Here is a 71,754-nt window from a genome sequence, read left to right as displayed (position 1 = left end):
GTGCTTTTATTGAACAAACTGCTCTGCATGTTTTACACAGCACCTGTGTTTGTGACACATCGGCCCTCCTGAGACCAAAATAATTCCAAATAACAGATGTGCTGTACTTTTTCACCACAAGGTCTTTGTCAACCACATTTTCCTCACTCTTCTCTCCTTCCTCAGCCATCGTGCTAGCTAACCTCACAGTCGCAACCAAATTGACACCAATTTATCTGAGGGCAGCTGACAGCTAGCTCGGGCTTCGTCTGATTGGCCGAATGGTGTGAATGCGTGGCCCATGTAACCAGGGCTCCATCTGATAGGTGAAATGTTCACATGCTGAGTGCGAGTGCATGCCGCGAGTAAACAAAATGATTTTTCTTACGCACGGCGTTTCAGGCGGTCTTTTTCAATGTGTTCGTCGCGCATGTTCATATCGCGATGACGATGAAAACACGATTTATCGGTCAGCACTAATTTACCTGTGAAACTGGACCGTTCTTCAACACTTCAAATTTCTTAAACTGCCTCAGTAAATAAAATCTTTGAGGTTCTGTCTTTAAAGCCTTTTATACATTGCTACAGCGAGTAAAGTGCCAAGAAATTTCAACTCTCTCATTCACTCAAACCATCTCATCACCGTTTTCAAGTGATGGCCTGCACGGAAAAAAAAAAAAGTATGACAATATCCTTAGTATTCAAAATGTTACTTCTGTGCTTCTTATTTTGGCTACAAAAGTTCATCAGGTCAAAAACTTCTCCCCCGTATGAAGATTCATCAGATCCAGCAGTTATTAACCAAACCACAGCAGTGATGTCTGCACACTTAAAGAGTCATCATGAGCAGTACATTCATATGTAAACAAAGAAAGAATGAAGAAGCAGAAAAGGGTTAAGGGTTAGGACCCAGAAACACATTGCCTCACTGATCCTGAGCTCGATTCCTTTCTGAAAAAACAAACCTGTCTGGCACCATGGCATTAAAGCAGACCTAAAGCCCACCAGACGAGACTTGTACATACGAGAGGGGTATTCCAGTTACTCTAAAACACAGCGTGTTAAAAAAAAAAAAAAAAAAAAGGGGAACTTGTGTGTTTTCAAATATTCTATGGTACAAAAGTAGTTCATCACTTTTCAGGCAAAGAAACTGTTCTGGAGGCTCTGAAGCATCAGTTCCTCAAACAAAAGCACGAACCTTGTTGGCCATTAAGCTGGAAGAAGGACTTAGATAAGGGTCGATGGACTGTTTGTTGGACACGGGGCACAAAAATCTGGAAGGAAGACAAATAAAGTGAGAGACATTCGATTGGTACAGTCAATGTTTAAATTAATAAATAAACAAACAAACAGAACCAGACTTACTTCTCTATGTCTCCAGCGCTGGGTTTTTTCTTTTTTACTGAAGCGGCTTCGTTTGCTCTGTTGTTCCTCGGAGATTCTGAGATGGGGTTAGAATTCTGCATGTGGCAGAGAAAAGTATTTTAATTCAATGTGGCCTTTTTCATGTACAATACTGATGCATGGAAACCTATGATTCTTTGTTTTCATCTTCAACTGTTCAAAAAGGTGTAAAAGAGCCCAAGTTCTGAAACCGATCATAGTGACTGGACCCACCAGCTCTTCACTCAACAGTCTGGCCAGCCTCTCGTCGTCCTCCAGCTGTTTCTCCTCCTGCATCCTCCTCTCCTGTGCCAACCTCTCCTCCTCCTCTGCCAGGAGGCGCTGAATGTACTCCTCACTGGCCTTCCTCTCCGCCTCCTCCAGAGCCCGCTTCTCCTCCACCAGCTGTGCCAAAGGGACAGAGAAGGTGCAGCTGCCATTTAAGCTCACCCAAGTAGAAGAGAACTAATATTCATTTTAACATATAAGACTGGTTTAACAGACAATAATTAAGTCTAACACTAGACTTGGGTGCAATTTCAAAAGCGAAAATGCAGGTGTAGTCTTTAACCATAACTGGTGAAATTAAGGAGTGTCTCATATGCTCCTATGGAATGACAACAATAATACTGTTGACAGACTGTCAAAGAATCTTTGGGAAGTCTTGGGATTTGTTTTGGGAAGGGTACCTGACTGGCTCCATAATGCAGCTCTGCACCAGTGTTGATAAGTTTACAAATTGTCTGGTCATCTATATCAAATGTGAAAACCTTCTACAATAAACTCCTCAAGTCATGTTTCATTCTCCAAACGGTACAAACACATCAAAGCCTTTTATGAAGCCTTGTTTCATGCAAAACTGAGAGTCTAGCAGAGCCTGCATACTGTGACAGATACTTCTTCTATTCTATTTATGGAAACAGCTTGGCAACAAATGCATATGTGCACCCACATACAGTATATAGAGTAGAGGACGAGAGACACGGGCCATATGTACAGCAATAGGGCATAAACAGAAATACACGCGTGCCCAGCTATTGTCTGTTACGCTTTACCACAATAATAGGAGAGCCCACACAAGCTCAGTGTGAAAGGGTAAGCACAATACTGAACTGAATACCACTGCACGCACTCACAAAGGGTCATTCTCACCTTGTTAATCTGGTCCTCATATTCTTTTCTCAGCTCCCCTGGCTGGCTAACCCTCGGTCTGGAAGTCACGGTTAGAGCTGGAGAACAACCAAATCGGGTTAACAGACAGCTATGCAGTTAAAACGTACCGATAACAAACAACGTGCCCTACACAGACTGGTCACAATTACATGATAATCGAAAGCAAGCCAGGAATAAATATCATGCCTTTCAACCAGTGTTTATCCTGTTGGGGACAAACTTTACATGATATTTGCCATAAAACTTGACACTGTGACGCAGCACCAGCAGACGTCATTTGACTTATCAACAAGACCATGAATACTTGAACGAAATTTGAAGAAACTGTTCCCCCAGGCCAGGATTATGCAAACATTGCTTGGGTTGTCAGCTGATGTAAATGTGCCCAGAAATTTCCAACCTGGACAGCTTGTTCTTCACAGTGACCAATACGGTCTTGAACGAAAGAAAAACAACATGCTATTGAGAGAGAGGGAGAATGACAGAGAGCAAGAGAGAGAAATAGAGAGAGAGAGAGACACACTCACTGTTTACGTCATCATCATCATCCAGTCCATTTAACCTGCGCTGACACTGTACAGGGAAGGCATCCTGTATTCGTCTCCATAAGTCTACGTTAACCAGGCTCTTATTCCTGCCGTTCAGCCTGGCCCAGGTGGACACTCTCTTACGGCACAGAGGGCAGCATATGTTGGCCTTGTCCACCGTCTCCAGGAAGCACGGTTTACAGAAGGTGTGAGAGCAAGGCAATGTCACTGGCTCCAGGAAGATCTCCAGGCAGATGGGGCACAAGCAGTCTGCCCGTGACAGGCCCCCAGAACCCTCCTCCATGAGTCCCACCTCCACCTCCACCTCCGAAATCGGTGGCATCCCTCCTTTTTAATGTAAACAGAACACTCCTTTCTTTTAGTGTTCTCTGCGAGGCATTTAGAGTGAGCAACCTGCAAGTTCATTTATGGATTGAGACTTGATTACTTCACACTTCATACACATTGGAAGGTTTACCAGTTTATTCAAGGTGTTAAAAATACGTTGGGTAAACTGCGACGTCGTAGCTAAACATCAGTGACAGCTATGCTATTGAAGCGTCATGATTTTTTTTGCGCTTGCCGAATTGTGTTCCTAATTGAATATAATCTATGTTAGAAAAGCACAAAATGTTTTCATACAATATGTTATCCAAAATGCCAACCTTGTTTTCCAAGTCCAACACAATAATGCTTCTGTGGCCCCTGATGTCACATCGGAATTTCACACCCATCTCAAAGCTGTCATAACCAACCAAATACTGACAAGAGTTTCTAAATCCTGCTCTAAATCATCCAGAGTTCTTCTTGTTTTTGCAGTCAACTCAAGATTAGACCGGCTATATGAAGACGTTTGCTTTACATGTCAGTGAGCACGGCGCCAAAATGAGATTTGACTGAACTCTGGTTTAACATTATGTGCGCTCCAGTCCTTGCAACTGAAACATAAATGATGCACTTAGCTACCACAGACAGTAAGCAAACAAGCTAGCTTGTTTAAAATTTGTCTCCTCTGATTACTTAAATCAAGGTGCATCAAACTAATAAAACTGCTCGTGTAACACAAGCGCGAGATTATCACATACAGACGCTTAAAAGTTACGAGACTGAAGTGATCTTAAAACTTCCTCCAATTTAGCTAGCCATCTGCGTAAGTGAGCTAGCGACATGCTAAGTACCAAAACAGCAAACTGTAACGTTCAAATTATATGTACCACATACCAGTTCCCATTTATAGCACTGCCACAGAGTCCTGTTTTTTAAAGCTGGAGACATATTGAATTCTGACTAAATTTGTCCCCAATTAGGCGAATATGACAAACAAACATTACCTTATAGGCCTCAACTCTGAAAATCCCGGCAATTCTTTGGCTCTCGTCACTGAGACCAAGAGCGCATGCTCTGTGAAGTCGCGCATGTGTGATAACTGATTTACAGTTTGTCACGTCTTATAATAAACATGAAAATATATTATGATGTCTTCCCTTTTTCCAAGTATTCCTGATTTCTAGTCAGTATTCATGTTGTACCGATAACGTCGGGCATTCGGAAGAACGTGCAGGAAAAGTATGCAATGCTTTTGACAACTATGAACTATGAGGCAACAGAGGAGTATTGTTTTCACGGCTGGCGACTAAGTTTACAAAGGTATTAATTTGTTACGTGTCATATGAATTAAACTGTAAAAGCAAAAACGACTTCTCCTGTGTGGAGACTGATCCATACTGAAAGAACATCACTATATGTTTGATAAGGATAAGGACTCAGAATTCACGCACTTCAGTTACTTACATAGTCATTTAAATGAATCTGTATGTAAAACAAATTCATTCACAGTTATAAAGCGTATCCCGCAAGAGAATGATTAAACAGAAGTGTTTTGGTATAAAAGTTTTATTGTGTCACTTTATCAGGTGGTATAAAAGCATTTTTAAGAAATGTGACAGTTCGCCGTTACAAGAGATAAAGTCCGCCAAAATATATCCTCTATATAAACTTGAAAATGTAAAACATTTCGTAAAACAGCGTGTGTGTCTTCAGCAGTGTCAATAAATTGGTCAATTGCGAAGCGACTGTGGATCATTTACGTTATGTAGTCACAGTACAGAAATGTATGCCTTCATGTGCGGTTTCATCAGAAATATTAGCCGTTTCCGATGGCCACGACTGTTTCATTAAGCCATGTTCTTAACTTAATACTATCTCTACCACCTTTGTCCGTCATTCACTCATACTGTAGAAACTGTAGCTACAACAGTCACGAGAGGGAGCCACTGTCCACAGTACTAACTTTGAAAAGGCTTTACTGTTAACAGCGAGCAGATCCATGGAGCGCACTTCAGATCCAAAAAAGACGGTATTAACTGACTAACTTTATAGAGTACAATATTCTGAGATATCAGTTCTGAACCTCCTGCTAAGAGAAATGGGCCAGTAAGACTTTCCATGAGGGCTTTGCTTTCATTTGGCTTTGTCGATGTGTACTAGGTCTCTTCTCAGATTTTTATTAAGACAGGATCCAGGAGTGACGTGTATTCCCGTAGTTCGCCACCTCCCTCACAGTAAACACAATTTTCATATTATAAGATTCTACAGTCTTTTCAGCAAAGCCTGTCGTCAAGACGACGTCTTTTCGTCATCATCTGGAACATGTGTCAGTTTAGAACGGGAAGAGACAGGAGTAGAGGAGGGTGTTACGGAGCTCTGCGGTTTTCCTCTGTACCGCAGGTCAGTTGATTGTTTCTCCCTCTCGTCCATAACCACCTTGGCCAAGGACTGCGCAGAGATAGCGACAAGACAATAAATGAGGAAAAAAAATGAGTGACAAGAATTTCTACAAAGCAGAGCGGGAGGCATATTCAGGTGCACAGCTTAAATTTCTACATTCAGTATTAAACTGTGCTAAATCTATATCTTGCAGCCAGCTGTCTTTTTTTTTTTTTTTTTAAAGTCCACCTAGCAGGTTAAGGAGAAGATTTTATGGAGAATCTTCTGTTCTGTGAAAGCCCTGTCAAAGGTACACGCGCAGATGCACAAAATACAAGGTAACAGAATATAGTGATTATATGCATGAAATCATATAGGCTCCTCAGAGGTTTACGTGGGTTACCACACCTGATTCTCTGCCAAAGCCTCTTTAGCCATGTAATGCTCCCTCTTTATTTTTATCTCCACCTCTTCTGGCATGTCTGGAACCATCCAATCAATCAAACGCCCGATGAAGAACACTAAATGCTGATTAAAGGAAACAGAACTTGTGTGAGAAAGATGTTGACACAGAAGGGCGAAGGCGGAAATGTTAAAACAATCAAACTGTTATAAAATGTTATAAAATTAGCCTGTGCAGATGTTTTATCAAGCACCAGGAACCAAATGAGTGTTCATGGAGTTTGTAGTCAATATCAAATGTAAATATATGTTCTACTGTAGTCCATAATCTGTGTGAAAGGCCATCCCGTGCTCATAGGCACAATGCTCTGATAATTATTAAAGCAACACATTTATGCAAATTAAGAAGCTGCAAGAAAATAGTTCGTTTTTTTTTTTTTTCATTGTTCCATCGACCATTGGATCTCATTACAGAAGACCTTGCTACCAGCGTTTCAATATGAGCAGGAAACCAGATCCATATTCAAATGTATCAACACACCATTTAGTCAAATAAAAGTCAAATTAACTTAAGTTTTTTTATGTATGTATCTATGTAGTTAAAATCACTGTATTGAGCAAATGCCAACATGAAATTTCAGTGTCAGTAAAAATGGCAAACACCTCAAATATAATGACGAAAGTCAACCGTATGGCTAAAAGGTGAAAATACTCAGGCAGGTGATGTCCCTCTTCATCCCTCAGGCCTCGATACCTATGAATAAAAAAACGCATAAACATTCTTAAACTCCCCATAAATGAACAAGACAGAGTTTCTTCTCTGTTTGTCAACTCCATCATCATTCCACATAGGGGAAGATACTAGTGTCATCACATTTGTAAAGCCTTCCATTACCCTGAGCTGGTTTTAATGTGGGTTTCATATGGATTTATTTCAAGGTATCCAACAAAGTAGTCATTACTCGCAAAGTCTTTACGGAAGAACTATAGATCACATTTTTAGGGAACAGGCTACTTAAAACAATATGACAATAACAGCCTCTGTACTATTATGGGGTGCCATATCTGCCCTCCGCCGTCTCCGAGTGCCATATACCTGCATTCCGTATGGTTCCTGGTGAAGTTATGTGGTGCGACAGAGAGAGTGAAATTGATGTAGCCTTCCAGACTACCCCTGGTGTAGCGGTAATAGAGGCGGGGGAGGAAGTCTGATGTGAAGGCGATCAGGAAGGCCTAGTAAAGGAACAGGACGTCAACTACGCCTAAACAGGAAGCCGCCCACTCTCGTTATTAAGGTACACGAACAGAGTTTAAGGATATCACATAAACAACAAAAGCTTTTTCGGCAGAAAACTCCAGGAAATCAATCAACTTTTTTTTCTTCACGACTGTCGCCTTGGATTTGCTCATGACGTGCTTAATTATCATCACCGCACCATTTCCCAAACAGATGGCTCCCAAATCTAATGGAGGTGTCAGAAGTCGCGGAAAAACTGCAGGAGGAAACGTGATTTTTTTTTTTTAAACCATCTTTTTCATTTGAAAACGTCAGCGTTTTCAAAGCGAAGTCACTCACGTTGCTGATGACGGCCAGGTAAGTGATGACCTGTAAGATGGTGAGCCAGATGCCGATATCCTGCGCTCTCTCCGCCACGGGCCTGCGGTACTCGCACACAAACTTCTGCGCGTCCAAACGGACCTCCACCCAGTTGTTTACCAGTGCAAAAAACGGAGCCAGCGGGCACGCTGCCACAAAGATGGTGATGAATCCAAACTGCAGCACTGTAAAACGGGAGACGCGGGACAACATGAACCTGATATATATATATATATATATATATATATATATATATATATATATATATATATATATATATATATACGGCTAAGGAAGTCAGGAAAGTTAAATGAAAGTGGAGATGATATGATCAGGAATACAGTGAGGATGATGGAAATATTCAGTTTGTATGTTTGAAAGATCTTATCAGTCTTGTGATGTGAACTTATGTTATTTATTTAGTTGCTTATTCAAATTTGCAAGATAAAAGGTGAATATCTTACAAGACCTCCTCTAAAGCATCCGATAACATCATATTTAGTATAAATATATGATATGGTATTTTGCAGGCACTTTAAAGGATAGGGATTTGCTACTTATTCACTGTCCCAGACCAACAAGTAAATGAGCAGTAGTGATATTATTCAAGGTCCAGTGAATCTGATTAGAGTGCAACAACACAGAATCCTTTTTTACTTCTTGTAACATTACTTAGTGTAATTTCAAAGCACAGTAGCGTGAAACCTAATGCAAAAACAGAGCATAATTCAAGCAAATCACTGCTCCAAAGGGGAAAGTGGACCACGTTTTAATTAGCCATACAAAAATCCATAATATCTAAAGTGATATGAACGCATGAGACAGTGTATAATTTGGGTCACCTATATTACCGAAGCGCCTAAGATAGGATGACAGGCAATGTACTAATTTATCATGTTAGGATAGTGACCTAAGAGACAGGAGCAGTAACAAGCTCTTATGGAGCATTCGTAATGTATACTGAATGGCTTGACATCATTAGACTTATTAGAGAAAAGCAGAGCAAACTACACAATCGTCAGGGTCTCAAAACATACTTGGCACACTGCAGACATATAGGCAAAGATAACTGTAAGCAGAGTTAATATGGCACAGCTGAAATAATCTTTGAATGAAACTAATTCAAACCCATTTATTTTTTTTTAGTGGGAGGTTGGCTTGTCATGGAAATGTTTCCCACACGAAACCACCGCTTCATTCAACGTCACCGACACAGAAAGAGAAAAATGTCCAGACCGACTCACCCATTTCCAGGTACTCATCAAACAGTCCCTCACACAGCAGCAGCCGGTAGTCCCTCTCCCAGGGTGTGGCCAACTCTCCGATCTCTAAATCACCCCCCGCCCCATCAACCTGCACTGGACGAAGCTTACGCTTCTGCCACCACGCTTTCAGCTTTCTGTGAAGGGAGAAAGCGAGAGATAAATAAATACACCAGCAGAGAGAGAGAAAGAGAGAGAGAGAGAGAGAGAGAGAGGGAGAGAGAGAGAGAGAGAGGGAGGGAGAGAGAGAGAGAGAGAGAGAGAGAGAGAGAGAGAGAGAGAGAGAGGGAGAGAGAGAGAGAGGCTCTAATAATGTTGAATAATAATAATTTGTATCGTTAAACAACAGAGAGGGAAGTGGTGTTAAGGAAACACCAGCTTACGGTAAAACAAACTCCTGAACATTGTTGATGATTTGTTTTCCAACCATGATGACCAGCAACTCCTGGGCAAGTTCAATTAGACAGCCTGCGGAACCGCACTAAAGACAGCATGGACAACGCAAACAGTGCACAGCACATGAACATTACACACGCTCTACACAGCCGATACACCAAACTCATTAGCACGCATGCACACACACGCACACACACACACATAGTATTTACTCTTCACTGAGTACATTGAGACATTTTTATATCACCAAACATATTTAATGTCTTTCTAAAATCATCAGCTAAACCGCACAGTGACAGATTAACAGTTTTTTTTTTTTTTTAATGGTTCAGACATCCTGAAATAACTACTCACATCCTCATTCCGGATTCCTAAGAGTGAGTAGTAGTTTCCAGGGTGACCAACAAACCTGAAAAAATACCATAGAGGATTTAGCGGTTGCTTTAATGACCTGTATATTGTGTTGTAACTCGCGTTTAGTGACCACTTACCTGCCCTTGAAAAAAGCAATGTAGACCGGAGAGGAGTAGAAGTTGACAAACTGGAAAATGAAGACCTTGAGAATGTAAGCGTCTTCATATTTAGTCTGAGTGCGATGCATTTCTTTTGCAAAAGAAGAAAGGTGAAGAACAACGTAAACCAATGACACAAAGTCTGTAAAAGGAAGCGCACGTTCATGTGTGGATGCATGCGTGTGAGAGAGACAGAGAGAGAGAGAGACCCTTACCCCATCTTGTCAGGATCTGGGCTAAATACATGTACAGCCGAGAAAGCATCAGGATTACGATCAAGTTAAGGATGGAACCAGTGAGACTGGCAATCCTCCCAGCCTGTAAGAGCAGAGAATGCACAGTGCCAGTATCAGCCAAAGACAGGCACTCAATCAACTTCTGCCATAACAACAAGATGCCCTTCACTAAGACATATCAGGGAAGTTCCACATGCCATATCTTTCCTCAACACCTCTGTATCTGCACAAATACAAATGAACACCTATGTAATCACAGTGACTGAAATAACTAATCTAGTCATGGTCCAGTTAGGCAAAAATCTTAATTAGCCATGATAACTCACAGAAAAGATGAAGAAGGAACTCTTTGATCTGGAGATGATGATGCTGAGGATAGTCCGATAGAGGATGATCGCGATTAGGAACATCAAGACAACAGAAACCTGTAAGGATCAGAGGTCAAAGTGAATCATAGATGTGACATGACATCTCACTTGTCAGGAGATCTGGATGTTTGGAACTCCAACGCTGATGCTGGATTTAACACATTCCATTTCATACTGTGGCATTCTATCCAAAGTTTATCAAATGCAGTGGAACCTGTTGAGTCTAGCAGCAAGAAGCACTTCCGTCTTACCATCAAGATGATGACCATGTTGCCGGTCAAGGTGCGGTTTAATCGTCGTCTCTCAGGAAAGTAGGGTTCCTCAGCACCTGTCACAGGGTTACGCACGGTCATCGGAGCCATGGCTGTGAACTCAGGCCTAGGTCGCTCCTAGGTGGAGATGTTGCATGAGTGAAGGCAGAAAATGATTAGCCTTTGCCTAGATCCAGTCTAAGACATCTATTTCACAGAAATGACAGTGATTGCAAAACTGATAATTACTATTAACATTTTGTCCGTGAACTGGGGCTGTATAAGTCAGAATTTGAGAAACCGAGCCTGTCCTATCCTATCATTATGAACATAGACCAACCCATGTCCCGAATTAGAAGAACGTTCCAGCATACACAAACTCCGAAAACTATTTGTACCACCCAGATTTAATATAGCTGTTGTCTGATGGGTCACCTCAACTTCCTCAAACTCAGAGCAGTCCCACCGGTGGGAGAGGATGGCACTGGTGCGTTTCCAATACTCCAGGAAGGTTACTGCCCACAGAGACATGAAGATACTGAAGAACACTGTTCCTCCGTTGTCAAAAAGCAACCCAGCCTGTTATAATATGAGACGTACACTGTGTATAGAGACATGAGCAAATTCACATGCATCTCACAGTTTACGTATGTAAACAAAGACACACCTGATAAGAAGTGCAGATGCTTGAAAGGTTCCAGTAGTTGCAGATGTTGCAAAGGGGGCACATTCTGAAGTCTCCTCCACTGTCACAAAGCTCTCGCCTACGGAAGACACATGGGCATGAGTCAGAAAACGGGTCGGCTCAAATTTGGAGCTTGTTATTTTTTTATTATTATTAATTTCTCCTAATTGGGATCTCCGATACTCACGCAGGCACATCTATGATTACCAGCCAGATTCCAAACAAGGACACAACAATGCCAGTAACAGCAGTAGGTAGCAACCATCCAGTGTAGAACCCTACAGAAAAAGAGAGGGAAAGATGGAGGGAGGGAAAGGAAAGTATTGGGGTGAAAGGAAAGACAGACTACATGGACAAAAGTTCAGATATGATAATATGCGTGATATCAAGACACAGCACGAGTTGTCATATTTCGGTAGGTGAGTTCTAAGAAGTGTAGTTTACAAGTCAGTCACATACGATACTGGTGTCCAAACCTCCTCTGAGTGGTTTACTTCCCAGAGGTGTTTTGTATCAGCCCTAATCTTATAAATATGGCTTCAGCACATCTGACTGAGGTGAGTCAGAAAATCCATTGGGATACCAGATCCCAAGAGATTGGGTTGATGGCTGATGCAAGATAGAAGTGGACTCAATGAGAGAGCTCAGTTTCAGCTACAATTTACAAGCAATATTTGCATACAGGTAAGAGTTAAAAGACTCAGTTTTCACACCAGATGCCAACAGAATCCAGATGCTTGCCCTTTCGTCTGTACAACTGGAGCTTATTGGAAGTTTTGCAAGTAGTGACCTAGTGCCCGTAAGCTCACTGTGTAATGATCAGTACATTTAAGAGAAGGTAACTGCACAACAGTGGTTCTCAACTTCAGTCCTGAGGACCCCCTGTCCTGCACGTCTAACTCTTCATCATCACAGTCAGTTGCTCTAAGCTCAGGACTGACACACCTGATTCTCACTGATCGATGAACCATCGAGCCCTCGATTAGCTCAATTAACCGAGATAAAGAAGAGTTATAAAACAAAGACGTGCAGGACATGGTTGGTCCTCAGAACCCCGGGCTTGAGAACCACTGCCCTAGAAGACTGGACCCTGAAAACGTTGAGCCATACCCAGCCAGGCAAAATACAGTGCAATCTTCTCTCCAAAATACTCGCGAATGTGATCCAACGGCTGATACTTTCTCCAGCAGCCCCAGCGCGCCCAATACTGATGCAGAATTTGTCGAAGACTCAGCGACTTGGGGTCCACCGTACCCTTTGGCATCTCGTACGGACCCTGGAAAGCAACGTTCCCAGAGAGAGAGAGAGAGGGAACTCAGACATTTTGATTTATTTGTTGACAGTACCAGATAGAAACGAAGCATGAAGAAGAGTGGGTGTTTTGCATCTTTTGCTCTATACAAAGTAGGCTGGGTAGTGAGTTAAACACTACGTATGTACGTTAGCACGGTCATGAAATATCTATGTAAAACAACCACTGCATCGATAACCACTGACCTCCGTCGCTGCTGAGTGTATTTGAATACATTTTGTCTTTTCTGCGGCTTCAAAATAGAAAATGGCTCTTGATGGTACACATATTGGTTATGGGGAATACGACAGCGTTTAAGGAACTGCGGTGAAAATGAGCAGGCAGTGATCCTTAAAGCACCTGTAAGAACTCAGACGCTGTTATGATGACAGTGAGTTTAATCTTACCTCATGCAGAGGGTAAGCAGCCGTGAAGACATTTTCACTGACCAGTCTGGCCACGCCCACCTCACCCCTCTTCAGCACCCCATACTGAGTCCGGGACAATATCTCATAAAGCTGGAACACAGGGACAGGGGCTGATACTCTAACTTGAACTGTTTATTCTGTTGATCCTCCTCATACCATTGAGAGCTGGTTCTCCAATGTGCTATAAATGAGAGGACTGTACAGACTCACAATTTGGTGTCTCTGAGTGGTCTTGAAGAAGGTGTCCTTGTTTTCATTCCCCAAAAACCTACAAGCACATATGAATGTTTCGCTAAATGTGGATGGACGTGTGTGTGTGTGTGTGTGTGTGTTTGTGTGTGTGTGTGTGTGTGTGTGTGCGCATGTGTGTGTGCCTGATTCCAGGCAACCGTTTTGAATGTTTACCCTTAAGGGTTAACAAATACAGATGAGGGCTCTGTGCAAACGAGTCACAGGTCACAGTGTAAATTCAGTGTAAAAGCCTCAGGTGCTATCCAAGACACATGACTAAGACACAGCACCTGAAACCTGTTTTGTATTTATTTTTCTTTCTACTGTGTCACAACCAGTACGTTTACTCTTTCTCCACATTGTAACTGGTCAGTGAAGTTAATGAAAATGGATAGTTTTCCCTCCTGAAGCTTTCTTTCGTTTTAACTAGCCTGTTGTTCAGAGCCGTGGGATTCATAAACAGTTCAAAAAGCGCACGGTACCTCTCAAGCTTGTTGGTGCGGAACTGACAGGTGTAGTAGTCTGGTGGAGGGTTGGGCACCTCTTGAGCCATGATGTTGGGGATACCGCATTTGTCTAGGACCTTCGCTGACCAGTTAGATGTTGGGGTAGTCACCACCTATGGCAGAGAGAGAGAGAAAGAGTTGATTTCACTCAGTAAGCTAGAGTGAATCACCTGTACTATGTAAACATGTATCGTAATTTCAAACTACACACAGACAGTTGCTTTGTCAAAACAAAAACAGTGACGTGTTTAAACTCATTTAAATGTACTCCCACCTTAAAAACAAGTATGTTTTTCCTCAAACAAAACCAAATAGAACAACTCCTGTTAAGATAAAACCAGCCTCGTGTTCCAGTTGGTTTAAACGAGTGTCCGTCAGGGTACCGGTGGATCTCTGACTCACTGTGTGTTTAGATGACACTGGGGGATTTTGATATGCATTTACGCGTAGTCAGAAAGACAGTGTGACTTTTTCTGTGCCGCTGGGTATGTCACACATAGGTCTCAGTGGGTCAGAGTGTCTGGTGAACTACTCACTTGCAGCGGCACTCGCAGGCTGATCTCCTCAGCATAGTAACACAGCACACTCCACGGGGCGTTGAGGAGCACAAAGGTGATTTTGGTTTTGCCTTGCTGTACTTCCCTCTGAAAATGACACACAAAGAGACAAAACACATCACATTCTGAATGTCTGAGATAAGGCAAACACCCCCACCCCATTTTTTTAAACGGTGGGCTGGGTGGGGGGGGGGGAGTGTTTACTGTAACATGTTCGCATTCTTTAAAGCAGGATGCTCTACTGGACATTCACCCCTTTGATGTTTGATTGTCTTCAGGCAGTGTAAGAGACATGCATTGCGTACGCGGTCAACTCACACCAAGCTGAGCTACGGTGCCGCCAGTCAAACCTATTGAAATGTAAACTCTCTTACAGCAAATGAGTGACCACAGTCAATACTGACACGGTGCTTCTTCACAAAACCATATCCCAGAGCAGTGGTTCTCAACCCCAATGTAAAACGGATGCTGTAACTCACTGTTTCCTGTTTGATGCCCGACGTCCGCAGACGGGACAAGAACTCTGTCCTCCATTTGGTGTGTGTGTCATGAACGCTGTGAGTGGATTTGTCCTCTGCCTCTCCAGGTTTAGGTACACTCAGAGTTTCCTCCCACACTAACACAAAATCTGGCAAAAAAAAGGAAAGAAACTGCGTGTTACGTTGTTTACACACAATGTGTGATTTAAAATATTTCACATGTAAAGGTGGGACAGTACATTCTCTCTAGAACGTCAACAAGAGCAAAGGCTGTTCATGAAAACATAAAAACGCATTTACAAAATCTTTCTCCCTGTGAACGTATGTAGATCTATCTATCTATCTATCTATCTATCTATCTATCTATCTATCTATCTATCTATCTATCTATACATACATACCAGAAATTCCATTTCCTTTCCATTGTCCAAGCAGTCCATGGGGCATTAGATGTCTTTAAAGACTTAGCAGATGCAAAAATACAGTCATGAAGAAAGGAAAATATGCAGTCATTTCTCTCTCAGTTTTCTCTCACCTTCTCCCACTCTCACACTCTTCCTCTGCCTCTTTCTATTTCTATCTTTCTAACTCTTTCCCTTTCCCTCACACACACACATATTCACACGCTCATTATAATCTTTCATCGATACTCACCAATGCGTGTGACCCCATCACTGAAGACATTTCTGTCTTTCTGAAGAGCTCGAAACATCTGTGAAAAGCGAACAGACTGAGTACCCACTGTGACTCTGAACAGCACTCCGCTTTACCACACTGTCCGCCCCACTGCCAGGTTCTTAGACCAGCAAAGGGAGGAGCAGGATTCAAATTCTCTGATTACATTTACTTCAGGAAGATCAAACGGACAGGCAGGGGAGAGGAGAGATGGGGCAGGGTACAATGAACATTTTATGTGCTAAGTTTTTATATTGGGATTTTTGCTTCTCTATAATACTTGAACTCTCAGTACTGTATATAAAAGCAACTATACAGGGATATACTCTTGTACATAACACACACACACACACACACACAGCCACATAAAGACACACGTGCACACACATTTGCACACACGCACACACTCATATGCATGGCCACATGATGACACATGTAAGCACACACACACGCTCATTTTCATGGCCTCATGAAGACGCACGTGCACACACACACACACACACACACTCTTTGGAAGTGGCCCGTCTCGTACCTCAGAGTCCATGGTTCCGTAGGTTTGATCAGACATTTCTGAGAGACCAATGAGGGTGGAACTGTCATCATCATTCCTCTTACTCTTCATCATCATCACGCCGCAGGAGCCAACACTCCCCTTCCTCAGTCAACCTCTAACGAGCACCACCTTGAAACCCACACACAAACACGTGTACACACATACACACATCTAGGAGTACTGAGTGAGTTAAGTCTATAAGTCAAATATATTATCTCTTATTCACTTGCATTTTTTAACTTGCACAGAATCCAAAACCTTGCTGACCAATTTAGATCCTTGTTACGAATCAATGAAGTTTTATTAATGCTAACAGGTGCAAATGATATATGCAAATCTGCCGGACAGTAATACAGAAGTCATCAATGATAACTGAACCTAAACTGAGTAGTACTCTTTACCAAACATAAAACATGCCTCAGCTACTTCTGCCAAGGCTCAAACAAACAAAGAGTGAACAGTGTGCTTTTCGTCAGAAAAGACAAGTTCATTAATGCTGGACGCTTCATTACAGAGGTAATAAGTGAACATGTCACATGCAAGCACCAAAGACTGTGACCTAATTAAACCTGTGGGTAAACATAACAAATGTGTGTAGATCCCCAAAAGAACCCTAGTCCCCGGAAGAATAAAATCCCTGATGTCACACAGTGTCACGAACAGAAAGGACGGCAACGCAAGCACAAAAACAGAACCAGCCACGCAAGTAACTCCACACAACAGATGTACTAAAAGAGCCAGAAAACATCCTGAGATACTGTACAAAATGCAACATGTTAACCCGAGAACTATTTCTCCTGTGATCGGGGTACATCTCACCTGTCCTTTGGGATAGATGTGTGTGAGGCTAAACAGACATTAATAGCTGTCTAATGGAAATACAGGAGAATTCTCTAAAGAAGGGTTATTGTTCAAAGCCAAACCATGGGAATGGGCATCCCCACATTAAGGTCAAAGATTTCAGACATATTTTGCACTCTTAACACCAAAAAGAGAACATCAAGCACAACTCTGTATCATTCTCTGCATTCATCTTAGGATCATTAGTATCAGCAAACACACATAGATGAAAATACATTATCTGTGTACAGTACATGGGTTCATTAGCGCAAAAAGCCTGAACAATGACACCTTAAGACTCTACTGATTTCTTGAACAGAAATTAAGGAATAATCAAAAAGATTCCTTTCAGGAATAATCAAAGTGACAGCTAGAAAGATTCATTTTAAGTCCTTAAATGACTGAATTCAGCTGATGCTATCTATGACATGGCTAAGCTGTAAAAGTCTGCTAATTTTCTTATCCATAAACTGTCCAACTGCCCGGTTAGCAGGTCCGTCATGTGCCACTGCATGACTGCATTATTCACATTAGGTTGCAGTATTCAAGTAATGCACAATGTCATTCTGGCTGACAGAGAGCTCACCCTAGTGTAGCTACAGTGGCAGTTAAACAATACTGTCTTCCTTCAAAACTCACTGACTTAAATTCTTACCTTCCACAGTGCAGGGCCATGTTCACAACTGCTGAGTCCTTCTCTCTCTCTCTCTCTCTCTCTCTCTGTCTCTCTCTCTCTCTCTCTCTCTCTCTCTCTCTCTCTAACAGTTCTGCTGGGCCTCTCCTATACCCTCACCTCTCTTTTTTCTCTTACCTTCACTCCTCCTCTGTCTTCTTCACTTGTTCACCATTCTAGTTGCAGTGGTTGTAGAACTCCAGTGCACTGCTCAGTTTTTAAAATGTCCTTTGGGTTCTTAATGGACCCGATAACTCTTCCACTCTCCGTTTCCACAGCTGCTAAAGGATATAGCACTCAGCACAACACTCCCTGAGAGAGGAGATAAGGCTGAGAGGGAGGGAAAAGGAGCAAGTGATGCAGAGAAGGAAGGAGAGTTTGTAAAGTAAGAAATTCTGTTTGCTCTTAAGGAGGAGTCTCTCTCTCTCTCTCTCTCTCTCTCTCTCTCTCTCTGTCCCTCTGAGTTTCTGTTGGACCTCTCCTATATCCTCACCTCTCTGTTTCATTCACTCACTCACTCTCTTTCTTTCTCACACACACACACATACATACCTCCTGTTCCTCGGTCCTCTGGAAAATGTGAATAATTGCAGTTTAGTATTCGTAACTATATCCATAACTATACATTTTTTAAACTTGGGACTTTGATTGAGCGCTGTCGTGTTTTTAAACATCATGACAGTGTCGTAGCACTTAAACCACACAATTCGAAGAGTTCAGCTTCCCCCGTTTGAGAGAGCGGACACACACCTGCGTATTATTTTAGTACAAAATCCTCTCGGTGCTTTACTGCCCCCCTCTGGAAAGTGTGCGTAATTGCGTTGACCATAATGCATAACAAAGCAACCTGTTTAGTTTGCTGCAGCCCACTTGAAAAACGTGTAAACAGCAGAGTTATCTGCAGGGCGGACTGATGCATGTTTTTTTTCTTCCTTTCTTTCGTTATTGTTTATTGCAATTAATTGCTGTGTCGGTCAGTTGTAGAACACTCCTATACAGAATTTCAAGTTGCAGTAAAAGTCCAAATAGAACCTTACACGGTGCTTGTGGGATACCTTCAAATAGTTCAGCCTCACCGTTTTACTGGCCTCCATTTGTAATCGCTGGACTTTCCTTTCTGTTTCGTTTTTTTGGTTTCGAAGTAAACAGGTATACGGAATCTAAGACTGCTGGACCGAAGGTAGGATTAATATGAATAAGAGGACAAATGAAAAATAAGCAGCGAATTTTAGATTTCATTTTAACTTTTTACCATCCTTTTCAAATTGTGTACATTTCTCGAAGCTAGGACCAGAACGGACAAAATGGACCAGTTATTTCTGAGCACGATTTTGGCGATTCTCGTTACTCTTGGAATAGTGATCATGATTTGGGTGACCTGCATTCTGAGCAGACGAGGTAAAACACTACCACATTTGGCACTGAGAGATTCACCTGTAGTTTTTTTCAGCAGCCAACATCTAGAGGAATTACAAATAAATGTTAACTTGTATGCTTCGATGTTTCAATTTACTTTCTCTCTGCCCTCAAAGGAATTGCTCCAGGTGGTAAGTTGTCAACACGACATTCGACTCATCACTCTACTTAAACGATGTCCAGGATAAAACCTTCGAAGTTTTAATTATGATAAAACTTTATATTTGCAATGTTGTACTTTCAGTTTCTAATCAACTGTACGTATTCTGTACTATTTTTTCCATTAACAGGCGTTACTGGCTCTATTGTACATTACATTCCATCAGGATCTACGTCAAGACCTCAAGACACACTCTATCACATCAGTCTGTCGGACAGATATCAAAGCGTGTCTCTCTTAATTTAGGGATAGACAGTGGTCGTGTGCATCTACCATTTTACACCACTAGGGGACCGAGGAAAACCAGAACACCGACTCACTCACTCATTATCTAAGCTGCTTATCCTAATCAGGGTCACGGGAAAACCAGAACACTGACTTGTATTTGATAGTTAAAGCAGAAACAGTATCATTCCTTCAAAACATTGTTGGGCCTTAACGACAGAATGATTCAAATTAAGTCTCGTGCGGTGCGTTTGTTCGTGTAACAGAGACTATCGGTATGCGAGCGAACTAAAGCAGCCTAATGCGTGATGGACGAAACATTGTAAGACAAAATCAAGCAGGAGTAAGTCGCATTATCATAATACGGTATTGACTGTGTTTTAGAAATCCTGTACTGTGTGTCATTTGTTACTTGAGTTTGTTACTCTTTCATTTTCACTTCCACTCAGAGAGAGAAAGACCTTAAATACAGAGGGACAATCTGATATATGTTGTGTGTATATATATATATATACATACATACATACATACATATATACACACACACACACACACACACACACACACACACACACATATATATGTATGTATGTATGTATGTATGTATGTATGTATATAAATAATATTTGCAGTAAATTATAAATTATGAGAACATATTAAATTACATGCTTTACAAGGTTTTTTTTTTTTTACCTTTTTATAGAACTTATATTCATTAAGACAGGGCAAACATTTTGGCTTAGTTCTATACCATTTTCTCTTAGGAATACGATTCTGTCCAGCTATGATTAATAGTTTTACGACAATAATAGGTTTATCAGCATGTGTTAACTTCAGTAGTGTCCTCTTCAAAATATATAATTAAATAAAACATTATAGTAATGTCCCAAGATCTTCGGTTAGAAAATTAGACACATCTGTTCAAAATGTCTTAGAGTATGAACAGTGGGAAAAACTCTATACAGTTTCCATATTCAAATTTAATGGTTTTACAGGGTAAATCCTGTTTAATATCTTAAATAATACATCTTTGAATTTACTAATAATGCGATATTTATAGGTAATTGTCTGTGTCCTGTGTTGAATACCCTCAAGTAAAGGTAACTAGAACCCTGTTGACGATGAAACATATCTTGACTTCCAACAAAAGTTCTAATAGTATTGTTCCTACAGTTATCTTTTAGTTTATTGACACCCCCAATAAAAATGGCATTCACATAGACATGCAGGCTTACTTGATTACGAAGATCTCCAGACTTTATCAAAACTGAACCTGAACCTGTCCTTCAAAATAGCTATTCCTGCTAATAAACTGAAAGCAACAAAACAAAACCAAATATCATTTCCCCAAAGAGTCTTCCAAAATGATACATCCTCTATGCAATCACGAGTTTCCTGAATAAAACAAAAATCAGCACCTTTCCCTCTGAAAAACATAAATAAGGACTTTCTTTTTAGCACATCATGAATGACCCTGGCATTAACAGAAATGCTGTAGAACTAAAAACAAGATATAGGTAACTAAAATATGAAAATACAAATACGAATACCTTTACTGTCATTGTGCATGTTCAACGAGATTCAGCGTGTAGTACCAAGCTACATAGAAGGAATTAAAATATAAATATAAAATATAAATAGTATAAAAAAATAGAAATATAAAAAAATGAATATAAAGTAAAAAAAATAGAAATATAAAAAATATCAATATAAAGTAAAATAAAAAATAGAAAAGGATAAAAAGGGTAGATGGGAAAGTGAAGAGTAAGGCATTGTGCAGGTTGTGTGTATGTGTCAGAAAGAACCACGTGGTGGACACAAGTGCGGTGCACAGTTGTTTTAATGACCGGTGCAGAAATAACTGACAACAGGCAGAACAAAAACTAGGTTACCAGGGGTCTAAAGACAGATTGACAAAAATAGGGAAACAACGGTCAAACACTGGGGAACAATATACACTCAATGCACTGCTCAGAAAACACATGGGAAGTGTAAACTTCACACTGACTGATCCAGCGGAGGGTTTTAAATAGTGAAAGGCATCAGTGGGAACTAAAGTTAGGGCAGGTGCGCAGAATGAGGGTGATCAGACCGGTGATTAGTAAACCGGCGACGCTGAGCGCGGAACCTCTGAAATCGGCGAGGGAGGGGGCAAGGTCATTACAGTATGCTTGGGTCATGGTCTTGTATGGCCCTGGATGTAGAACTGAGCATAGTGGCAGTCTTGTGTAAAACAAAAAAACATAGCAGCAATGCAGTATAAAGTGTACAGACATGTCAGTACAGCGCAGTACAGTGCAGGTTAGGTAGCAACTTCACGGTATAGAGTATGCAAATTAGTGCAAACATGTCAGTACAGCGCAGGTAAAGGAGGGGTTTCACATGATTATTTTGACATATGCATATGTATACATTCATGTAAAATATAATTTTATAGTCCTGTAATCTGAGGTGTCTTGGTGGATTGGTTCAGGAGGTTTATTGCTCTGGGATAGAAACTGTTCAAAATAAACTTTTGATTTCAAAGGTTTTGAGCAAGCTTCCAAGACAATGACAAATATGATCTGTTGGATTATAATTCCTTGCAATTGTGACGCTCATCCTCATTTTCCTGAATTATATGAACCGCAAACAAACCAGAGGAGGTAAGAGCAACAATGTCTGCAACTCTAGGTCCTTGTATTTTTCTCTTGTCATGTAAACATCACATCAAATGTACTGTATTATCCAAGGTGATTAAGAGAAATGTCTGGCGTTCCCTGGTCTTGTTCTGTCTTAACATTCACATTGCAAAATGTCTCTCTGTTACACCTCAGAAATATGTCAAGCTGGAGGTAAGTACATTGTCGAAGTTTGCATTTTGACATAGCAAATATTTTGGCTTAAATTTACAATGACATGTAAATTCTTATGATATAGTATATTCTTATTATGTATTCTTATTATATGTCAGAATATATTATAAGCTTAGACTATATTGTGAGCTCAGACTGTATTATTAGACTGTATTTTGAGACTGCGTTTCTCTCTCTGACACTTTTCTTTTCTTTTTGACAACTGGAGTGATAAAAACAGACTCACCTACCCCCCCCCCTTCTGTCAATGGTGTATTAATCCTAATGATTTGGGTGAGCTGCGTAACAGACTGCCATGGTAAGAACTTCAGCCTGTTTGTGACCTTTGTATTTGTTCATCCAACAGCTAGACCAAACGACTGACATACATGCATCTAAATGGTGGACTTATATTCCAACTCTCTTCCTTGATGTCTTTTTTTTCAAGTAATCATTCAAGGAGGTTAAGTCTTCCCAAGAACTGATAACATATTTAGAGATATGCCCGTAAAATGCTGAGGATGAACATAATCTATGGATTGCGTTTGTAATGCTTAGGCTGTTCAATCCATGACATGTTCCCCTATGTATTTTAAGTGACAGGTGGTTTTCCCAACGTTACGGGAATAAAGGAAACCAGGCACAGAGCAGGCACAAGATGCACAGTAGGATGACAAGGCACAGGACACACAAGAACAGCTTCGGGATACAGGATTCAGAATAGAATACAGAATACAGAAAGACTTCCCTGGTAAACTGTTTGTCAATACTATTCAGAGGCAACACAGAGAGGTCTTGCTAATATGCACTTAGTGGTAGTGGGCAAAGAGAGAAGGATGACCAACAATTTTCGATAAATAGCTTGATCCCTGCTTCTCTCTCAGATTTCAGGACCACATGCGTTTTGGTTTTTGAGGGTGTGTTTTGTCTTATATGGCAACTATGGTGCATCCAGTTCCAGTTTCACAGCCATGTCACGAGTTTCTTCCCACAGAGTAAAGAACACATCCTCTGTTTTAAAATGAAACAGAGAATGTTTCAGAGTGGCGCTGATGAGTCTTATCTCAGAAATGATCAATTTTTGAGCTCTGTTAGCATTTACTGACTTCCTCAGAACAAAGACTTTCAGGCTTGCTTTGAGATTAAAGATGCTCTTGAAATCTTCAAGCTGGTCAACTAGTCGTGCCGCTTCACTCCCAGCTGCTCCTTTCTCATTGTGTGCCATTTCCTGAAGTGCTCGTACCAACTCTTTATAGCTCTCATGAATGACAGTAATGGCAGCTAACATCTTGTTGGACATAGTTGCCTTAGAGAAGCATAGGTATCTTCCTTTTGGAAAGTTACAAAAAGAGACAAGTGTTTGGGGGACTATCACAAATTTGTCAAATGATGTACCAGACCAACTCCTTTTCTGATAAGTGGCATTGATCTTGTGGCTTCTTGAACTACTAAAGCTCTGCAGCTGCTCTTTGCTTGTACACCTAAATATGCGGCAGACATGGCACTTCTACCATCATAGCACTTTCAGCAGCCCTCCAAGGATAAGCACAGTCTGTTGGCACAGTAGCTGGTATTGCACCTTTTACAAAAAGAGGTTGGTGTTTGGGGAATTCTCGCACGAATTTGACATTTTCATGTACCAGGCCAAAAGTTTTTCTGATAGGTGCCATTGACCTTGTGGGTTCTTGAAGTACTAAATTAAAGGCATAAGAAGTGCAGTGCACATTGAAAGTCCTTAGCTTTTCTGGTGCAGTCTTTGCGTGTACACCTAAATATGCACAAGACATGGCAGCTGCATTCCACTCAACAGTCTAAGTGGCACATCTGTCGTCACGCTAGTTAGTGTTGCAGTATCTGCTTTATTAGATGAGTGCAGGCCCCCAGAATCATTCTGCACATCTAAGATTGAACTTGTCATGAGTTTTAACATTTCATTTTCTGTCTCCTGACTCAACTACTTCTGCCTCCTCTTCAGCGACATGTCAATTCATGAGAGTCCTCTCCATGGTGGTACACCATTCTGTCAGAAAGTGTCATGTTCTGTGATTAAAATAGACGGTTTGACACCATCTTACAAGTAACATTGTTTATTTTAACATACGTGAAAATGAGACAAAAACATTCAAACCATGTTACCCACTTTAGTCATTCATGGGGTTTGGAGAAGTCAAGTGGCTCTGGAGGCTGGACGATACACAATGCATTTGGTCTTGTTGCACTCGCAACCCAGCAGTACTCTGTCTCAGGACTTCATTCTCCTCCATGACAAATACTATCTAGCAGGTCTATTCGCTCTGGTCTTAAATTCAGCACTCTAATTTCAATTTTCCTCTCCTAGTGTATGGTTCCATGGTGTAACGGCCAGCACTCTGGACTCTGAATCCAGTGATCTGAGTTCAGATTTTGGTGGAATCTATCAATGTTTTTGTGGGCAATCCGTGGCCTAATGGTTAGAGAGAGGTTACTGGTTTGATTCCCAGGACCAGCAGGATCTGATTGCAGCTTGGTACTGCTGTAAGGAACTTTTTGCTAGTGTGGTTTGGGCTGCATTCCAAATTCTTGGGCAGGGTTTCACTGGGCACTCATCTGATGGGGACCCCATGTCAGCCTTTTCCTCAGGAAATAGTGGAGGCTAAAAACCAAACTGGCACTGGAAAGACTGGAAAGTTTTGCGGAGTGTAGTGTGCAAACCCTGCCCAGATGAGCCTTTTATTCCCATCAACAGGATGGTTGGACACAAAGCAGTGGAGAAACTTGACCCTCTCCATCTGACCCTTGAATTGTGGATGGAACACTGAGGATAGACTGACAGATGCCCCAGGCAGCAGACAAAAGGTTCCTCAGAAGTGTGAGATGAACTGCAGACCTCATTGAATATCATGACCTAACTATAGTTTTTGACAAACAGAGGGTAACACAGAGAGCATGTCTTAGGACTTTTGAGGACTGGCTGAGGAGCCACTAGTGATTGATTCTCTTGCAGACTGCTCTTTTAATGACAATTTGGGACACCGAGAACAGAAATGTCCACCTTCCCCACAAAAGAGACACCTTCCCTCTTGTATTCTCCGGTTCCTCACAGCACGTGAGAATCTCACAGTCTGGGACAACATATTTGCATTGTAACAGAGGAGGACACAAAAGGAGAACTTGTTTTGGTTGTGAGCTTGGCAGGGCATTTCCAAGAAGTAGCCCTGGTTCTTTCCACATGGCACTCAGATCTCAGGTCCACACTGATTATCTTTCATTTTTGCTGGTTTGTTTTGTCTGACTAGGCAAGTGTGGTGAGATTCACGTCAACACGTGAGAGTCTGGTAGTCTGGCACAACATATTTGCATTGTTTCGATTTGCCGAACAGAGGAAGACATGAATGGGGAACTTGTATTGGTTGTGTGCTTGACCAACAATTTTCGATAAATCACTTGATCCCTGCTTCTTTCCCATGGCATTCAGATTTCAGGACCTCATGCGTTTTGGTTTTTGAGGGTTTGTTTTGTCTTATATGGCAACTGTGGTGCCTCCAGTTCCAGTTTCACAGCCATGTCATGAGTTTCTACCCACAGATCAAAGAATGCATCCTCTGTTTCAAAATGAAATACAAAATGTGTGTGTTGAAAGTGGTGGTGATGATTCTCATCTCTGAAACTATCAATTTTTAAACATTTACTGACTTCCTCAGGACAGGCAAAGACTTTCAGGCTTGCTTTGAGACCAAAGACAGTCTTGAAATCTTCAAGCTGCTTAACTAGTCCTGCTGCTTTGCTCCTAGTTGCTCCTTTCTCACTGTGTGCCATTTCCTGAGGTGCTTGTGCCAGCTCTTTATAGATCTCATGAATGGCAGTAATGACAGATCTGCATATTGTCCAGCTTGTTGGACATAGTTGCCTTAGAGAAGCATGGCTGTCTTCCTCTTGAAAAGTGCCGAAAAGAGACAGGCATTTTTGGGACTATCACAAATGTGACAATTCATGTACCAGACCAACTATTTTTCTGATAAGTGGCATTGATCTTGTGGCTTCTTGAACTACTAAAGCTCTGCAGCTGCTCTTTGCTTATACACCTAAATATGCGGCAGACTTGGCACTTCCACCATTATAGCACTTTCAGCAGCCCTCCAAGGATAAGCACAGTCTGTTGGCACATCTGTTGACACAGTAGTTCGTATTGCAGCATCTGCTTTATCAGATGAGTATAGGTCAACGAAAACATTGTGTACATCAAATTTTTGATTGATATGGTGAAGGACCGCATACATTTGTTCCATTTGTTCCTACATTTGCAGATCTCTGAGGTTTCATCAAAAATTGATGAGAACAATTTGCCTCTGTTTATTCTGTTTGCTATGTTTCATAAGACTGATTTTGCAGTTTTGTATATCTCATTTTCTGTCTCATGAACTAATCACCTCTGTCTCTTCCTCAGCCAAATGATAATTTAAGAGTCTTTTACATAGTAGATCAGTAACTGTTGCTCTTAGAATCAGTGTGGTCTGTTGTTGCAAGGTTTGTAGAATTATGCTGTTTCCTGTCACACCTTGCCAGAGATGAGATCAGCGACTTCTTTATGGACATCCATTTTCTAATTTTGTGGTGTGAATTATATCTTTCCAACAGCTATTGAAGCCATATGAAAAAAGGCTTCATCCTTGTGTTTAGAAAATGTGAGGGGTTGAAAATGGTCAGAGATCTTGTAATATTCACAGTACTGTCATATTCCAACCAGGGGTACAGTTTGTACCATGTGCTATGCACCAAGCGGGCAGAAAGCATATTTGAGTAGCTCCAAATTTTGATTTGGGGGAAATTTGTAGGGGGTTGGTGTGAAGATAACTAGAATGTTAAGCTACGTCCCTCTGAACTCCCTACCCTCCCTGAAGTACATCAAAATACAATGCAGAAATTTCTTGAATGTATAACAAACAGTCAATGTCACTGTCTTCATTCAATATTTTTCTCCAGTCAGTACCCTACACAAAATTATTTCAGTGAGACATTTACATGGAACTGAGACAATATCTCTCTGGAGCACTGCACGTATATCACAGTGTTTTGTTTCTTCAAAGCAGAAGTGAAACAGGTCTCAACAATAGCAGTGATAGTAAGATCAAGAGGCAATAAAGTTGATTAGTTCCCTGCCATGTTTGTAAGAGGGATTAGCACACCAGTATGAGTAAAGTCAGTAACAATAGCAAACTCCTCTGAGGGCACTGGGATAGCATATTTCTTTAAGAACTCCAAATGTGACATTAACAAACCATCTGAGTTTTGGTGGGGGTGGGGTGTCTGTGGGTGCTCCTGCAAGGAATCTGCAAGGTGTTCTCCATCACCATGCCACCCTAGGTTGCTACATCACGGCATACATAATCACATTTCTGGATGCACTACCCACTTGCCCTGGATAGACCAGAGCAGCCCAGGTTTGTTGTGATCTGGGATAATGTTAGTTTCCACCTGCTGCTCTGGTCTGAAACTGGTTCACCAACCACAGTAACTTCACAGTTGTATACTTGCCCCCTTACTTCCCATTTTTCAGTCATACTGAGGAATTCTTTTGGACTTCCATTTGGAAAGTATATGACCACCAACCACACGCCCGCCTGCCTCTTTTGCAAGCAATGTAAGAGGCATGCGGAGACGTTGAGGTGGGGTCAGTCCAGGGTTGGATACGGCACGCAAGGCAATATTTTCTCTGTTGCCCAGCCAGGGATGACACTGCTTGTGATGTGAATGAGGTGATGTGGCCAAAGCGGGAAAGTGGGATCCATGAACCATCCACCCCATCCCTTACAATTCCTTACAATACTAATTTTTGTTTACCATTGCACTATAATTTTACTGTAATTATTTTTGAGATTAGCATAACATACTGTATTGATTACTGTACTGCAATTCTATTTTTCTTTGTGTTTTCTTGTTGTTGTAAAAACATACAATGGCAAAAGAAATAAGCTGTACATATTTTTTTTGAAGCCTTTCTTTTTTGTGTTTATCATAATGTGAGTACATGTATCTTTCACAGGAGCCTGTATGAGAAAATTAAAAAGGTATATGAAATACTAAAGACAGCAGTGTTTCATATAAAGTACATCATTGTGTTGTTGCTGCTTTCAAAGAGTAATTCAAATGGTGCATGTGTGTATCATTTGGTTGCAAAAATGTCATTTTGAAAAAGGATTGTTAGGTTTTTTACTGCAGAGTTTTATTTTGACACAGAAGTGATATGTTTATCTCCTAGTGTTGTGTTTTATTTGGCTTGTGCGTAGAGTTTTGACAAAATGAGCGCAATTCTGCAACAAGTGTGTAAGCAATTGTATAAAACTGTAAAAGAAGAAAAGTCATGTAAATTAAGATCACCATGAAAAATTAAAGTGCATGTCATCAGTCAATTTATAGGTCTGCTCGCCCACATCAAGAGACGGCACAGCATATGTGAGCCAAGATATACCCTTTGCCTTGGACAGAAGAGTATTCCCCCTCAGAGACAAGTCTTTCTGAAACCACTCATTTAATTTTTTGGGGGTGGGTGTTATTAACAAAAGGGTTAAAGTTCAAAGAGCATCCAGTATGTATGTGCTTAGTGATGAGAATTTTTTTTTTTTAAAGCAAGCAACTTGCATGTATTTGGCAGCAAATTATGAAAAGTATCCGTTAAAAATATTTTCCCTTCAAAACGGTCATGAATCATACTAATAAGATTATTGAAATATCCACTCACATAACACATCTGTTTTTATTACTAGGACAATGTGTTTGTGAGTAAACTGCACAGAAGGGGTGAGAAGAAAGGCTGTAGAAAGTTGCAAAAAATTAGAGAGCGCTGGTTTATAAGCACTACATTTTGAATACTACTACAGGTCATCAGAGAAAATGTTTTTTTTTTTAATTATTGTTTAAGGGTTTTTTAAAGTAATTTGTTAGGAGTTATTACTGTAGGTTATTGCAGACTTACAGCATTAGGAGATAATCAGTATTTAAATCAACATCTTAAATCAATATCGAATCAAATTCACATTGATGTTTACTGTAAACTGGTTGTGAAAACATAACTTCTCTCTGTTTTTGTCTAACTGACATCTTGATGACACTGGTCACTTTAATGCACAGAAATTTCTTAGTTTTTGCATTACAAGTCACATCTAATGATTAAATTGCCTCTGAGAGATTACATGTTTTCTTTTAATGTAGCATTACAGTCTAAAACAAAAAAATGTATATATTTTTGACCACTGGGATTCATTAATGTAGGTTATGAACAGACTAAAAACCTCTCTCCTTGAGATAGAAGAAAAAGGAAAATCAACATGTTATTTAAATCCACAACTACTGGACAACAAAAGAGCGTTTTCTGTTTATGTTTACTGTACAGCAGTTTCTGAAACATGATCTGAAAGTTGGCTGGCATCCTCACACTAAAAAGTGCTTGGTGAAACTTTAAAGGTCACTTCTTTTTTTTCCTTTTTCTTTTTTCCCTTCCCCATGATGTCAGATGGAGAATGCCTTACGGAAGTATATTAGCAGCTTTCCACTGTCTGTTAACTACAGACTTCTTTACAGATGTGTATACCTCATTGGAAAATGATATAGCACCAGAGTGTATAGTTTCCTTTCATCACAATAATAATTTTAAGTATTAGTGTGAGCTGCATCTTGGTTGCTTGAGGTAAGGTTGATAATACTTTACTTTTGCAACTTATATGCCTGTTTTTGACAGATATACAACTGACATCCAGAGGACACCAGTCACTTTAATGTACTGAAATGTCTTGGTCTTTGTACTAAAAGACATATTTAAGATTTTTTTTTTTTTATTTTAATGAGTAATTCTAGGGCAAATTCTGTCTTTGTGAGATATGTTAAAGAATATGACAATATCTACACAATACAAACATTTATATTTTAGATATCATAGGCCTTAGGCTGTGTACTATTATAAATAATTTTGTATTATTAAATGAGTTTTTTCTTTAATTGTACATCCTCATTTTGCCATTCATAATTAACAGAGTATTTTTATTTAATAAAAAGAGTAGTAGAGTCTCTTTTTATAGGCTATTTTGGTTTTATTCACCTTCCTTTACATGGAATGTTGCACTACAGCGGGTGTGACTTTACATGTTTGAAAGAACAGACAGATATACCAAACCAACAGATACACCAAACAACCAAATGACAACTGAAGATTCCAGTGAATGTGAAGACTGTCACTAAAAGACTGTCATTGTAATCTGAACAGAGTCCATGATTTTGGAATACGCTGAGCTCGTCGACACTGTTTGGTGATCATCTCTTCAGCACAATGTCAAACAAAAACGATGAGGAGAAAAGCTGCACTTGTAAAAGGTTTAGGTCTCCATATGATTTAACTTTGAAACACTGAATTTGTTCTCGAAATTTTGTAGGCTTTACAAGCTATGCATAACATTGTTATTTTCTTATGGGGCATTTTTTTGAGGAGGAAGTTTATTCCTTTTATATTAAAAATAGATGAGGCTGAAATCATTGGAAAGGAGTCTGACAGGCAATTTTGATGCATGCTTATGTTATATCCATGATTTTCACTTTTAAGTATCATTTTAAGTACCATTTTAACCTGTCGACCGCTCATGACCTCCCTAAAACGTTTGGGGATGTTAAAGTAAGAGTTCAGGAATATTTTCTAAGCCTTTTTTACTTTAAAGATTGAATACATGAATGTCCTTGTGCATTAAAAAAACCTGTGACTTATGCTTATTGGGACCAAGATGAATTGATTTTACTTGTTTTTGCTGTTGTCTTCATTTTAGTTTGTATGTGTTGGGGGGACACCTCGGAGAATGAAGTCATTCAGTGAGTACATCGCTGGTGAACTGGGCTTGGCAGACGCTAGCGTATTCAATATATGTGGAGAAACTGACCGCTATGCCATGTACAAAACTGGACCCGTCCTCTCTGTCAGTGTGAGTGATAGTTATTCATTATATATTAATCAGATTTTGCACCTACAGCAGTGCTACTGTAACTACCAATATTATAAGCACCAAAGTTTGATGTACAGTATTTTCGAACAGAGAGTTTTGAATATTTGGATATTTTAGGGGACTTCTGAGAGACAAATAACCTTCATCCCTGATTTTGGATCTAAACAAACTTAAAAACTACTGGCATCCTTTGCAAAAGCATTGCAGAATGAATATATGTATGTTTGTGTGTGTGTGTGTGTGTGTGTGTGTGTGTGTGTGTGTGCGCGTGCGCGCATACACATGTGCATGTGTGTTTTAGCATGGAATTGGCATTCCCTCCATATCAGTAATGCTACACGAGCTCTTTAAGCTACTGTACTATGCTCAGTGCACTGATGTGACCTTGATCCGCTTGGGGACATCTGGCGGAATAGGTACATTCAACACACACATCACATTTTAAATATATTACCACCATACAGGGACATCCCACATTTCTCATGTGGTCTCTATGCATTGTCATACAGCATTTGTCATCTGATGTTGATCAACAGAATACAAGTGCTCTGTGGTTGCTAAAAGACAAGTATACGTTTCTCTCAGGCTTGGAGCCTGGGACAGTCGTGGTCACTAAACAGGCAGTGGATGGCAGATTTCAGCCACGTTTTAAACAGACTGTTTTGGGCAAGTCGGTGGTGTGGCCCACTGAACTGGACTCTGAGTTAGCTGAGGAGTTACTTAAGTGCAGCAAAGAGCTGCCAGAATTTAATACAATCATCGCCAACGCGATGTGCACAATGGATTTCTATGAAGGTATCACTTACACACAAATAAAACACATATAAAACAAAACTAAACAAATGTTGGATAGAAACACTGATGATTGTTCAACAGTTTTAGTTCTGAAAAAGAACTAAAGTAGAATTTTATTGCTACATTCGCCGATTTGTTCTTTGACTAAGTATCAACATTATGAGCAACTTTCACTTTCTACCCATCTACATGTATAGAGAAATTATACACTTCTCATTTCAATGCATTTCTATAGACAACTGTCTTTCCTCTAGTTAAAGTAAGCTTTTGCTTTCTCAGGTCAAGCCCGAATGGATGGGTCTTTCTGCTCGTTCACTGAAGAGGAGAAAAAGAAGTACCTGGATGAGGCACACACTGCAGGGGTCCGAAACATCGAGATGGAGTCGTCTGTGTTTGCTGCAGTGTGCAAACGTGGCAATATACGAGGTGGAAAAAAGATATTTATTGAACAAATAGGGGTGGTAAAAGTATATATACAACCACAATGACTCCACTAAAAGCGCAAGCCACCGTCGTAAAGTGTCAGGCTTTTCAAGGCTTTTTCAAAGCACAGAGTACTAAATGAAAAAAGTTACTCTAATTAATAAAACACGATACTTGCATGTTTCTACTTTACAGCTTCACTTAACCGTTAAATATTGAAACCAACCAAACTGTTGTTTAGCCTACATATTTTAATAGTGAGTGACGGTAATACCAGGAGAAATGTTTTAGTCCTGATCAATGAATGTTCGGCACATTAAAGAACAACCGCTATTAGTAATCTTAACGTATTATAGACATACCTCGCTTATCTCTCGAAAATCTCCTTTGATAAACATTTTCCTGGTTGACTGGCTTTCAGCAAGCTAACGTTATATATAACTTGTGGACATTCAAAAGCTGATGCACATAAGCAATGATGAGTTTATCTCTGGCCGTGTACTGTAGCTAGGTCTATGAGCCTGACACACGAATATGTCTTTCTGCAGAGACTCTTAAGTACTCGGGAGGTAAGCTAGTGATATCACATGCGCTCACTTAATAAAAGTAAAACACAGTGCTGTATGACTTACTGTGCCAAATGAAAGAAGCAAGTAACAACAGCTGTCAATAAAAATGTACTAGAGTAAAAAGTAATTTCTTTACAGAGGTAGTCGGCTGGAAAGTGAAAGTTATTATTGTTGGTAATCAAAGCACAAATCTGCCAATGTACTACTTACGCAAAGCGACGAGGCACTTTTGCTTCGTTACTTGCCACCTTTGCATTTAAAGAACAATTACTGTAATAACTGGCTCTGAAGCGGGCAGTTACACTCACTAGAAAGTACTTCATTCTATGACGCTCTCTATATATTAATAGACCTCTGTTCTCGTTGCACTTGCTAAATTAAAAAAATCCTTTATAGTCTGCATGAATTATCACATTATATACATTTGTTTGTGAAATGTGATTAATTCACAAACAATGCTTTTTCATTTGCTCGTAAAAACATAATATTTGCTTGTCAGACGTCTGTATGATCTCAGATGTCTGTCAAATGTATTTTCAAGTTCAACAGAACTTTTATAGTCCTGCTTACACATTTTTTAATCTTCAGATGCATGTACAGCACTTGGCATTTGTTTGTGAAGTTTTGGCATTAATTTGCTTTCACGTTGTGGCCTTAACAACATTCAAATTTTCGTCTTTACCTCTTTTTCCGTAGCTGCAGTTGTTTGTGTGACATTGCTGGATCGTCTGAAAGGGGACCAGATAACCTGCTCACTTGATGTTCTGCACAACTACGAAAAAAGACCAAAGAGCCTTGTTGGGCGCTACATCAAAAAGCACCTCAGTGTTTGAAAAATAATTTAGTGCCCAAGTGTGTAGAGGTGCCTGTTTTTGAACATAAGTTTAATTTGTTTAATTAATTATTGCACTAATCAATCACATTAATAAATGTTTAGTAAGATACTAATTAATGGAATTAATTACGTGATTTTAAGTATTGTTTCACTATTTACCGAGCTGTTGCCCTTGGTCTCTGATTTATTGCGTACGGTTCTGATATGGTTAATCAATACTCTTATTTAAGTGTTTTATTTTGAATTTGGTAATCACCCTGTGTTTCTTTAATGGTTTTGTGAATTCTATTTGTTTCCTGACCACGGTTTCTGGATTTGTGAAACGGACGTGTTGTCTAATAAATGATCAAATCTGAAAATAGATCATTGTTTCGCGACATCACACTCTCTCATGCACTAAAATTAGTTGGAAAATACCTTCTGTGAACTCACTGGCACATAGACATGAATATGCATGTTGAACAAGGAATGAAAAATAAGACAAAACAGCAGACCATATGTTAAAGTAAACAGCACAGTGATGTGTTTTGACATGCGAACATAAACAATAAAGGGACATATTAAATAAGTTCAATTTGACATATCGAGTAACATATTAAATGGCCAAATAAGACACAATATGACATATCAGTCTTGAGGATAACTGTCTGGATAATGTTTGAAATAAACTGTAAACTCTAAAATAAATTAGTACAATGAAATAAAATAAATATTATGTTTTAAATTATTTATTTATCGCCTAAACTGTTATTTATTGTTTCCTATTCAATATTTATATTACCTGTGTTTTAATTAAGGGTTTGCTCTCACAGTAGGGTGTGGCCTTTCTGGTGTAGTAATGTTTTTTTTTTTTTTTATCTTTGAACTATAGTGACAGGAACTGTAGAATGGTTCTCAGGTTTGCAGATATTGCATGGTTCCGATGAACAATCGATCGTGCCAAATTAGAAGAATGAAACTGCTGGGCTCATTTCATACTAAATCACTGGAAAGAGAGGGTGTTAAGTGCAAGCTGTGCGAGCATTAGGTAAGGAATAACTGAGAGAAAGAATAGACCTACTTTATGTACTTTAAGAAGCTACGTTCAGCATATCCAAAAATGTGTAATTTATTCTTGTCTTTAAGAGTTGTGGCTAGTTAAAAGATAGAATAAAATTTATTTTTCCCCAAGGTTTTGACCAAACCGTCGAAACAAGGGCAGATAGGCTGGTGAATTTTGATTCTGTGCATTGTGATCTTCATCGTCCTGCATGGTTCTAATGAATGCAGATCGGCTCCTATGAATAATCGATCGTGATAAATTTTGAGAAAGAAGTTCATTTCAGACAATTCACTGGAAAGAGAAGGTGTTTGGTGTAAGCTGTGCTCACGCAAGGCAAGGAGTAAATGAAAGCAAGAATGTGCCTCCTTTAAGTGCTTTAAGAAAGGTTCAGCATATCCAAAAACGTATAATTTATTCATTTGTATAAGAGGTGTGGATAATTTAAAAGTTGTAATGAAATCTATTTTTCCTAAAAATTTCCACCAAGCTATCAAGAAAAGATCAACTATGGACTGGTGGATTTTGATTCTGGGCACTGTGGTCTTCTTCCTTTTCCTGATTTTGGCGAATTGCGCGCAAACCAGACTAGGTAAGAGCAACGGCATAAGCAATTTTGGGGCATTGGATTTTTCTCTTGATACGTAAATATCAAATCAGGAGTATAATCTACTGTTACTCACAGAAATGTCTAACGTCGCCTGGTCTCGTTATGCCTTAAAATTCACTGTGTAACTTTTCCCTCTCTGATACTTTAGGAAGACCTCAAACTGGAGGTAAGCAGATTTTCGAAGTTTGCTTTTCGAAGAAGCAAATATTTAGGCTTAAACCTACAATGGCTTTCTTACAGTATACTGCAATATAATCTAACCTTATACTGTGTTTCGAGTGGCTTGTCGATATGATACATGCACTCTTATCTTCCATGAACAGGTGTTATCGGCTCCATCATACATTACACGCCGCAACGCAAAGATGATGCCTGATGCAGAGGGGGGAAAAGCATTTTAAATATACCATTTTGGCTAAGACTCTTTCGATTGAAGAAGATGTAAATATATTTACGTAACTGTGGTGCATTACTATCCATATAATCGCACTGGATGTCCGGAAACGAGGAGGGATTAAGACTTCCGCCAACAGGTGCTGCCACACTAAAGTTACAGCGTTAGAAAAAACGTGGTATGAGCCCTATCATTAGAACATAGACATGGATATGCATGTTGAATAAGGAAAGAAAATAAAACACAACACGTACATATATTAGGGGCTGCACAGGGTAATCGAGTATAGCAGATACATAAGTTCTCGTGCTTCTACATTATCGTCGAGTACTCGCTAATCGCGTGATGCTAGATCTCGCGCGCACTCAATTTCCAGTGAGAGCCCTTGGTAAACGAGAGGAACGATGGCGTCAGCATAAAAGGGTGAATGGATTGATTGTTTGCTTTACTGTTGTATTTCACTGTGCAAATTTTCTTTCCCAACTGTCGTTTTGATGAAATAAACGTGCAACATTTGTGAGTTGTGGACGGATTTCTCAAGGATGGCTCTAACGTCGAGTCTGTCACATAATAGGCAAGGGTACTAACACAGTTAGACAAACTAATGTTGTTAAAAGACAGATGCAAGCAAATATGACTAATTTAATTTTTAATTCGGTTAGGCTTACTTACGATGATCAGGCAAAAAAACAGCCACCATATCTAAACACAATAAGAACATTTTAAAGGAGAAACAATTATGCGTTTTCAAATTTACCCAGGTTACCCATTGTAGTGTGCACAACATGCTTTGTTGACTGAGCTTTCTATGTGCTACTGTAGAGTGTTGGTAACAATAACATTAAAATATCCTCATTATCATCCATACTTCTCCATTGCATAAGGTAAGACCAAGTGTTATCTTCATATCATATGGTTAATTAAATGCTTTGCCCTATGCGCTGAGACCAACCGCATCATAGTTGCATAGTCTTTTAATTGATGCAGCAGTAGAGAAGGACAAAAAAGTAGCAGGCCGTATAAACAGTGACCATCAGTGGTAAATAAATAGCGCAATAGTTCGAATGTGCGGAATGCAGCAACAGAACCAATACAGTTCAGACACACACCATGACAGTAACAACAGTATGACAGTATGCACAGTGTGTACAGTATGAACAGTATATGGCAGTACAGACAATGTAAACAGTGTCCGGTAGTAGTGAATAGTGCAACAGCTCAGGTGAGCAGAACAGCTCAGATGTGCAAACTGGAGTCTCAACGATATAAACAGTATATGACAGTATAAAAATAGTGCAAACCGTATAGAATAGTGCAAACAGTATAGAATAGTGCAAACAGATCAGGTGTGCAAAACAGCACAGATGTGCAATCCGCAGCAACAAAACCAGAACAGTCTGGAGATGCAGAGATAGAGTCTTCATAAAAACCCAGTTCAGTGACTGTATATGTCCTGTACACTGGGGTTATTATTATAGCAGCTTTCACTGTGTTGTAGATAGAGATAATGAACACAATGTCCAGACAGTAACACAAAGTGGATGAGAGTGGACCCCTGTGCACCATATAGCTTAGTTTGGTGGCATAGTGCAGTGTGTTTGTGTATGTGAGGTCAGCTGTGCCAGACAATCAAGGGGGGTGGTCAGTCAGATTATGGGGGGAGCTTGGTGAACGCCTTGTGACGTCTGCCAGATGCACGGAGTTCAAACAGATGAAGGTATGGGTGTGTAGAGTCCTTGTAGATACCGGTGGATTTTCTGAGGCAGTGCAAGCTGTATCCCAATGATCTTCTGTGCTCTGGAGACGACCCGCTGAAGAGCTTTCCTATCAGCTGCTGTGCAGCTGAGATACCACACGGAGATGCAGTGTGTTAGGATGCTCTCTGTGGTGCATTGGTAGAAACTCACCAGCATCTGTTGGGGCAGACCAGCTTTCTTCAGGAGAAACAACCATTGCTGTGCTTTCCTGACCAGTGCAGATGTGTATTCCCAGGAACCTAAAACTGGACACTCTCTCTACTCTGTCACCGTTGATGTAGATAGGAGCATACTCATCACCCTGTGACCTTCCAAAGTTGATGATTAGCTCCTTGGTCTTTGCTGTATGGAGGGACAGGTTGTTCTCAGAGCACCAGCTCACCAGGTTCTGCACCTCCGCTCTGTAGGCTGATTCATCGCTGTTGGAGATCAGTCCAATCACCGTTTTGTGTCATCTGCAAACTTAACGACGGTGTTGGTTGCAAATGCAGGAACACCAACGTGCGTGAAGAGGGAGCAGAGGATGGGGCTCAGTACACATCCTTGTGGTGTGCCAGTGCTCAGAGTTATAGTGGAGGACAGGTGGGGGCCCCAGCTCACCGCCTGAGGATGCTCTGATAGGAAATTCAGGATCCAGTTGCATAGTGACAAGCTGAGGCCTATTTGGTGGAATTTGGAGGTGAGCTTGCTGGGAATGACAGTACCGAAAGCAGAGCTGTAGTCCACAAATAGCATCCTCACGTACGTGCTCTGTCTCTCCAGGTGAGTCAGGACAATGTGAAGTACCAGAGAGATGGCATCTTCAGTGGATCTGTTAGCTCTGTAAGCGAACTGGTGTGTGTCCAGTGAAGCAGGGATGATGGCCTTGATGTGGGAGAGGACCAACCTTTCAAAGCACTTCATTATCATCGGTGGGAGGGCAACCGGACAACAGTTGTTCAGAATGCTGATGTTTGTTTTTTTCAGCACTGGCACTATGATGGCTGACTTCAGGCACTTGGGAACCACTGCCAGAGACAGAGACAGGTTGAAGATTCTTCTAAATACCTAAGCCGGCTGCTCAGCACAGCCCTTAAGTACCCGTCCTGGAATTCCGTTCGGGCCTGCAGTTTTGTGTGGGCTGACCCTCCACATGGAGTACAGGCAGGAGGCACAGTTAGATGGTTGGACACAACGACACAGTGAAAAGTTTGGCTTCACTGACTTTCATCTTCTTCAGCATGACAATGTCCTCCATCAAATTGGTAATAAACTGTTCAGACTTCAACAAAAAGCAGCAAAAAGATTCATTTTAAGTCTGAATCCATGACTGAATTCGGACTGAATATGACTGAATTCATCTGATGCTATGACATGGCTAAGCAGTAGAAGCCCTCTAGTTTTCTTATCCATATCCTGCCAAACTGCCTGGTTAGCAGGTCTGTCATGTGCCACTGAGGCATGACTGCATTATTCACATTAGGTTGCAGTATTCAAGTAATGCACAATGTCATTCTGGCTGACAGAGAGCTCACCCTAGTGCAGCTACAGTGGCAGTTAAACAATACTGTCCTCCTTCAAAACTCACTGACAAAAATTCTTACCTTCCACAGTGCAGGGCCATGTTCACAACTGCTGAGTCCTTCTCTCTCTCTCTCTCTCTCTCTCTCTCTCTCTGTCTCTCTCTCCCTCTCTCTCTCTAACAGTTCTGCTGGGCCTCTCCTATATCCTCACCTCTCTCTTTTCTCTTACCTTCACTCCTCTTCTGTCTTCTTCACTTGTTCACCATTCCAGTTGCAGTGGTTGTAGAACTCCAGTGCACTGCTCAGTTTTTAAAATGTCCTTTGGGTTCTTAATGGACCCGATAACTCTTCCACTCTCCGTTTCCACAGCTGCTAAAGGATATAGCACTCAGCACAACACTCCCTGAGAGAGGAGATAAGGCTGAGAGGGAGGGAGAAGGAGCAAGTGAGGAAGGAGAGTTTGTAAAGTAAGAAATTCTGTTTGCTGTTAAGGAGGAGTCTCTCTTTCTCTCTCTCTCTCTTTCTCTCTGACAGTTTCTGTTGAGCCTCTCCTATATCCTCACCTCTCTCTTTCATTCACTCTCTCTCTTTCACACACACATGCATACGTCCTGTTCCTCTGTACTGTCTAGGTCCTCTGGAAAATGTGAATAACTGCAATTTAGTATCCGTAACTGTATCCATAATTATATATTTTTTTAAACTTGGGACTTTGACTGAGCGCTGTCATGCTTTTAAACGTCATGACAATGTCGTAGTTTCGCACTTTAAACCACGCAATTCGAAGAGTTCAGCTTCCCCCGTCGAGAGAGCGGACACACACCTGTGTATTATTTTAATACAAAATTGGCATTTTACTGCACCCCTCTGGAAAGTGTGCGTAACTGCGTTGACATCAATGCGTAACAAAGCAACCTGTTTAGTTTGCTGCAGCCCGCTTGAAAAACGTGTAAACAGCAGATTTATCTACAGGTTTGACAGATGAATGTTTTTTTCTTTCCTTCTGTCGTTATTGTATCACTATTGCAGTTAACTGCTGTGTGAATTGTAGAACAAAACTCTTATACAGAATTCCAAGTTGCAGTAATAGTCCAAATATAACCAGAGGCGGCAAAAGTAGAAGTAGAAGTACTCTTGCTAAAAAAAAAAAAGAAAAGTACTCTGAGTAGAGTTAAATTGACAGCCGTTTTTGTAAATTGTAAGTGAGTGACTATTTTACTCTTACTTAGGCATTCTTCAGGTGGGATATTTTAACTGTACTCGGAGTATTTTTCTTTTTTTTTTTTTTTTGCAGAAGTACTTTTTACTTAGGCCACCTCTGAATATAACCTTACATGGTGCTTGTGGGATACTTTCACATAGTTCAGCCTCACCGTTTTATTGGCCTACATTTCATCACTGTCGTTTCCCTTCTGTTTCGATCGTTTTTTTGTTTCGAAATAGACAGGCGAACGGCATCTAAGACTGCGGAACCGAAGGTAGGATGAAGATGAATAAGAGGACCAAATGAAAGATAAGCAGCAGGTTTAAATTTTAGTTGTAACTTTTTACCGTCCTTTTTAAATTGTGTACATTTCTAGAAGCTAGGATCAGAACGGACAAAATGGATCAATTATTTCTGGGCGTCATCTTGGCGATTCTCGTTATTCTTGGAATAATCATCATGATTTGGGTGGACTGCACTCTGAGCCAACGAGGTAAAACACTACCGCATTCGGCACTGAAAGATTCACCTGTAGTGTTTTTTAAGCAACCATCATTTAGAGGAATCACAAAAAAATGTTAACCTGTAATGCCTCTTTGTTTCAATTTATTTTTTCTCTGCCCTTAAAGGGATTGCTCCAGGTGGTAAGTTGTCGACACGACATTCGACTCACGACATTCTACTTAAATGATGTCTAAGATCAAATCTTCGAAGTTTTAATTACGGTAAGCTTTATATTCGCAATGTTGTACTTTCAGTTTCTTATCAATTGTAAATGGTTTTTTTCCATTAACAGGCGTCACTGGCTCCATTGTTCATTACATGCTATCAAGACCTCAAGGCACACTTGTATCATATCATATCAACCTGTCGGACAGAGATCAAAGCTTGTCTCTCTTAATTTAGGGACGGACTGTGGTTGTGTGTAGCTACCATTTTACACCACTAGGGGACTGGTGAAAACCAGGACACTGACTTGTATTTGATGGTTAAAGCAGAAACAGTAGTATTCCCTCAAAACACTGATGAGCCTTAACGACAAAATGATTCAAATTAAGTCTCGTGTAGTGCATTTGTTCGTATAACAGAGACTATCGGTTTGCTGTTTTGGAGCCACGACCAAAGATATCGCCACGTTTTGTCATCTTTCCTCTGGGACAGCCCAAAATCGCACAGTGTATACCCGCCTGTTGCCAAGCAGGAGTAAATCGTATTTCATAATACGGCGTTGATGATCGTCAGTGTTTGATAGATCCTGTAGGCCTACTTTGTTTCATTTGATACCTCAGTTTGTTTTCGTTCATTTTCTCTCAGAGCGTAAATACAGAGAGAGAATCTGATGTATGTTGTCTATGGGTGTAAATTACTCTGCGCATAAAAGAAACAACTGCATTACTTTACATGTCGTGGCAATATATAAATCAAAATCACAAGCGTACAGGAGACAAGAGATTTATAAATCACTCGCTAAACACAAAAATGCACTTTATCCTCTTTATGAGTCAGAAAACTGACTCTAAAGGTAATTTGACAGCTGCACACAGAAAAAAATGTGCTATAAAAGTCCAGGAGTTCAAGCTATTTTTATTTTTCCTTTCCCTGTGATATCTTAGGTAGAATTTTATCTTGTACTGTGTTGTCAGCGTTCTACAGTCAGTCTGCTGTAGATTTCCTCATAGAGATGGAAGATACAAGTCTCCATGGCAATAAAATACTTGAGACAATAAAGACTCAATGCAATTTTCGAACGAATGTGGACAATGGCATTCCTGGCTAATCTTCATGAAACTACAATGCTGTCAAATCGTGTTTAGACATCAAAAGGTTAAACAGTGTCCAGGTTTGAAGTGAGGTTGGGACAGACTGAAGTTTCAATGCATGGCCAATCAGACTGTATGACCAGGGTTTATGGGCTAGTAGTGAGGTTTAGAAGTAGGTTGGATGTGTCTGAGCAGTGCTGTGAAATAGTAAACAGTCTTATCTCAGAAAAGCACCAATATTCAGACTCACTTTACTGAATCCAGAGAGTATTGTCTATAAAAGTAATTCAGTATCAGTGTGTGTATGTGTGCGATTCTTTAGTTGTACATCTTTTGTTGTGGATATTATTAACCTCATGTAATGTATAATCATTTGTACTCAATAAGAATACAATACCTTTCTTTATTCTTCCTTTTTTGGTTTCGCTCATAATCTTTTATGAGGAATGTTGTGCTGCAGGTGGTGTGTCCTTACGTGTCCGATGGACAAATATAACGCACACCTTTTTACTTAAAATAAACAAACACAAAACAACTGAGCCAATGACCTTTAAGGCTGACAGTAAAAGGTGAATGACAAGTCAAGGTCAAAGCAGAGCTCATGGTCTTAGAGGAAGCTAAAGCCTCCTGAAAACTGGCTGGTGATCGTCTGTTCAGGAGGATGTCAAACAGAAACAATGAGGAGGAGAGCAGTCAGAGGTTTGGGTTTTATGTGTATTCTACTTTTAGAACAATTCATTTTTACATTTTCGCTAGGCTTCACAAGTGATGCCTAATATTGTTGATGCTTACATAGAAAAAGGTATTTGACATTTTAATACGCAGAAAGAGAAGGAAGCTTATCCCTGTGACATTTGCAGTTAAAATTACTTTAAAGAAGACAACTCTAAGACATATATATATACACACACACACACACACACACACACACACACACACACACACACACATATATATATATATATTTCCCATGATATATAATTGATGATATATATTTCCCATGATATATAAATGTATAGGGCAGTAAAAGATGGAATGTGATGGTTTCTTGTTTTCATTTCTCCATCAGCTCCACATACGTAAATAATCCACATTTGAAAGACATGGAGGAGGATGTTCTGTATCATTTGAACCTGGCAACCTCCACTCATGACCTCCATGAAATGTTTGGGGATGTTAAAGTAAGATTTTGGCACATTTCCTCAACTTATTGCTTTAATGAATGTCTGAATGTCACATATGAGCACCAAAAGCATTTGTGTGTGTGTGTGTGTGTGTGTGTGTGTGTGTTAGTCAGGCTAAACCAAAAGTAAAGGTTGAGGAAGGAACCTGATGGTTTGGTTTCGTTACGTTGGGCATCGACGTTTTGATGTTAAAAATAGTAAACAGGCACAGAGATGGTTTTTGGTCGTAGGTTTCTTTTTTGGAGTTCAAATGATGACGCAGTCGAAAAAGAAGCAGAGAGGAGAGGAGAGAAGACTCACCTGCACACTGTGCACACAGTGTTACCCAGACTGAGTCATGATGTCACTGACTAAAGAAAACAATTTCTCCTGCAAAGACATACCCATGCTCCACAAGGCCTTTGACCTTGTCTGCCATAGATAGCAAATACCTTTAACCCATATCTCTGGGAAAATGAGTGATTTCTGGTCTTTGCTATGTGTGAGGGTAAAGAATTTGTGAGGACAATGGCATGTAGTTACGTGTGTGTCTATTCTTCTGACCTTAATACCACAGAGAACATTCTGCTAGGCCCCACAGTTATAATGTTTTTTCTCCTAAAGTGTCTGGAGTACAGACAAAAAACTGGTGTGTTCATAAAATAAACACATTGTAAATTTGTCTCAAAATGGTGGTATATAATGTTCTTTCAACGATGACAATGCAGCGAGCAAACATACAGAAACTGAAGCTATTTGCTGTTGTTCTCCACAACAAAAACAAAGAAATTTTTAACAGTGCTAAGGTGGGTCATTGACTATACTTATTTTTGTTGTTGTTGTTGTTGTTGTTTTAGTTTGTATGTGTTGGTGGGAGCCCTCAGAGAATGAAATCATTCAGTGAGTACATCGCTGGTGAACTGGGCTTGGCAGATGCTGAATACCCTAATATATGTGGAGGGACTGATCGCTACGCCATGTACAAAACTGGACCTGTCCTCTCTGTCAGTGTGAGTGATAGTTATTCATTATATACAGATCAGATTTTTTGGTTAACATTCAAAAATTTTGAAGACAGAGTTCTGACTCTTTGCTGTTTGGACATATGTATATTTGTATGTGTGAGTGTGTGTGTTTTTGTATTTGTGTTTTAGCATGGAATTGGCATTCCCTCCATGTCAGTAATGTTACATGAACTCAATAAGCTGCTGTACCATGCCCGTTGCACTGACATCACCATGATTCGTATGGGGACCTCTGGCGGAATAGGTACATTCAGCTCAAATATAGCTTATTGCTCCCTTACCCTACCACACATGTGTATTCCATATATTCTCTCGTTACCCCTATGTGCTGTCATACATCATTTGTCAACTGGTATTGACCAACAGAGTCAAAGTGAGTACTGACAATGGTGTTAGCATATTCCTGCGGGGCTTTACAGTGTTAAGGGATAAGTCATTCATATTTGCTGTTGAGAGAGGAGAATATATTGTGCTCCTGCTCTGTGTTTGCTAAAAGACAAAATATGTTTCTCTCAGGCTTGGAGCCTGGGACAGTCGTGGTCACTAAACAGGCAGTGGACAGCAGATTTCAGCCACGTTTTAAACAGACTGTTTTGGGCAAGTCGGTGGTGTGGTCCACTGAACTGGACTCGGAGTTAGCTGAGGAGTTGCTTCAGTACAGCAAAGAGTTGCCAGAATTCAATACAATCATCGGTAACACAATGTGCACCATGGATTTCTATGAAGGTATCACTTACACACAAATAAAACACATATAAAATGAAATGAAACAGATGCTGAATAGAAACATTAATGTTTGCTCAACAGTTTTAGTTCTGAAAAAGAATGGTTTTGCTACATTCGCCGATTTGACTGAGTATTGACATTATGAGCAACTTTCACTTTCCATCCAAATACATCTATAAAGAAAATACATACTTCTTATTTCAATGCATTTCTATTTGCAACTGTCACAAACCTGGTTAAAGTAAGCTTTTGCTTTCTCAGGTCAAGCCCGAATGGATGGGTCTTTCTGCTCGTTCACTGAAGAGGACAAAAAGAAGTACCTGGATGAGGCACATACTGCAGGGGTCCGGAACATCGAGATGGAGTCGTCTGTGTTTGCTGCAATGTGCAAACGCGGAAACATACCAGGTGGGGAAGAAAAGAGATTTATTGAATCAAACAGGGGTGGTGAAAGTACAGGTACAATCATAAAAGAATGATTCCATTGAAAGTGCAAGTCACCCATAAAAAAAAAATATTTGAGTCAAGGTCTTAAAGTGTCAGGCTTTTCAAAAACTCAAAAGCACAGAGTACAAGGTGAAACTAGTTGTACTCTAACTTGATCTACTCTAACGCCCAGTCGGCTAGCACTGGATAAAACAACAATATATGAATCTCAGTTCTTTATGACTTACCTTGCAAAATGAAACACGGTAGCAAGTCCAGTTGCCAACCGAAATTTATTGGAGTAAAAAGTATATAGCTGCTTTGCGGAGGTAATCGGCTAGAAATTGAAGTTACTCATATTGTTCATGATTAAAGCAGAAATTCGCCAATATTCTACTTATGTACAGTAATGAAGTGCCTTAGCTTTGTTATTTACCTCCTTTGCCTTTAAAGAACACTTGCTGTAGTAGCTATGTAACTCAGAGGGGGGCAATTACACTGAATGGAAATAATTTTATTGTATGACGCCCTACATATTTATAGAACTCAATTCTCGCTGCACTTGCTAAGTTTAAAACAAACCAAATCCTTTTCGAGTCTGCATGAGTTATCGCATTACATATTTGTTTGTGAAATGTGATTTATTCACAAACAATGCTTTATTCATTTGCTCAGAAACATCGATTTCGCCTGTCAAATGTCATGTGTTTTCAAGATCTGTAGAATTTTTATAGGCACATTTACACAATTTTTTAATTTCAAGATGCATGTGAAACACCTTGCATTTGTTTGTGAAGTTTTGCCTTCACCTTTTACCCTTGGCAACATTCGTCTCTCCTTCCCTTTCTGTAGCTGCAGTTGTTTGTGTGACACTGCTGGATCGTCTGAAAGGGGACCAGATAACCTGCTCACCTGATGTTCTGCACAACTACGAAAAAAGACCACAGGGCCTTGTTGGGCTCTACATCAAAAAGCATGAAAAATAATCTGTTTAACACTAGTTTAATTTGTTTAATTATTACACCAATCATTCACAGTAACAAAATGTTCAGTAAGATACTAAGTAATGGAATTTTGTGAGTGATGACTTCCCTGACTGGATTTTACCGAACTAAATTCTACCTGTTTCCTGACCAGAGTCTCTGGATTTGTGAAACGGACATGTAGTTTAATAAATTATCAACTCTGCAAAATGGATCCTTGATTCGCTTCATCACACTCTCCCTTACACTAAAGTTATAGAGTTTGAAAATACCTGCTATGACCTCTCCCATTGGCACACAGACATCGATATGCATGTTGAATAAGGCAAGAGGAATAAAACATAACAGCGGAGCATATGTTTAAGTAAACAGGACAGTGATGTGGATTTGACATGTGAACATTAACATTCAATCTCCAACTCAATCTCCTTTTGAACAACAACAAGCGTGAGTTTGGAGCCCGTCATGGTTTTGCTGGTGCTATACATAATACTACTCCAGCAATTTACACACGACAAGAAATTCTGGTCTAAAACCTAGTAGGACTTCGTAAAGAACGGTCAGGAGTGGAAACACAAATCAACATAACTTATAAATGGACAAACATACATGACATATCAGTCCTGAGGAGTGACTGTTTGGATGTTGTTTGAGACAAGTTGTAAATTCTAAAATAATTTCAGTACAATGACATAAAAGGAATATATTAACTTTGACATTATTCGTTTATTATTTATAAGGAATATATTAATTTTTATGTTATTCATTTATTATTTATATGATTTAGTATTTGATATTTTTTATTTATATTACCTGTTTTTTAATTACCGGTTTGTTCTCACAGTAGGGGGTGGCCTTTGAATTCTCTGATCTGTCGACATTTGAAGCAAGCGTTGTTACCACCTGCAATCCAAATTCTAGTGTAGTAATGTGTAGTATCTAGTGTAGTTTTTTTTTTTATCTTTGAACCACGGTGACAGAAACTGTAGAATGGTTCTCATGAATGCAGATATTCATGCTAAATTTTGAGAAAGAAGTTGTTGGGCTTATTTCAGACAAAATCACTGGAAAGAGAAGGTGTTCAGTGGAAGCTGTTTCTGGTTAGGAGTAACCGAGAGCAAGAATAGATCCACTTTAAGTACTTTAAGAAAACTAGGTTCGATTTTTCCTAAAATTGTGTTAAGTATATAAAAACAGTGTAAATTATTCATTTGTATAAGAGATGTGGATAATTAAAAGTTAGAATAAAATCGATTTTTCCTAAAATTTCGACCAAGCCACCAAGGGAAGGGTAAATATGGACTGGTGGATAATGATTCTGTGCACTGTGATCTTCATGGTCCTGATTTGGGTGAATAACACACTAAACAGACGAGGTAAGAGCAACAATCAGAAAAAAGAACAACTCGCACATTTGTGCACAGATAAACTTCTGATAATATATAGATATATATATATATATATATATCTTTAATTTCAGTTTCATTTACAGTCTTCTACATGGAATGTTGCACTACAAGTGGCACGGTGTCTTCCAGTGCCTGACGGAGAAAGACATGGGAGGGCAAAAATCCTTTTATCAAAAGACAAATAAAAAAAAATAAAATAAAATAAAATAACACCAAACATTTATATACCAGGAAACCAATCAATACCAAAAGCAATCAATGAAAAAAAGGACAATAAAAATCATGTTTGCTTGATGACTTAAATAAGGCAGTTTTTTTTTTTTTGTACACTTTTAAAAGAACGTGGATAATGGTTGTTTTTGTATCGAGCTGGAGAAAAGGCAAAGAAACACCCATTTCCTGCTTGTGTCACTGACACAGAAAAAAAATAATAATAATAAATCTGCCGCATGACTCTCTCTCTAAATGGCATATTCCACAAAACAGAGATAATCAAGTGGTTTTCAGCTTTCTCCCAGTTTTGATGTGACTGGTGAAATTCTACCTCGGAAAATGGGAAAAAAATAAAGTTCTCAGGACCAATGAGAGACAGTTTTCAAGGTCTCAGTGCAGGAGTCCTTCATGGTTCCGTGTCGTGTGATTGTAATGAGAGCGTGAACGTCAAAAGGAAACCGGTACGCAGCACATCAGTCTACAGACAGAACACTTCATGGAATTCATCATCTGTTTAAAGGCTTTTTTCACACTTTCAAGTTTCTTTCTTTTTTTTCTTTGTTTGCACTTTAAATATGTCAACAGTTCTTTAATTCGCTCTGTAAGCATTTAAGGCTAGACTCTAATGCCTCACCAAAACCGATAACCGAAGAACACTGCTCTGCTAAAGTTGTTCAGTCTTTTCACTAGGAGCAGGATGACAGAACATTTAATTACAACAGAGAGGAAATAATCTCAAAATTGTGAAAGACAACAGAGGGTGTGGTAAGTTACTAAACTTCAGTCAACTGTCACCGAACAAAACTGAACCCACGAGTCTTCATAACCGAAGGCGGGACTCACAGCAAACGACTGGCGGGGAAAATGAAGTTGCTATGACAAGAATAGACCAGTGGATGGCAGCAAACAGGTACTGTGTGCAGACTAGGAACCAAGTCTACTATCTGAAAGGATTCTCCTCAGTTTCCACCCCACCATAAAAATGTATGTGTAAGCTTATACAGGCAAAGGCAGACGTTAGCTCTGCTGTTGGACCATGTCCTTCTTCACACCTACACTGAGTCAACCGACTTTGCCCCTCTAAAGGACATTCATTTCAGGGGTCAGACAGTGAGGCTAAAAAGGTTATTCAGTGTTGTTGCTTGATGCAGCCAGTTATATAGAAATCACTATTTGTGGCTTTGTTTTCTACAAAAAGAATACTGAAACGGTGGCCATAGTCAAGACCGCAGTTAAGACTTACTTCTTTATTCAACACAGGTCAACCAACGTCATTATGTTATCTGACCACATGGCAGCAAAGTGGTTGAAAATATCAAAGTACTGATCCTGGCTTTCAGCTAAAGTAGTTCTATATTCTGCTTAGTGTAACATAGCAGAAAGTCAGCTGAATTTTGTCACATATTAGGTTGTAGGAATGTGTATGAACAAACACCGATTAAAGGGTCAAGACAAGAAAAGTTTTCCAAAAAGATTATAAAACAAGCGTAAAGGAGAGCAGCCTGCGGAGGTGGTTTTTCGTGTACAGGTACATGGCAGAGAGAAGAGAAAGGAAGTGAGAGAGCTATTAATCCCTAAAAACTAGAGAACGAGACTTAAAATATCTCATTTCACTCCACTTCACTTCAGCGGAACAGAAACCTACTGGAACCTTCTGGAAGTAATTTGTTTTTTTTTTCTTTTCTGTTTTTTTTTTATTCCACAGTACGTTAGAAGACCACAGATGGGAGCTGTACACAGCAGCAGTCATAGTTCAGCGCTGGCTGGCGTTACATTGGCAAATCACAACCCTATTATCATTCTCATCAGCGCAGTTCCACAATCACAGCCTGAAACAGATTATCAACAGAGAGGAGAGGGAAGGGATAAAAAAGTGAATCCATCATTTTGACGTCTCTCTCTCTATCTTTTTTTTTTGGAACATATGTGTGACATCACTTCAGTAGACTTGACATCAATTAGTTTAACACAATCTTGGATGTAACATTGCAACAACCTCCCTTGAAATACTGTCACACTCACGCACACACACACACAAACACACACACACACACACACACCAGTATACTTAGCTTGCCATCTCTCAACCCGCGTCGCAAGTTAACATCTCATATCAATGGAATTCACACAATGTGGGAATGTTTCCGGAGCAAAGAGTCTCCACAAAACACACAGATAAACTTAACACCCAACAAACGAAACACTAGAAACCAAAAATAAAGTTAGTCTTTGGCAAAAGGCAGTTTAAAATGAGCCTCTCATTTCAACTTTGTCAACATCAGAATATGCCAATGATCAAAATACACAAGGTGAATGAGTAAATAGAGACTGTGTCTGTACACTGGAAACAGGCAAGGGCTTCCTTACAAGGTCGCACAGCAAGCTCTTCCTGTGGGGGGTCGCAGAAGCAGTTAAACACTTCCCGTGAGGTCATAATGGAGGCTTAGTACTTCCTGTGAGGTCACAGAGACAGTTTGAAACTTCCTGTGAGGACGCAGAGAGGTGGTGGGGGGGTGGGGAATGCTTCCTGTGACATCACAGAGGTTGTCTTCTATTCCTCAGGTGCCAAGCATCTGTTTGTCCAGGCTTATTGTAAACAGGGCATTAAGCACAGAAAAACACAAAAGCATCATACAAGGGCCGGGGGAAATCGAACCCCCATCGTCCCTTCATCAGTTCAGCAAATAATAAATAAGACAAGCCAGTGTGCGCTGGTGTGGCGGTAGAGAAAGAGAGAAAGAGAGAGAGAGAGAGAGAGAGAGAGAGAGAGGGAGAGAGAGCGTTAAAGGGGGGTGAGGGAACACAAATATAGCAGACACCCTCTCTCCGTCCTGTTTTGCACTCTATTTTTCCCCTATACCCTCCCAAAAAAAAAAAAATCCAGCATCAATTTAAAAAAAAAAAAGAAGAGAACTAAAATGAAGTCCAGTGCTTAAGGATTGGGGGGGGGGGGGGGCAGAGAGGGCAGGCCATCTGATTCTCTGACTGTGTCTGTGCAAGCCAAGCTGCTGGGTCCTGGGTTCTGTCAGGTCCTGGCCCCCACCCCCCTACCACACCTCGCAGCGGTGGCCCGAATTCATGGGCGAGCCCTTGGGGCAGCGGAAGTGTTCGGCGAAATCCGGCGAGTTGGACAGGGTGCCGATGACGCGGTACTTGGGGGGACTGTGCGGATCGGTCATCAGTCCCTCGTGGGCGCTCTCCGGGGTACGCACCGAACACCACACCTGGGCGTTAAACACAGAGGCGCATTATACTCCACGACTCATTGCTCTTCAGACGATAATACACATAAAGACATATGACGATAAATAAGAAAACACGACAGAACATCATTACGTCCTCAGAACATCATTACTCTTCAAGCAATTTTCAGTCACTTGCTAATACGTTACACACTGCTAAGGCCTTTACGAGAAACAGCTACAGTGACAGACCTGCGCAAAGCCCACGAAGAAAAGCTGGTCGTTGGTGAGATTGACAGCAGGCAGTCTCTTTTCCTCTCCGTTCCTCTGTCCCCACGACTTATACGCCTGAGGACGCAAACACACAGGGACCGTCCATAGTGATGATAACACCAGAGGAAGCGAACTGTGTTTATCGCTTTAACTGTATTACTGCATTTCTATCAGTCACTATCAGAGGAAAAACTGTTATTACTTTGTCTTGAGCTAAAACACCTGAAAATGGCCCCTTGAATGGTTCCGGCTGAATTATCCCGTCTGACGTACTGACCTTTGACAGCTGATGTAATTGTGACTGTGTGTTTTGAATAATCTTGTATCCTGGGCCGAAAGACGTGACTAGATGTGTGATACGGAGTTTCCAACGAACAAACGATCCGCAAAAAAGAGGCTTACGTGATAGGCGGCCTTCAGGCCCCCGTTGTCCGCTATGTTTTCTCCGAGCGTCTGTTTGCCGTTTATGTGTTCGCCGTTTATGGTGTATTGACTGTACTGCTCCACCATACATTCAGTCCGATTCTTAAAAGCCTCCACAGAGGAATTCTGCCACCACGGGCGCAGGTTGCCGTCTTTATCATACTCTCTGCCTGTTAATAATACAAAACATAACACATCTTTTACTCAGGGGATCCGTGTGTCTGTGTGTGCGTGTGTGCGCGTGTGTGCGCATGTGTGTGTATGTGTGTGTGTGTGTGTGTGTGTGTGCGTGTGTGTATGCATGTGTGTGTGCGTGCATGTGTGTGTGTGTGTGTGTACTTACCCTGGTCATCGAAGGCATGCGTGAGCTCATGTCCCATTACCACTCCTATGCCTCCAAAGTTCAACGCTCTGCAAAACACACCGCAACAAACCCGTGATTACCACAGTCACAGACACCAACAAATGCATACACACACACACACTCTGAAAGAAAGAGAGAGAGAGAGAGAGAGAGAGAGAGAGTGTTTGCCACTCACTTGGGGTGATCCTGGGCATAGAATGGAGCCTGCAGGATGCCCGCAGGAAAGACAATGCCATTTTTGGTTGGCATGTAGTACGCATTAACCGTCGGAGGCGTCATACTCCACCTGAAGCACAAAGGCAGACAGCAAACAAACATATTCAGTACACGGTGCACTCCTACATGTACTCCAGAACAGGCACGTGGGTGTACACGGACCAAGACAACACACAAAAATCAGTAATAAGAAAGTTAGTAACTAATGCTGAACAAAACTGATCAATGTGTCGGTGAGAACTGTGAGGGACTCACTGGTCTCTGTTGGGTGACTTGCGAAGCTGGTCTGCCATTACTCGAGCTGAGAAGTTGTAGAAGTTGAGCATGTTCTGGAAGAAGTTGTCCTCTGAAACTTCGTACTGCGGTTAGAAAAACGACCCAGTTAATGTTGTGAGTAAAGGTTCTAAACTCAACCGTCTCTGTTCGGCGTGTGAAGTACGGCTGATGTGTTTGACAGCAGGACGAGAAAGGATGAATGTGAAAGGTAGAATCAAGTCACTTACACCATCATAGACGTCGTCAAGTTCTTTGGAATCCAAAATGAAGTCAGGAAAGCCAATCATGTCGTAGATGGCATCCGCCTACGAGAGCACGGGCAGGTTATGACACCGCCTAAGCCCTGAAAAACTATGTCTAAGCCTTCCATATGCTTCACCGCTATGTCATGATAACTGTCATAATAGAACTTCAGTTCACTTTAATCATCAGTTTCTGTCTTCAGTGAAAACAGGTTCTCAAGCTTTAGGTCAAATCTGTATTTGATTCTTCTCAGCACAGAACGAGACACGAATGAGGGATAGATTTTTTTCTGACCTTGTCCTTAGCTGCCTGTCTGGTTTCTTTATCCATCCAGCTGAGGTTGTCCAGGGCATCCTTAAAAGCCGTGCGAATCTCATTGATCATTCCCTCTGCCTGTGAGACGGAGAGCAGGTATTGTGTTCAGTTAACATGCATTACACAAACTGACCACAGGGTGGCAGGCAAGTACCATATTACTTGCCTATAACTCTTAATCCCTTTTTATTGCATATCACAAGTGTCAGTATTTAACGTCACATTCAAATAGATACGTCTCTGTGGAATATTACTTCACTGATTCCTTGGAAAAAATAACATTAGCATAGAGCGATTGTTATAACCATTTAAATACACAGAAGATGAGGCCGTGTGATTTATTTAGCTCCACACGGAATTAGTGCCAAATATTGACAGTCAATATAATAAACCACAACCACACCTGAAATATCCTCTCATAGCACAATGAACCTGCAGTAAACCCTAAAGTAATACTTTAAGTATATTTGCTGATTTTATGACTATACCTTAGGGACGCTGCTTAACTCACGCTATCTGACTGCCTAGTACTCTTATCTAAAGCATGGCAGGCACGCTTGACGTGGAAAGCAGAAAACTATATCATGCGTGGTTTTACCCTAGTCACCAAAACTGGCCACAAACCAACAGCATCTACAAAATACGTCAACTCTATTTAGTCAGCAAACTTAAGACACAAGGAGCTTAAAAACACTTTAACATTAATTGTATATCAGTTATAGAAGAAGAAAGAAAAAAAAAAAGAACATGACCAAACACAAGTGGTGTAGCTAGGCAGCTAATATTGCTCTTCGTTTGACTGTTCTGAGGGGGGGGGCGATGAGGGGGGAGTCAGTGTAACTCACTATCTCCTTGCTCTGTTTGTCGAACGTGGCTTTGACGAAGAGAGCGCCCAGTGCAAAGCCCAGTGTGTCATCTGTGTTACCAATGCAGGTCTGCCACCGTGGAGTACAGGACTGTGTTAAAACACACACAGACACACACAAGCAAACACACGCACACGCACACGAAAACACGCCCACACACACACACACACACACACACACACACACACACACAAGCAAACACACACACACGCACACGAAAACACGCCCACACACACACGCACACACACAGAGAATTTAGAATCCAAGTTTGATCCAGAACAAAACCCAATGGTGCGGTAGCAATTTACAAAGAAAATATTTTTTTTTAAAAAAAAATGAAAAATGAAAAATGAATGACACCCATCTTGACATCCAGCAAAAAAAAAAAAAAAAAAAATACACCCCCTGAAAAAGAGAGTTACTGCTGTTTACACAGTAAGTCTATGCCGGGTAAAATAACAGAGCTGAGCTCCTATAGCAGGCTGCTTTGGTTAGAGGTTTCTCTCAGGACATCTACTACATTCATTTGTGGTGAACTGCTGAGTGCATGACTATTCACTTTTTATTTAGTGCAGAAAAATGCACAGGATCCCATGAGTTTGGTTGCATGGAAAAGACAAGTCGCAAAACAACACAATGTACGTACACACACACCCACACACACACCTTCTTGGTGCCGTAAAGACTCTCCAGTAGCTTGTCTTGGGCATTCTCAAAGCGCTGGTCTAGACTGGAGGCACCCTTCTGAACCAGATTCCACATCATGTAGTTATTAAGTAAACTGAGGGGGAAAAGAGGAGAGAGCACGAAAGAGGGAGTGAAAGGTTTAAAACGCAGGACAAGAGAGGAACAGTATAGAGACATGAAAACATAAATACATTCCACTACGCATAGGACAGTAACACAAAGACAAGCAGATCGAGAAAGAGATAGAGAGACAGAAAGAGAGGGGGAGAGGGAGAGAGAGAGAGATAGAAAGAGAGGGGGAGAGGGAGAGAGAGAGAGAGAGAGGGGGAGAGGGGTGGAGAGAGAGAGAGAGAGAGAGGGGGAGAGAGAGAGAGAGAAAGAGAGAGGGGGGGAGAGAGAGAGATAGAGAGAGAGAGGGGGGGGGGGGGGGGAGAGGGAGAGAGATAGAAAGAGAGAGGGGGAGAGGGAGAGGGAGAGAGAGAGAGAGAGGGGGAGAGAGAGAGAGAGAGAGAAAAGAGACGGAGCACGACGTAAACAAACCAGCAGAGTGGAACGTTCTTTTGGGCTTGTTGCCGTGGAGACGGCGGTGTCCCACCCGGGGGGGGGGGGGGGGGGGGGGGGGGGGGGGCGGGCGTACCTGCGGTCGGTTTTGTTGATGAGGTCGGAGACCTGCTGGAGGTACTCTTTGGCGTACACCACCACAGGCTCAGTGTCGTTCAGCTCCAGCGGAGACAGCACCGCGTTCAGGTAGTCCAGCCAATCAATGGCCGGGGCCAGCAACTGGAAGGAGGAATCGGGAGGAAGGGCGAAACATGAAGGATGACATCAGTCACTACACAAACCACATATTTCCCCAATACTTTACATGATACCTCACGAGGTCTGTATGTTACGTGAGTGGATTCTGCAATTAAGCACATTTTAGCTGAAATGAAATGTTGTAATATGAAAGCGCTGTAGCAATGATAAGGACTATATGTAACAGTTTGCGCCTTAAGCTTTCAGATGTATAAAATCGCTCTGTAATGAGGCATGGCATTAAAACACAATCAGCGGGTGAATAATGAGGAGAGAGGGAAGCAGGCACTGTTCATCTTTCAAATCTCACCTCACACTCAAACACACACACACGCACACACGCGCACACACACACACACACATTCTCTCTCTCTCTCAGTCCTCAAGGCAGTGAGGAGAGAATGGTACTGTTGCTCATATCTGCCAAATGCATGAATATTCCATGGAGTTCTTTTTTGAGAATAGAGCTAAATGCAGTTTCCTGAGAAAACCTCTATTTTTTTTCTTTTAAGAGCAGCATTAGAAATGAAGCTAATGTAACGTAATCACGCCCAATTTTAACACTTTATTTCATCGCAGCTGCTCTGAAGTGGAGCTGGTGACCTTTTTAAAATCTCCTCTCGTTCTACACAAAATGAAAAGAAAGATGAATTCTGCTCATTTCTCTTTCTCTCCCTCTCCCTCTCTCTCTCTCTCGCTCTCTCTCACACACACACACACACACACACACACACACACACACACACACAGACAGGGTTCTGTACTTTCCCAAAGTACGGAAAAAGACACAATAAAACCTGCATGTTTGCATTCCATCAGCCGCAATGCAATTCCAGCTGCTCTGCCTCTGGGGAAGGGGTTTAAAACTAAAGCCTTAATCTTAACTTAAACGACCCCCCCCCCCCCCCAGCCACCAGCGCCGTACCCTCATACCCCCATCCAAACCATCCTCAAGCACCCCCCCCCCAACCTCCCACACAGCCCAAGCACTCCTGCCATGGGAGCCAGACAGAGGGAGATCGAAAAGCAGAGAAACAGAGAGAAAGAAAGCGAGAGAGAGAGAAACAAAGATAGGGAGACAAAAATAAATCCCTCTTTCTTTTCAAAATGATTTTCATGAGCCCACATCAAGAGGGCTGTTTTTAAAGCGCCGAACTGAAGCAGAACCCCATGCTTAAGTTCTGAGGGAGACGTGCAGATTCGTCTGAAACACAGGAGCGAACAGTGTGGAAAAAGGAAAAGTGGAAAAAAAAAATAATTCAGTGTTATCTTAGTGCTATCGTCCTGTTTTATTATTTATGAGAGGAGCAGAACTACTATTCTGGTTTAATGTCATTACCAAACTACTCGGCGCTTGAATAGTGTGCAATATTGTAGGAGTGAAGAACTCTGGGCTAAAAATACAAAAGTTTAGTAGCGTTTAATGAGGACTCGATAGATTGTGAGAATGCAGGAGAGAGTAATTACGAAGGCTTTGCTGCAAATATTACGAGCTAAAAACAAAAAAAAAACAGTGAGAATATTACAAAATGATAAAATTGCACTCTCAAAGAGAAAGGAAAAAAGATACGTTTACGAAACGTTTCAGGACGCCCTCAAAGACGACGGATTTCTTTTCGTTTTTACGGCATTTCAAACGTATTAAAGACACTTCAAGGTCGCGTCAAAAAAGGGCCTTTGTCAGAGCTCTCTCTGTTTCTGATAAAACTGCCCAATGGATCTCACTAAAGCCTAGATCTATACACTCCAAACTTTCTCCATGGCGCCTCGGCGGGTAGGTACACACACAGAATGGCTACCCACAGCAAAGCTGCCAACACAGGGCACCTTGTTCTTCAGAGGAACCTTTGTTCCTCACAGAAAAGAGCACAATGATGTGGATTCACTCTGACCTTAAGAGGCCGAAGCCTTTTCTGACCAGCACAATAATCTCCATACACACACACACACACACACACACAGAGAGAGAGAGAGACGAGGTAATTTAACCACAGAGCGAACAACTCATCCACCGTCAACACACTCACTCACTCACTCTCTCTCTCTCTCTCGCTCTGTCATCTCCATCTCCATGTAGCTCTACGGCTACCCAGGAGAAGCAGCAAAAAAGGTGTCTCTTAGCAACGGTTGCCCTGGCAATTGCATGAGCCTTCACAAAACAAAAGGGTTCTGAAAGCAGGGTAAACGCAACAGAATTTCTCCTCCAAATCATTACCAAAAAAAAAAAAGGGGGGGGGGGGAGACAAAAGGTGTGAATAACACAGAGGGACGAAAGAAAACAAAGAAAGTGGCTGCCCCTCCCCATGGGGTAGTGTTAGGATTGGGGGAACATTTTTTTTTTTCATCTAGACTGAGCCACTGGTATGCTGTTCTGATTGAGTGTTCCCCAAGCACTTGCCCTTGCCATGTCACACACACACACACACACACGCACACACACAAATCATTTGTAGATAGTTATCTGGTTGGAGAGCGAATACTAATACACCTTATTTTTTCTTTCTCTTTACACACACACACACACATACGTACACACACAAATCATTTGTAGATACAGTTATTTTGTTGGAGAGCAAATACTAATACACCTTATTTTTTTCTTTCTCTTCATACACACACACACACACACATACGTACACACACAAATCATTTGTAGATACAGTTATTTTGTTGGAGAGCAAATACTAATACACCTTATTTTTTTCTTTCTCTTCATATATATATATATATATACACACACACACACACACACACACACACACCTGCAGCTCAGCGATGGTTATCTTATGGTAGATCTTCTCCTCATCCCTGCGTTCATCCTGAGGCACAGTGATGTTAGCCAGCGCCGTCTCAAAGTCCAGAATCTGCTGCATCTGACTCTGAGTGGAGTTCTTATCTCCACCCAAGAGAAGGCCCAGCTCCACCATGTACTCCAGGTAGGCCTTCAGAACCTGAACACAAACACGGCACAAAAACTTCCTCTTACAGACACGCAATCTCTTCCCCCAGTGGATTTTCATTAAATGTATGGAAGTTATTTAATGGGAGTGAAGACATGAGGTGTCAAATTGGCATATTTTGTCAGGGTGGTTGCCGATGGTTTCTGTTTTACTGGGGTTCAAGATAACACTATTTAGAAAATGAGCCGTCTTTTGAGATGTGTTAACGTCTGTCTCATTGGTATGGGTCATGCTTTGTATCCACAGTCAATTCCAACTCAAACCACTGTGTTGGTTAAAGTATTTAAAAAGATGGAGAAATTTATTTCATCACATCAAATACTGCTACACGTTGAAAGCACAGGACTGCAGTCAAGTGTTGCACACAGATAAAGCAAAGGCATTTGATGCTCAGTGAAGACCAATCGCCCCCACCCACCTTCCCCTCCACAACCCCCACCCACCTCACCCCACAGTGGGCCTCTACCCCCAGCTAGATGCCCTGAGAACAGACAAACGTAACCCTACCTTCTCATTGGCCGTCTTATTGAGGTAATAGTCCCGGGAAGGCAGGAAAAGACCTGACTGGTCAACCTAATCAGGGAGAGTAAACAGGTGAGCAAACACACACACACACACACACACACACGGTCAGGAACAATACGGGACAAGATCCATTCAATTTAATCCAAAAGACTATTCAGTGGCGTAAAAAAATGAATAAAAAGCCATTCAATACAGCACAACAATTGTTCAGGCCTTCCACGATGTATAGGTTCAGAAGTGCAGTACATCCAAATTTCCCTCATGAAAGATTTTTAGGGAGCCCTTAAGACAGTGACTCAATCTGTCCTCAAAAAGCCAATCTCTTTTAAAGCTCTGGGAACCGCTACATGTTTTGATCAAAGATGTTTTCTGTTTTGACTTCAGTCTCCGAGGTTTTGTAATCTTAATCGTCCATCTTTAATCTTGGCAGCGTTTTCTTCATTCTGTTTACCGTACAGAATGCAGTAAACACCAGGAAGATTGTAAGATGCTGACCTGAATGACATTGCTGTTGGAGTTCTTTGGGTCTACGCTGACCCCGACGGTAAAGAATGGCTGAGCTCTGTAAGGACCAGACACCGTCTTCAGAACCTCCATAAAATTGTCTTTGTCCCAAGGCTCGGTGATGTTCCAACCCCCCGTCTAAAGGCACCAATACGAAAGAGAGAGAGAGACAGACAGACAGACAGATGAACATTCAGTTTCTCAAAGTTTCCAAAGTGAAAGTATTCGCCTCTGAGTTGCACCACGCATGCGTCTCTCTAAAAGTACACGTTTTCTAGATAAACAGTCTCCATTCCAATCAGAACAATAATGAATGTGTGAATGCTGCTTGTCTTAAGATTTTCACGGCTGTTTATCTAAGAATATGAAAAACAGACAAGATTATGCATGCATATATCCTACTCAGAATTCAAAACAAGAGCCCAAATCCATTTAGTTATGACAGTGGATATCACAGTCAATTTAGTGTACTGCCACCTCAAAAAAAAAAACACAAACTTAATCTCCTGACAGCAAGTCAAGCTTTTCCATTCAATCACTCCATCTCCCTGAACTAACCACAACCCCCCCCCCCCCCCCCCCGCACCCCCGAAAAAGAGAGAGAGTGAGAGTGAAAGAGTGAGAGAGAGAGAGAGAGAGCACGCAAGAGAGCACAAGACGTCTCCATCACGCTTGGTCTCCATCCCTTTGTTTTCCTCTGTCTGTCACATCCATAACAAACAGCGGTGTGCAGCTTAGACAGTAAACTAGACAGACAGAATTCTTCTTGGCATTTCTTTTCTCCACCGAGCCTTCGGCGAGCGCAACTATTAATCTTTCAGTTGGCTGGCGACTGTCCAGTTTTATGTGAGAATGGGCTAGAAATGAAAGGTACAGATGAAGCTATTCACGCGATAAATTTTGTTACCCCATTTTATAAATGTCACTCATTAAAAAAAAAAAGAGAGAAACGTTCGACTTAGCTATTACATTTCCCTTCAATTTCAATAATGTAATGACAATGACAAAGTGTAAAGCTGTGAGAAAATTCCAAGAAACATCTTCCTCGTCAGTTTCAGCGCGGTGGTGTCTTTATACCATCATTGTCTGCCCACCTTTTGTTCTTCAGTCAACACGGGGCAGTTGAATGGGGGAGAAAAAAAACAATTTTCTGGATCTCTCTCTAAGTGTTTCTGTCCTCCAACAAGATAGGAGATAACAACGGGGGTAATTTATCCTCCTCAGCTCAGAGGGGCGCTGTAGGGAAACGTACCTTAGCGATGAGGTCAATAAGTGGCTGGGCCCCAAGCTCCTCAATGCGCTGCTCATTCAGACAGGACAGGTAGTACAACTGAGTCTTTCTCTCGGCCTCGCTGCTGGAGTTGAACGTGCCATTCTCTGGTTGAGTGAGGAGAGTGGGTTTTAAGAGACTGCCGAACATTGTTTTAAATTAATCATGTTAAACATAAACACAAAAAGTCTGAAAGACTTGTGTGGTTGTTAAAATGTGAGAAAGACAGTAAGAGGAGACTGACAGAGAGAGAGAGAGAGAGTGAGAGAGAGAGAGGGGGGGGGGGGGGGCACTGACTGTCATTTCAACAAGTGTACTTGACATGAAAACGAAAGCACATTCCATTACTGGGGAGACACAGTGAAGGGTGGGGGGGAGCAAGAAGGAGCAAGAGGGGGAGAGAGAGACAGAGAGAGTGAGGGAGAGAGTACAAGAACTTTGAAGGACATGAAACAGGACAGAAACAAACACGTCATTGAGTGAAGAGGGCAAGAAGAAGGGCAGGGTCCTTATATGGTATCGTGTCCTCCAAATAAACAATCCTGACAAGGAGCAAAGGGTCATGGGATAGTCAACTGAGCTCCAACAGCTGGCCCAGCAAACGTACCGTTCCATGACCTCTGATTGGTCCCTGACAATTCTACGCTCGCTCACCATAACAGTGAGTGACAGGCCAAGAGGAGAAGCGGCCTGACAGAGGTTAAAGGAAGAGAGAAGAGAAGGCTGCTATCCGTCTCTTTAATGTGCTTTGTAACCAGAGAGGAACTGTTCTACTGCCCTTAATGACAGAAGACAGACAGCAGGAGAGCTCCTGTTTAACCGGTAAATCCAACAGAGACATATCTTCGACGCGTTTGCCTCCGGAGCACTTTCTCCTCAAACACGCGCCAACTCCCGGCAGGCGGAAGGAGACCGACGCGAAAGAGCTAGAGGTATTGTCCCTGTCTTTGCTAACCTTGTTTTTCAGAAAATTAAAAAAAAAAAAAATTGTGTATTTCTGCAGAAAGCGTCCAGAATAAGCAATTAGCACAGAGATGGAAAAAATAAAGGGGGGGGGGGGTGGGTATGAAAGGCTGACAGAAGCCTGTGAGGGGGTCAAAGAGCAACTCTTACATGTTTATCCCGTCCTTGAGACTAAAACAAAAGGGTCAGTATGAAGCACTGTTAGTGAGTGAGAGAGAGAGAGAAAAAGAAAGAAAGCAGGAGAGAGAGAGTGTGTGTGTGACCTACGTTTTAGCATGTGTGTGGTAAGTGCAGAGCCCAGTAACAAACAACCTCCACCCACTCACCCCCACCCACTCTAACTCCATCGGCCCCCATTTACACGAACCAAAGCACCTCCTAAACACAGCAGGCCTCCCAACCGAGACAGAGAGAGAAAGAAAAGAAAAAAGAAAGACAGAAAGAAAGAGGGAGCAAAAGACAGAAAGAAAGAAACAAAGAAGGAACAAAAGAAAGAAAGAAGAAAAGGAGGGAAAGAAAGAAAGAAAGAAAGAAAGAAAGAAAGAAAGAAAGAAAGAAAGAAAGAAAGAAAGAAAGAAAGAAAAGAGACAAAGAACGAACAAAAGAAAGGGGCTAACAAAGGACAAATAAAATGTTTAGAGAAACAAGTCACACACCGAAAAACACAAACATGCAAACATCTCCCGCCGGCGTGGCCGGCGATCACTGACACGGCGTTGTCAGGGTAACACACCCCTCTGACCTGTGCCGTCAGAGGAGAGAGAGAGAGAGAGATAAATTACTCTGCAGAGAGAGAGAGAGAGAGAGTGCATGCGCTGTAATTCATTTGCTTAGTCAACTGTAAAAGCACCGTGTTCATACCTCAGACAGTCGCCTGAACACAGTAACCTCAACGTCAACCCCTACACCTCTTTCTCTCTCTCTCTCTCTCTCTCTCTCCCTGGCTCCATCTCCTCTAATATAATTAAATTAAGGGACTAGGGGGCTGGAATATTCCAGCAATAAATTCCCAGTCGCACAGCGGCAGTCCAATTACCGGTCAGCAGGTCTGCTCCGTAGAGGCCACCTTTGCAAAGAGGCCACCTTTTTTTTCTTCTTCTTCTTTTTAGCTTTTTTTTTTTTCTTTTTAATTTTTTTTTTTGGTGTCGGGCAAACTGCCCACCGTGCGCAATTCAAAACTGCTTTGCTTGTTGTCGTCTGTGTTTGTTTGGCAACAGAGCGCGATCGACCAGGTGCATCAGCACAAAGAGAAGAAGGGCGTGAGACGTCCATCTGTCATGCTTACTGTCCCCCCCCCCCCCCCGTACAGGAAGGGGACAGGCGAAGACGGTACGTTTTGTTTTCGTTAGTGCTCCCACGGACATGCAAATCCTCTGTCTTCCTCTCTCGTCATTTTTCTTTTCTATTCAGCTTGCGCAACCAATCTATTTCTCTCTCCCACTCTCTCTGTCTCTCTCTCTCTCTTTCTTTTTCTCAAATTCTCAACCAATTCAACCAATCTTGTTCTCTCTCCCACTCTCTCTCTGTCTGTCTCTCTCTCTGTCTCTCTTTTTCTCAAATTCTCAGCTGTATCTCATTTCCCTTTCTCCTCACCTCACCTCTCTGTTCCACACTCGTTCTTTCTCCCTCCATGTCTTTTATTGTTAACTACCGGCCCCCTCCCTTCTCTCTCTCTCTCTCTCTCTCGCTCTCCATGCTTCACTGCTTCTGCTGCCCATAGTCTTGCTAGAGGGGTTTGGGTGCGTATGTGTATGTGTGTCTGTGTGTGTTGGTTCTGACACACTCGGCGCAGGCGGTCGGTCATTAGGGAACGCTCTCATCTAATGTTCAATGGAGCGTTCAGCCCGGTCCGCTCCGTATCCAACCAGGTATTTATCACAGTCACATTCACACAGCGCTTAATAATCCCAATCTGAACGGATTAAAACCCGAAAACCCCACCAGACCCAAGCACGGCCAAAGCCCCGCTCACGCGGCCGACGCGTACGGCTGAGACGATCGAAACGAAACGGAAATTTTTTTTTTTCGTCCTCGTATGAGAGCGAGAGAGAGAGAGAGCTGACGGTTGTGCGTCGTCTGGGCATAGCTGCAGAGGACAGAAGAGAAATGTACCGGTTTGCTAATTGCTGTAATTGAGTGTCATTTGAGCAAAACAGCTACCAACACTCTGTGTGGGCCTGAATTCATTACATTTATAATGGAAGCGCTGTAGTGAGAGAGAGAGAGAGAGAGAGAGAGAGAGAGAGAGAGAAAGAGAGAGAAAAAAGGAGGAATAGACAGCGAGAAATGAGAGACAGACAGAAGGGAGTGAAAAATGGAAAAGGAAAGAGAGAACACTGAGTGGAATGTGAGAAGAACTGCGGGGCACATCAGGACTCAGAGAGAAAAAAAAAAAGTTTCACGTTTTATGCGAGTTCACAAGACACCACTTTAAAAAAAAAAAAAGTAACTTCTCCAAGCGTATCATGAATCTTGGTGGGTGGGTGGGTGGGCGTGTTATGTCTATCACTCACCCAGTAGGTGTTTGAGCACAGCCTGGTTTTGGTCCCAGATGCTATTGAAGGTACTCCAGCGGGAGCGTCCGTCGGGGAGGGGGTTTTTGCGGATCCAGCCCCCGCAGGCATACTGGTAAAAATCCTGACAGGGGTCCACGGTACGGTCCAGAGCCTCCACTATCTTACTGGCCACAGTCACGCAAGCTTCAGTCAGACACAGGCTATGTGCAGGATCTGAAGTGAGACAAAAAATTTTTTTATATATGTGTATATATATACACACACACACACACACACACACACACACACGTATATTAGCTTCCTCAAAAATTTACACTGCATATTCGCAAGTCTTAATGCTTCAGGTGTTTCTATTGTCCTTTAGAGAACAACATAAACACGTGTGTACACAGCAGACCTGCGGTGTCCACTCATCTAAACTACTGGATTAAACCAATCTTCAGTCTTCTGAAGATACATAGTAAATATCACTGGAATAACAACAACATATAAATTAAAGCCTCATCTTTGATTTACAACGAGCACACAATCCACTACTGACGTTAGGTAGTGCCGTTTGTCTTTTAACGGTTATACATAAGCTTCAATATGACTATGTACAGAACTGCTAGGATCACACGCCTAAGTCATCTCAGGAAAAAACAACACACGTGTATGGGCAGAAGACACCAACTGCGTTATTTAAAGGGCTTCCATGACGTTATTACATGTACATCCTCACAGGAGTTATGATGGAGGGTTAAAAAAAAACAAAAAACATTAATAATAATGAAATCATGTAATTATCTGAGGCCATCAAGGTAACAGCCTGAAGCTTCTTAAGGATATATTGCTGGATGTGTGTGTGTGTGTGTGTGTGTGTGTGTGTGAAGTGGGCCCACCTGTGTTGTAACGGACCCCTAGCGTGACTGCACAGCCAAAGAGGGCCAGGAGGGAGGCAAGGAGTAAGCCAGCCAGGACTACTTCCAGCTGCGTTCTCCGTCCAAGAGGACCAAAGAGTTGGATCCCACCCTTCCGAAAACCCACCTGTATTAACACAAGAGTACGCACTGCACATTTAACGGAAAGAGTGAAAGGTTTCCATATGGATCATCTGAGTCTTGCACTCTACAGTAACAAAGTGGTTGAGGGAAAGAGAGAGGCAGACAGAACAGTGGAGATGATATATAAACAACACATTCCTTTAAATAAAACGAATGGCAGCAGTTTGTAAAGGTACATTGTTCCACGGTTAATCAACGTTTTTCGACTGGCTTTGTGTTTTTAAAAGCATTCTGAGTACAGATTACAAACCAACATCGAATCAATTCTTACAAATGTTCCTGATTTTGCTCTAATTAGCCTAGTTCATCATTTTCCTAGACTGTTTAAAAGCTAATACCCTGACCTAGCCGACGCTCAGGAAATCTTGTGCGTGCTAAAGGGAGAAATCTCACAGATTAAGAATGCAAATGGCCAGATGTCCGACTTCCTACTTTGACATTGTTGATTCAAACACACATGGTAGCTACGTTTTTTTTTGGATCTGCTACCAAGATAAAAACCAGTGACACCATCCAAATCCACCCGCTGTTAAAGCATTTTATTTTGTTTTCCAACGCTACCTGTATTAGTTCAGATATACCAGAAAAAGAGCGAGAGAGAGAGAGTGTACAAAGTGTGACGGATTACGTTATCGTGAGCGTTGATGTGTTTGGAATGTAAGAAGAACTTTTAATACCACAGACACTTCTCCTTAGGGTATCGCCGCGGACTCTCACAGACTAAACACATGCGCTCACACGCAAAATTGAAATCCAGACGACTGAGGTAGTGTCGCGTGACATGTTTGACGCAATATTACAATACTGGACCATTATGGATGAGCAAAATGATTCCTTACTAAATGTCACTTAGGAGCACCCGTGGAAAAAACGCAGGGGTAATTCAAGGAGGTATTGTCTGGCGGTAAGTCATATTTTGACCGAGAGGGGTGAGTAGACGGTGATAATATTCCTGGAAATAGTTCGATAGTAAACAACGTCACATTACATGCACAGTTGGCACCAAACCCGGCTCATTTTATGAAGGACACCATTTCTCCTACACCTGCACGCTACCATACATCCGACAGGCGAATTGGGTGGGGTAATGTAAAATAAAACCCCGCAGGAAGAGAAAAGTGCTGAAAAGGTGCTGACGGGAATCTCCTGAGACCAGCTGATGTATTGTGCATGCTCACAATATCGTATAAACAGAAGCATACACACACGCCATGCTCTCTGAGGAATCGCATTGTCCCGACGTTTGATTGGTTCATCCATTTCAGTGCTATTATCTCTTTCTGAGACGGTCGTCATTCTCAACAAACTGCACAATGTTTCCTCTTTGCAGAGACAACTTGGCACTAGGCCTGTCCACATTTGGGGAAGTGGGATTTATTGTGAATCCAAAGAGGAACTTATAATTAGTTTGTCAGTCCAAGGGCTGTAATTTCTCAATACAATTATATGCCTCTAGCTGCATTGTGTCATTAATTATTACTCCTAGACATCACTGATTTACAGTAAGGGCTGGACCAAAGGCTGGGTCTTAACAAAAGGGGAAGCGTGTAGTGAAGGGATGATTTCAGAGTGCTTATCATCCTGTAAGCTATGTGTAATGTATTCCACACATTTTTTTACACAACGGCTCATCAATATGCCGGCGGACCAGCCCAGACCAGTAGGAGTAGTTTAAAACAAAAGAAGAGGAAAAAAAAAAAAAAAGGAAAGAAAGAAAGTTTGTGTTTGTCCTGACATTGTTGTACCACCTTGCTACATCCACAGGAAATGACATAATGTATATTCTGTCATTTCCTCCCCTAACATGTGACCTCTGACTGGATACTGACCTCCACGCTGTCTGGGGAGAGGGCTCCGTCAGCTGGGATGTCTGCTGCTTCCTCCTCCTCAAAAGTTGCACGCTTGTAGTTGGACATCTGCACAGAGAGAACAGAAAGGGGAAGGGGGGGGGGGGGGCAGAGAGTGAGATGGTTAGTGATGCATCATTTTAGCAACTCGGAAATCAAGAACATAGGACGGTTCAGTTTGGCAAAAAAACAGATGGCTTCAGAGCAAATCCAGAGCCATAATGGCTGCCTTGAGGGTGTTTTCTCAACAGTTCTCACAGTGGAGAGACGCACAGAAAAAACCTCAGAAAGAAATGTTGCGGTGAAGAGACAAAGAGAGAAAGCAACAGACGGAGCTGTGACTCTTCTTTACCTCCTCTAGGTCATTGTGGTAGATTATCTTTTTCTAACACACACACACACACACACACACACACACATTCACTCACAAACTTCCACACAAAGCAGATAAGGGGGCCAATGTGCCCTCTGGGACAGATTGCAGTGTAATGACTTTCAGCATGTCCGAGTCATGGCGTTACAGTGTTTTCTATCACACCCTCACATGGAGGGAAACTATTACTCAACATCTGAACTATTTACCAGTTTGACTCAGATCTTTTCATGCCTATGCTAACAACTGAATCAACATGAAACAGGCACGCACATACATACATACACACACACACACACACAAACACACCACTGCCCCCCAAAAAACAGCAATTTCAAGAAAAAAAAACCCCTGAAAACACATTATCCAAAGAACTTGTGTAACAGCAGTCGAACTGATTAGCAGAGTCTTTCCCGTTAAGCATGAAATTGGCTTCGGAGCTGGTGGATGTGCTCCATTCTGTTCTTCTCAAGCCACAACAGGACTAAACCATTCTGGCTGACAGACTAAACACGGTAGCGCCATGGACAGAGTCCAAATCCCTCTGTTTATTAAATCGCCTCAGGTTAGGATACAACCCCATACACACACACACACACACACACAAACACATAGATTCTTAGATAACAGTTGCTGAGCTGCAAAACTGAAACCTGCGTAGAATCCACCACAGACAGCCAATTCATCAAAACACCATCTCCCACTAATTGTTGTTTATACTGCTCTACACTCTCACACAATCAAACTGTCCCATACAATGTCCTTCACGTACTGACTCCGCTAAAAGCTTCCTCTTTTGGCGAACATAGTTGACTCCATTAAGAATTTTATGCAACACCGTGCAAAAGTGTTTTTGGTTCAGGGTTTGAGTGTGTTTAGGTGAATATCTGCTCATGACTGATGATTTACACCTAACGACTGTCTAAATAATTAAAAGGACATCGCCCACTGTAAATATTCAAAAGTATCATTACGTGAAGTATGCGGGGGCTCTTAACTTTCCCTGTTGATGTTTTAGGGGGAAGAACAGCTGCATGTCGTTGTTTCAAAATGCTAGCAATGCCTTTATATGGTGAACTAATGAGAATTTTTAGGCAGGGTTGTTTTTTTGGGTTTTTTTTTTTTTTTTTTAGTTCCAACAAAAGTGAGTGCCTAATCTTTCAACATGTGGTCAGGAAAACCCATGAACAGAAAAAAAAAAAAAAAAGATCAGAAGATTCTGTTTTGACTCACCTGGGCTGTCTCATATCCTAAATGCACACATACACATAAAGAACTGGATAATGAAGCAAACAACCTTCCATTTTACTTCTCTCAGCAGGTTTTTTTTTTTTTTATCAATTTCTCTTCCCTCGCCGGCTCATATAAAAGCTTATTCCAATCTCTCTTCCTCTCCTATACAACTAATTCCCTTTAATTTCTCTCTCTCTCTCTCTCTCTCTCACACACACTCACACACATACACACACACACACACACACACACATAAATATCAGATAACACCCTTTTCAGAGGCTGTCCTTTGAGGAAGCTCTGGTGCTGAATTAGTACTCTGCCTCTGTGAGTGCGCTCGACACATGATGAAGCTATCGTAAGTGAGTCAGACGCTATTGTCAGTTCTTGTTTACTTCACTTCTTTTCTTTCTTCCCTATGTATCTTTGATGGATTGACTGATGTTTGTTTAGCTCAGTTTGTTTCTGGTCGTCCCTCCTGTTTTTTTTGTTTTTTTTTTTGTCTCTGTATTTCTTCCCGTTTCTAAATGACTTTCCATTTGATTCTCTGTCTCCCCCTCCCTCCCTCCCTCTCTCCGTCTCTCTCTCTCTCTCTCTGTCTCTCTCTCTCTCTCTCTCTCTCTCCCTCTCTCTCTCTCTCCCTCTCTCTCCCCCCTTCTCTCTAAGCTCCAAGCTCCATTGACTGTCAACCCATCCAGATGTTCCTGTCAACACTAAGTGATATATGGACCCTGAGAACGGGGGCAGGAGGCTTTGGACCATGGCCCAAATCTCTGACGTTGCCTGAAGAACTACAGAGTAAACTAACTATTCCTGGGGATTTGTCCTTTCCAGAACCTCACATGAAGGCAGGAGGAGCGATCCATCGTGGAGTAGGAAAACAAGCCTCGGGCGTCTCATTCATACACGTGTGTATATATATATATATATATATATATATATATATACACACACACACACACACACACACACATATACACACACACAGAGTGTTCAGGAGTAATACATAAACATTACCACCTACATCAGAGAGAAACAAAACAAAACAAAAAGCCCCCGGGCAGAATCTTTGAGCCAAAGCAGAGCGACATACAAATTCATCCCAGTTAAACAAGAAGTTCCACAGAAACCAGCCATGCGTATTAGCATATCTACTCACCGCCATCCGCCAAGTAACCTTAGCTCCCTACACCATTTCAGAGAAGTGACACTATGCAAAGAATCACAGCGAGCAGTCTTCCAACGCTATGTCACTGCACCGCGGTGACGCAAAGACACCAAAAACGGTGGAGAGGCAGGGGCGGGGTCGAGAGGGGTTGTGGTCGTAACGGCCCGGGATACGGTTCGCATGACCGGTCTGGGTAAAGGGGGAGTGTTGCAGTGTGAGTTGGGAGCATGCTACCCAATAAGACTTAACTTCCTAAGAGAAAGTCTCTTATGTGGTCTCCATGGCAATAGTAAAGACATATTCATATAGAGTGTGGTGTGTGGGGGAGGGGGAAAAACAAGAAGCGATACACAGCACACAGAAAACGACGACTGGGACGACTACAGTACGCTACAGGGCAGGCTGTCGCTGGTTATTCACATATTGTGGGGGAGTTTAGGTCAGACTGGAAACTGGGAATTTTAACCTTGATCCTAAAATGCTGCCAAAAAAAACCTAACAAACCAAAAAAACAAACCCCCAAAAAAAAACAAAACAAAAAGAATAAATTTCATCCCGAAAACTTTATTTACTCTCATTCTCCCTCCGCCTATCACGACCTCCATCTCTGACGCATTTTTCCATTGCTTTTTTGGCCCTCTTTGCTATATCATTATCTTTGTTTATTTCTCACCATCTCTTCTCTCTCCTCCAGTTCTTTTTAAACCCCCCCCCCCCATCTCTCTCTAAAGAAAAACTGTGACTGACTAATATGTTCCAATCCTGTAAATATTTCCTTAACCGATACTCCCACGCGTAGACTCCAGGTGACCTTAGTAAAGGTTTCACTTCCGACAAGACCAGATTCACTTCGTCATAAAGATCTCCCGTATTCCTCCTCCTATTTTTTTTTTTAAGTCACTGTCATTTGCTTTCCTCCATCACTCATCTCCTTTCTCAATCCTTCTCCTCCTTCTCCTCCTTTCTCTGTGAACCCCACGTGGAGTTGATTCACAAAGGTGTAGCAACAAGAGCTTCACAGATACCACCCTCGACAATCCTCTGGGGTTCAAATTTCAGAACTGAAAAAACGGCATTCGAGAACTGAGAAACCAAAGCTATGGAAATGCAAACTTGTTTGTGCGTGTGGTTTATGAGGAAGTGTGTAAGGGTGTGCGCGGATGATGCAGACGTCTGTGGTATGGACACGGCTCTTTTTACTCAGAAACTACCGGAAGCTCGAGGCATGTGCCTTTTGGGCATCAATGGAGAAACGACAACTTCAGAAGTGACCAATCCTCACCTTGAGGCCCTTTTGTTCTCATGCTGTTTTCATGCACTTTTCTTTTTTTTTTTTTTTTTTTTCGGCCAACATTGGCAGCCTTTTTTTCCACGAACAAGTGGCCCACACAGAGACAGCCCTTCCCAGAGGGGGATTTTATGAATCGATACTGTGAGAGATAGAGAGCTGGCTAAAAGGCCTAAGCTAGCCTTTGGGCTTTCCCCATTCTCTCTCTCTCTCTTCATTAAACTGGATTGGTTCACCAGCGTTGCCATGGCAACAGTAGCCCCCCCCCCCACACACACACACAGAC

The 71,754-nt window shown here is 41.4% G+C and overlaps 5 protein-coding genes across 5 annotated transcripts in view; 2 read left to right on the top strand and 3 right to left on the bottom strand.

Moving 5' to 3' along the window:
* Window positions 1-4,437, bottom strand: part of rnf168 (ring finger protein 168) — a 7,093-nt gene extending 2,656 nt beyond the window's left edge. The window contains exons 1-6 of the mRNA XM_030777408.1: window positions 4,394-4,437; window positions 3,063-3,476; window positions 2,515-2,591; window positions 1,597-1,767; window positions 1,345-1,439; window positions 1,178-1,253 (exon numbers count right to left, since the gene is read on the bottom strand). Of these exons, the coding sequence (XP_030633268.1) occupies window positions 1,178-1,253; window positions 1,345-1,439; window positions 1,597-1,767; window positions 2,515-2,591; window positions 3,063-3,405 (762 nt within the window). The 5' untranslated portion in view covers window positions 3,406-3,476; window positions 4,394-4,437. The remainder of the gene's footprint in view (window positions 1-1,177; window positions 1,254-1,344; window positions 1,440-1,596; window positions 1,768-2,514; window positions 2,592-3,062; window positions 3,477-4,393) is intronic.
* A 1,241-nt stretch (window positions 4,438-5,678) lies between these two features.
* ano7 (anoctamin 7) lies at window positions 5,679-16,269 on the bottom strand. Its single transcript, XM_030777994.1, has 23 exons — window positions 16,177-16,269; window positions 15,624-15,663; window positions 14,970-15,118; window positions 14,470-14,577; window positions 13,910-14,046; window positions 13,407-13,464; window positions 13,176-13,286; window positions 12,588-12,753; window positions 11,665-11,755; window positions 11,460-11,556; window positions 11,228-11,371; window positions 10,793-10,930; window positions 10,500-10,598; window positions 10,153-10,255; window positions 9,917-10,028; window positions 9,780-9,834; window positions 9,413-9,510; window positions 9,012-9,166; window positions 7,747-7,952; window positions 7,267-7,403; window positions 6,834-6,924; window positions 6,177-6,296; window positions 5,679-5,837 (listed from the first exon to the last, which is right to left on the bottom strand). Exons 1-23 carry the CDS (start codon window positions 16,267-16,269, stop codon window positions 5,679-5,681), a joined length of 2,667 nt encoding a protein of 888 aa, XP_030633854.1.
* A 14,624-nt stretch (window positions 16,270-30,893) lies between these two features.
* LOC115815023 (uridine phosphorylase 1-like) lies at window positions 30,894-33,922 on the top strand. Its single transcript, XM_030777993.1, has 6 exons — window positions 30,894-30,980; window positions 31,129-31,281; window positions 31,604-31,718; window positions 31,888-32,097; window positions 32,377-32,523; window positions 33,786-33,922. The coding sequence occupies exons 1-6, from the start codon at window positions 30,894-30,896 to the stop codon at window positions 33,920-33,922; spliced, it is 849 nt and encodes a 282-aa protein (XP_030633853.1).
* An 8,929-nt stretch (window positions 33,923-42,851) lies between these two features.
* On the top strand, window positions 42,852-46,516 carry LOC115815022 (uridine phosphorylase 1-like). The gene is made up of 7 exons (XM_030777992.1): window positions 42,852-42,889; window positions 43,260-43,371; window positions 44,211-44,363; window positions 44,508-44,622; window positions 44,895-45,104; window positions 45,366-45,512; window positions 46,383-46,516. The coding sequence occupies exons 1-7, from the start codon at window positions 42,852-42,854 to the stop codon at window positions 46,514-46,516; spliced, it is 909 nt and encodes a 302-aa protein (XP_030633852.1).
* A 4,611-nt stretch (window positions 46,517-51,127) lies between these two features.
* Window positions 51,128-67,505, bottom strand: ece2b (endothelin converting enzyme 2b; the record flags this gene model as incomplete). The annotated part of the gene is made up of 18 exons (XM_030777406.1): window positions 51,128-51,359; window positions 51,570-51,665; window positions 51,993-52,183; window positions 52,357-52,424; window positions 52,553-52,663; window positions 52,849-52,952; window positions 53,097-53,174; window positions 53,407-53,505; window positions 54,273-54,383; window positions 54,960-55,074; window positions 55,618-55,760; window positions 58,541-58,729; window positions 59,246-59,311; window positions 59,759-59,905; window positions 61,020-61,144; window positions 64,514-64,729; window positions 65,398-65,542; window positions 67,389-67,505. Coding segments are annotated over 18 exons (2,298 nt in total), but the record flags the coding sequence as incomplete, so codon positions are not given.
* Between the last annotated feature and the right edge of the window lie 4,249 nt (window positions 67,506-71,754).

The sequence above is a fragment of the Chanos chanos genome, chromosome 6 (assembly GCF_902362185.1).
Source record: "Chanos chanos chromosome 6, fChaCha1.1, whole genome shotgun sequence".
Classification (NCBI taxonomy): Eukaryota; Metazoa; Chordata; class Actinopteri; order Gonorynchiformes; family Chanidae; genus Chanos; species Chanos chanos.
Note: the sequence above shows the minus strand (reverse complement) of the source record. Positions and strands in the feature narration are given on the sequence as shown.

Coding starts and splice junctions, on each gene's coding strand:
- ano7 (XM_030777994.1), bottom strand. CDS start 16,269: ATGATGAAGAGTAAGAGGAATGATGATGACAGTTCCACCCTCATTGGT. Junction 13,287..13,406: donor CCACTCAGAGACACCAAATT/GTGAGTCTGTAC, acceptor CCTGTGTTCCAG/CTTTATGAGATATTGTCCCG. Junction 11,557..11,664: donor GTAATCATAGATGTGCCTGC/GTGAGTATCGGA, acceptor TGTCTTCCGTAG/GCGAGAGCTTTGTGACAGTG.
- LOC115815023 (XM_030777993.1), top strand. CDS start 30,894: ATGATTTTCACTTTTAAGTATCATTTTAAGTACCATTTTAACCTGTCG. Junction 30,981..31,128: donor AAACGTTTGGGGATGTTAAA/GTAAGAGTTCAG, acceptor TCTTCATTTTAG/TTTGTATGTGTTGGGGGGAC. Junction 31,719..31,887: donor GGGGACATCTGGCGGAATAG/GTACATTCAACA, acceptor CGTTTCTCTCAG/GCTTGGAGCCTGGGACAGTC.
- LOC115815022 (XM_030777992.1), top strand. CDS start 42,852: ATGTCAAACAGAAACAATGAGGAGGAGAGCAGTCAGAG. Junction 44,364..44,507: donor GACCTGTCCTCTCTGTCAGT/GTGAGTGATAGT, acceptor TTTGTGTTTTAG/CATGGAATTGGCATTCCCTC. Junction 45,105..45,365: donor CACCATGGATTTCTATGAAG/GTATCACTTACA, acceptor TTGCTTTCTCAG/GTCAAGCCCGAATGGATGGG.